Source organism: Acomys russatus, chromosome 26, assembly GCF_903995435.1.
Source record: "Acomys russatus chromosome 26, mAcoRus1.1, whole genome shotgun sequence".
NCBI classification, from domain to species: domain Eukaryota; kingdom Metazoa; phylum Chordata; class Mammalia; order Rodentia; family Muridae; genus Acomys; species Acomys russatus.
In genome coordinates, this window is record NC_067162.1 from 31,661,865 (window position 1) to 31,725,905 (window position 64,041).

The window sequence follows — 64,041 nt, forward strand, 5'->3', positions numbered from 1 at the left end:
GGGACAGGCAGATCTCTGAGTTCAAGGCTAGCCTGGTCTACAGACTGCAAAGGCTACACAGAGAAACCCCCATCTCGAAAAACCAAAACAAAGCTTTGAAATATCTGGACTACCTTATTATAAGCATTGGCTGTGGCGGTAGAATATGTGTGTCTCACACAGGTAGTAGCACACATCTTTAATCCCAGGATGAGTTCCAGGACACCCAAGGCCACACAGAATCCTGTCTTAAAAACAAGCCGCCCCCCATAACAAACCGAAAACAACAACAAAAAAGTGTGTGTGTCTCATGAAGCCATTTGTGCTAAGAATGTTTACCTGCCCACTTTCTCCACATGAAACTATGAGGAAACGCCCACTCCTCCAACGGTGTTTTTCTACTCCTGTTGTAACCGTATTCTTTCAAGCCTGACTTCAGGACAAGCATGCCTAGCACCTTCATGTCAGCCCAGCACACACTGGCAGTCCACTGTTCACTATCAAATGGAACCAAGTTGAAGCCCAAAAAGATGTGCCCATCTGAACCTGCATGCCGGTTTCCAGACTCTCTCTCAAGCAGGAGGGAGGGCAGCTTCAGTCATTCACCTCCATCCAGTGGATGTTAGTAAATGTCCCACTGTCCATTTTGTCAATGAACAAACAGCCCTGCAAGTGGTCCATCTCGTGCTGGATGATTCGGGCCGTCCACCCACTTGCTGACCACACCACGGGCTCTCCTCTTGGGTCCAGTCCTGCAAAGGAAGCCACAGGCTGGCTGGAGGGAGGCTTTGTTGAATTCGTGCTCAACCTCCTGTGCCTATTTCCCGCCCTGGCTATACTTATTTATATCCTATCTACAGGGGCAACATCCACGAGTGAATGTGGACAACAGCCCTTATCCCTCCTAGAAAGGATGACTCCACTTCGTCCAGTGGCAACTTTTTTAGTCAACCTGATTCCCAGCCCTCCTATAGGGCAAAGATAACAAGTCCTTGCTGAGGCACTTCCCTCCTCAACGCCTCTCAGGTGCTGTTTATCAAGATATTTCAGCTTGGCACAGCAGCAAATAACCACATTCCTTAAAACAACGTGGACGATAGACACAAAATGGCTTGTTGTCTGGGTAAGGCTGGGTCCCACTTTCTTACACAAGCCTACCATGACAGATACACTAGGAAAATCGTGTGTGCAGACACATGCATATAGAAATCTATATATCTACCTATGAGAGAGGGTATAGACAAGACTCGTTATCTAAGGAGTCTCCCCGGTTGACACCCTGCGCCCCATCTAAGAGGTTCTGCACTGCTCTTCAAGAGTCCCGTCTGTCAGCCCTGAGTTCCGTGCGCTCCCGGGTCCCGCTGTGTTTGCGCTGTCCCCGGCTGGGGAGTGCACGGGAACCCCGCCACCCCCGTCCCCTGTACCTGAGATCTGCACAGCCTGGAAGCGAGGGACACAAGCCAGAAAACCGGCGACACTCTCGCAGCCCTCGGAGAAGATGACCAAGCGGCTGTCCAGCACCCTCAGGCTGGGGTTTACCAGCACGCGAAGCGGGAAGGGTTCCATCTGACGCAGCTCGCGCAGGCGCGGCGAGAAGGCACGGAAGAGCGTGTCCGGGAACTCGAGCGCAATCACTTGCAGCGGCACCCCCAGCTGCGGCGCACTCAGGCCCACACAGCGGCGCCGCCGCATCACCTGCACCAGCCGCCTCACTAGCCGCTGCAGCTCGGGCCCCGCCAGCTGCTCAGGTTCCACCGGGGCCGCCACGGTGCGCAGCACCGGGTCCCCGACCTGGCACACGCGCGTGTATGGCGGCTGCGGCGCGCCACACACCATGTACCTTAGGTACCTCCAGTAGGAGCGCGTGCGTGCGGGGCCCTCAAGGCCGGCCGACGAGCTGCAGCTCTGCGCCCTGCTCAGCGGGACCCGCGCGGCTAGCAGCAGCCCGCCCAGCAACCCCATGGCGCCGAAACCACCACGTCCGGTCCTCCCGCTAGCGCTAGGATCGCCGGGAAGCGTAGTTCCGCGCAACTTCCGGGCACCCATCATGACAGCAGCCAGGTGGCAACAGTAGACTGGCTTTATTAAAGTGCTCACAGTGCCCCGTGTTCTCCAACGCAAACCAGTCTCAGCCTCCACACAAGCGGCGACCTTCGCTCTCCAGATGACGCCGGCCGCGCTGTGCCTTCAGGGCTGCTCCCCAGCCTGGGTAGACGGCACACTGCCTATGTCTCCTCACTGGGTGGGTTGGCAGGCACTGACTCCCCCTCCACTGGCGGTTCCCCTGGTTCTCCCTTCTCTGACCCGCCCTCAGGGGCCGCTGAAGTAACAGGCTCCAAATTGGGCTGCTCCGCAGGAAGCTCTGGAGCTGGGGCCACGAGGTCTGGCACTAGCTCCTGGTCATCTAGAGAGAAGACCATCTCTCGCTTAGGAAGGATAAAGGCAAGAGGCTCCTGGATGACGCTGATGTTGACATGTCCAAGGTTTCCATACTTGGAGAGCTGGGAGGGTGAAATGCCTGACCCAACAGTAGGAAAAACGAAATAGAAAAACGTTAGTAAGTTCAATGCAGAGATCACAGAGGGGAAAAACAATCTTGAGTAAAAAGCTAACGCAACTACATATTCCAACACAGCAAGAGCATCTTTACTTTCTGGGTTTGTTTGTGTGTCGTGCCCCCCACCCCCACCCCGTCCCAAGGTCTATGTCCTGGCTGTGCTGGAACTCACTAGGTAGACCAAGCTGGACTCATGGAGATCCGCTTGCCTCTGTCTCCCAAGTGCTGGGATTAATGTGCGCCACTAAAGCCTGGCTAAAAGCATCTTTGTAACAGGGAAAGACAGGTAAACTGGAGCCCCACAGTAAGGCTGGGTTAACAGAGGCAGGAGACAGTAAGTACTAGAGTCCAGGAGCACACCCAAGAGAAAGAGGCCTAGGCCAGACGCAGCACAGCTACCCTTACCTAAGGTCATTGCTGACCCAGTGCCTGAGGGTAGCTGTGCCTCCCCTCACCCCACTCCATAAGAGATCTAGAACTAAGGGGAAAATACATGTCAATTTTGAGACAGGGTTTCTCTGTGTACCCTTGGCTGTCCTGAAACTTGCTTTGTAGACCAAGCTGGCCTCAAACTCACAGAGATGTGTCTGCTTCTGCCTTCCTGAGTGCTGGGATTACAGGCATCGATCACCCCACCCAGCTTGCTTTTTTAGTTTTATTACTTTGTTTGTTTTTTGAGATGAGGTCTCTCTATATCGCCCAGGCTGTGCTGGAACTTACTATATAAACCAGGTTGTTCTGGAACTCACAGAAATCCACCCGCCTCTGTGTCTCAAGTGTTGGGATTAACGGCCTGTGACACGAAGCCCAGGGAGAATTTTTTTGTTTTGTTTTTCGAGACAGGGTCTCTCTGTGTAGCCTTGCTATCCTAGACTCACTTGTAGACCATGCTGGCCTTGAACTCAGCAATCTGCCTGCCTCTGCCTCCCGAGTGCTGGGATTAAAAGTATGGTCCACCATGAAGAAAAATATATATATATTTTTTTTTGGTTTTTTGAGACAGGGTTTCTCTGTGTAGCCTTGGCCGTCCTGGACTCACTTTGTAGACCAGGCTGGCCTCGAACTCACAGTGATCCGCCTGCCTCTGCCTCCCGAGTGCTGGGATTAAAGGCGTGCGCCACCACGCCCGGCTAAGAAAAATATTTTTAAAAACTACTTCTTTGTCAAGCCTAGCGGCAAAACATCTATAATCCCAGTACTTAGGAAGTTGATGCAGGCCGACCAGAAGGAGTTCAAAGTCATGTTCCAATATACAGTAAGGTCTGCCTAGGCTACATCAGACTTTTGTCTAAAAACAAAAACTAAAACATACTATGTAGGGCCTGGAGAGATGGCTCAGAGGTTAAGAGCACTGGTTGAAGCCAGGCATGGTGGCACATGCCTTTAATCTCAGGTTAAAGGCACTAATTGCTCCTCCAGTGGTCCTGAGTTCAATTCCTAGCAACCACATGGTGGCTCACAACCATCTATGATGATATCTGGTGCCCTCTTCTGACTTGCTGGCTCACATGCAGGCAGAATACTGTATATATAAATAAATCTCTTAAAAAAAAAAGTGGGGGTAGAGCTGGGTGTGGTGGTACTCGCCTTTAATCCCAGCACTCAGAAGGCAAAGGCAGGTGGACTCCTGTCTCCAAAACCCAAAAGAGCAACAAACAATAATAAAGTTTGTTAAAAACAAACAAACAAAATAAACAGAACTAGATGCTGTGGTACATGCCTTTGATCCCAGCACTGGAGAGACAAAGGGAGATAGACCTCTGAGTTCCAGGCCAGACTGGGCTACATAGACCCTGTAGTGGAAGTTTTGGTGTCTTTAAAAACTCAGTTCTGTGGTGGCGCATGCCTGTAACCCCAACACCCAGGGAGGCAGAGGCAGGTAGATCTCTGTGAATTCAAAGCCAGCCTGGTCTACAAAGTGAGTCCAGGACAGCCAAGGCTACAAAGAGAAGCCCTGTCTCCAAAAACAAACAAACAAACCAAAAAATGGGGCTGGAGAGATGGCTCCAAGGTTAAGAGCACTGGTTGTTCTTCCAAAGGACCTAGGTTCAATATCAGCATCCACAAGACAGCTCACAACTGTCTATAATTCCAGTTCCAAAGGCTCTGACACCCTCACACTGACATGCAAACACACATGCAGGCACAATATCAATGTAAATGGTAAGGTAAGGTAAATATACTTTTTTTTTTGGTTTTTTGAGACAGGGTTTCTCTGTGTAGCCTTGGCCATCCTGGACTCACTTTGTAGACCAGGCTGGCCTCGAACTCACAGCGATCTGCCTGCCTCTGCCTCCCAAGTGCTGGGATTAAAGGCGTGTGCCACCACGTCCGGCTGGTAAATATACTTTAAAAAAAAAAAAAAAAAAAAAACCAGCAAAAAAACTCACTTATGAGAAATCTAAAAGTGCTTTTGTTTTGATCCCAGGTGTGAGATATGAGGCTGATTCAGATTGTCCACAGCAGCAAACTATTTGCCTCGTGTGGGCGCTGAGAGGGGCTCTTTGCCAGTGGCAGAGAGTTTAATTCTGAGGACTCTGGAGAAGGAATAAATGCCAGAGCCAAGAAACAGACAAGGGGCTCCAGGAAAGAAAGCTTATGCTCTCCTCAGCTCCTCCTGGTTGCTGTTGATGCAATTTTTCAAGAAGCTAGAGATATCTTGAAATGAGGATTGGATTTGCCCTGAAGAAACCAACAACCCTAGCCAGCAGGAAGTAGCTAAGGAGAACTCTGCCCCCTTTCCAGTCTAACCTTCCTTCTCTCCTACCTGGTGTTGGCATGTTGGAAGGATTTGGTGGGCTGGAGAGATGGCTCAGTGGTTAAGAGCACTGACTGCTCTTCCAGAGGTCCTGAGTTCAATTCCCAGGAACCACATGGTGGCTCACAACCATTTATAATGTGATATAATGTGCACTGTATAGATAATAAATAAATTAATTTAAAAAAAAAAGGAATGGGGTAGAGGAGGAAGAAATATAAGGAGCCACAAATAAAACAGAGTTAAAAAAAATAGCGCCTACAGACCCTGTAACAATAAAAGATAAAAAATAAATAAATAAATCATTGGGTGTTGGTGGCACACACCTTTAATCCCAGCACTCAGGGGGGTAGAGGCAGGTAGATCTCAAGTTCAAGGTCAGCCTGGTCTATAGAGTGAGTTCCAGGATAGCCAAGGGTACAAGAGAAACCCTGTTTTGAAAAACAAAAACAAACAAAAATCTTTCTTTTCTCTTACCTAAAGTCTGGGCTATCTGAGCTGGTGGGAAAAGGACTTGAAGACAGCGGTTCAGGTAAGGAACAAGGTCTTCCAGGAAGGCAGTACAGAACTGGACAAAGGTCTCCTGCTCCCCGCTGCTGAACGCAGCCTCCTCAGCACGATGGAATGCCAAGATTGTTTTGGTTACCTACAGGACAAGAATGCCGTTGATCACAGAGGGAATCTGCCGCTGCTGACTTTATGTGACAGCACAAACCTGCAGCATGAAGCCAGGTAGTGGTGACACACACCCTGTCACCTCAGCACTCAGGAGGCAGAGGCAGCTAGCTCTTCAGAGACCATGCTGGCTTACAGATGGAGTTCTAGCACAGCCAAGGCTACACAGAGAAACCCTATCTTGAAAGGGGGGGGGGGGAAGGAGAGAGGGAGGAGGGAAGGGAGGAAGGGAGGTTATTCATTTCAAACAGTATGTCTCATTGCTATCTTGTTCAAATTCAACACTGTGCTCAATAGACACAATTGTGCCATTTCACTGGTGGATTTACGACCCAACATGTTATATTCTGGCATGGGTTCCAGTTCCAGTACAGGAGTATCATGAAAAAATACAAGAGAGATGCTCTCCTGCTGGTTTGAAGAAGAAACCAGCATGCTGTGAGCAGCCTGTGGCAGATGGCCTCTAAGAATGGCACCTGACACCTGAATGAGCTTCTTCAGGAGCTCTAACTCCAGCAGGTGCCTGGACCCAGCTGACACCCTGAATACAGCCTGTGAGACCCTGAGCACAGGACCCAGACACTGCCCCTGGATTCCTGGCTCACAGATACACACTAGCTGATGTATCTGTTTTAAGTTTGGCATGGCGCAACAGACTAAGCATGCTGAGTGAGTGGCACTGGCACTCTACTTCATAGCTTCTTCCAGGATCATCCCCACAAACAGTGCGCTACCAGACAAACCTGTAAGATGGCACTATCCCCCCAAAGTCAGCAGGCGCCACAGTTACATGGACTGGTTTCATACAATCACCTGGGTGGCTGTTACCAAGAGCAGCCCAAAATAGTACAAAGTCCTCACCTTGGCAAGCGCATCCTCCAAGGCTCCAGTCACATCCTGTGCTAGGGCCACTGGGCAGCAGAGACGAAGATCATTGAAAGCAACCAAAATGTTGTTGAGGAAGCAGGCAAGGGGTGGGAAGTCTAAGAGCACCATTGGTGGTTGCAGCGTCCCCGGCTGTGTGGCTGGTACTGCAGCAGGCATGTTACTGCTGCCCAGAATGGCTGCAGCTGAGATGAGGGTGTAGGAAGTCATCTCATCCTGGAATTTCTCCACTGCTTCCTCAACTGCTTTCTGGAAAGTGTTGATTGCCACCCTCTGGAAAACAGGAGCCAACTGGCCCCGGAAATCAGCCCCTACCCGGCTAAAGGATAGCCCAAAGTACATGCACTGGCCTAGCAGAGAGTCCAAGCGGCCACCAATACCCCGGTAAAGGTCGGTCTCTAGCACCTGCAGGAACTGTGCGATTTTCTGCAGCACCCAGCCATGGAAGATGGCACCCTCATTCACAGTGTACTGGCCCACGGCAGGTGGTAGCAAGGGGTCCTCATCAGAGAAGATGGCACGGTACTGGGTGATGATATCAAAGAGGTGGACCCGGCAGGCCTCGACGGTTTTTGTGATATGGAAATAAGGATCGTCATTAGGGATGGCAGTCAGGATGGAGCGAAGCCAAGCATCCCGGGCCTGAAGGAACTTCACCCTCAGCTCAGCCTCAGTGAAGACATCCATGCGCCGAAGATAGCCAATAACACGCAGGCAGGCAGGGAGCTGGATGTTGGTCCTCAGCTGCTGGATCAGCTGGCTCAGCATCAGCTGCATGGACTGGCGCACTTCATTCACAATGCCCTGACAACAGACAGTGAGGCCTGACACTGAGAAAGTCCTTTGCAACCCAGCCTATTAACCCTGGACACGGGAAGCCAGCACACTTACGGCTTCACTGAGGCGTAAAGTGGTTTCTAAAGCTGACACCTGAAGGTTACAGAGATCCGCCTGCACAGCTAGCTGTCTTGCTCAAAAGTCCTTCGAGGCTTTCCTGGCAGCGCTAGCAGAGCAGCGCTCTCATACCCCTCTACCCGAGCCCCTCATTTCATTCATTTGTTTTCGAGACAGAGTCTCATAGCAAGCTCACCTCAAAGTCACTAAGTAGCTAATGACGGCCTTGAACTCCTGATTAACCCTCCTGTCTCTACCTTCCGAGTACTAGGTTTACAGACATACCCCACCATGCCTGCCAGGCTTTCTCTGGCTTATTTCTTCAGACATTTACCAATATCTGTGATATTATTTACCAATTACCAGACATTCACTAGAATAGAAACTTCATAAAAGCCATGGCCTTGAATGCTTTGTCCACATGGTATTCCCAGTACTTAAGTCAGTGTCAGAAACATAGGTAATACGACCTTTGAATGAGTGAGTGAACATCTTACCTGGGTGACAGAAATGAATATAAAATATGCAAAGGAATCTACTTAAAAGTTTAGTCACAATCACAAAACTAACAACTACAGGACCATCAGCTTGAGGGCCCTCCAGGCAAGCTGGCTACCTGGATAACAGGGATGGACGAGTATTTCCTTTCCAGTCGCCGTACATAGGCTGCGAGCTCCAGGGCCTCTTCATAATAGCTGTTTCGGACGCAGGTATCCATAAGCTGGGGAATCTCTAAAATCTCCAGGATTTCTGTGTGCCGGTTCAGAGTCAGGGTGTTCATCCGGCGATTGGAGCTGATCTCCTCCGCCTCCTTCACAAACTTCCTAGAACCAACCATGAAAATGTGTTTCCTCACTGTTCTGCACACTAGTTGTTACCAAGCACGTGCTGGACACTGGGCTAGATGGTTTACCTGGTTTGTTTGGAATCGTCACACAGGGCTATGTGGTGGAATACACCCTTGATCCCAGCCTCCAGAGGCAGAGGCAGAGATGAGCCCATGGCTATCTATCTAGTTCTACACATGAGTTTCACACCCGCAGGATACACAGTGATACTCTGCCTCAAACAAAATCCTCTCTTCAAACCTAAACTCCTATTACACTTGATGAAATTTTTTAAAAAATGATTTACTTATTTTATTTGCATTGGTATTTTGCCTGCATGTGTGTCTGTGAGAGGGCATCAGATCCCCTGGAACTGGAGTTAAGACAGTTGTGAGCTGCCATGTGGTGCTGGAAACTGAACTCAGGACCTCTGGAAGCGCAGCTAGTGTTCTAAACCGCTGACCCATCTCTCCAGCCCTTAAGGAAACGTTGTTTGGTTTGGGGTTTTTTGTCTGTTTGTTTGTTTGTCTGTTTGTTTTTGAGTCAGGGTTTCTCTGTGTATCCCTGGCTGTACTGGAACACTCTCTGTAGACCGGGCTAGCCTCCAACTCACAGAGATCCACCTGCCTCTGCCTTCCAAGTGCTAGGATTAAAGGCCACCAATGTCCAGCCAGATGACATATATGAAGTAAACAGACTTGACACAAAGTAAATGTATGAAGTAAACTAACCCCTTGCCAGCTATTAGAGGCTGCAGAGGTGGCTCAGCCATCACTGTTCTTGCAGGAACCTAGGTTCATGTCCCAACACACGTATCTAGTGGCTCATAACCACCTAGAACTTTTCTGGCCTCAGTATGGTACATAGACATACAGGCAGGCAAAATACTCAAATACTTTTTTTTTTTTTTCCAAGACAGGGTTTCTCTGTTATCTTGGCTGTCCTGGACTTGCTTTGTAGACCAGGCTGGCCTCAAACTCACAGCGATCCGCCTGCCTCTGCCTCCCGAGTGCTGAGTCATATATATTATTAATAGCTATTAATATTTTTCTAAGGGAGCACTAGCAAGCCTACAAGCCACATTCTTTTTTGTTGTTGTTGTTTTGTTTTTTTGGTTTTTCGAGACAGGGTTTCTCTGTGTATCTATCCTGGACTCCCTTTGTAGACCAGGCTCGCCTGGATCTCAGAGATCTGCCTGCTTCTGCCTGCTGGGCTTAAAGGTGTGCACACTATGCCCGGCTACAATCCACACTCTTGTCCTGAGGCCCCTCAGTTCTTTTATGGTAAATGCTGCTGTTTAACCTTCCTTATCCCAGTTAAAGTTTCTCCACTTCTCTATAGTAATCACAGAAACTGGCTTTATGAAGCCCTGAACCTCTTTTCCTGCATAGAGGGTATAAAACCTGTCTTAAATATCAAAGTCTCTAAAGAAAAACTGAACTTAACTCATATACGGCTGGATCGGCTGGACAGCACAAATAAGGGTATTAAATTGAGGACCTAGGAAGACAATATAGCTCAGAGAGGAAACGCTTTTTGGCCACCTATAATCCCCAAGTAAGATTTCCTCATCAGCTTCCTATCAGTGGAAGTTTTGAAACACAGTCTCCAGCCCGAGCCGCTGTATATACATAATTAGAAAGGCACGTATATATTAAGCTGACATTTATATAGTGTTAACTATGTCGGACCCAATGAATTGCCTTACTTAGATTTTTGTTTGGTTTATCTTGGTACAAGTCACTTGTAGCTCAGGCTAGCCTTGAACTCAATATTCCTCAGACTAGGATGACGGCCTTGCAATTCAAGTGCTGGGACCACATGCTTGTGTCAACAAGACTGGCTGTATTTTTATTATTACTTAAGACAACAGCCCATGAGGAAGTAAGTGGTGGGCTCCTGGCTTCCAGTCCTGACTTGGAAACCCTTACTAGCTGTGTTCTTGGACAAGTGACTTCCCTTCGACTTCCTCGTCCGGAAAACAGCAAAGACGATACATACCTAGATGGCAGCTGGGAAATTTAAGTGGATTATTAAGGCGATCAGGGGAGAGCCCTGCGCGCTGCGCCTGGCTCAGCTAGTGTGTCTAGGGCATCCCGCCGGTTACAGGGAGGGGCCTCTGAGCAGCATCAGCCCAGGCGCACCTGCAGCTCTGCTGAAAGCCGGGCAAACGGTCGAGCAGGTGCCCGAGGGACGCCTCCACGTCGCCAAAGAGACGGTGGATGCGCTCGGTGCACTCGGCGCCGCGAATGAACGTCTTGTAATTGGCGAAGGCCAGGTCGCGCGTCTGCTGCAGCAGCTGGGCCCGCTCCTCCGCCAAACGCTCGGGCTCCCGTCGCAGCCGGTCCAGCCCTGAGCCGCTCAACTCCCGGAGGTAGCGGCCCACGTCAGGTTTCTCACGCCATTGGGCCTCGGGGAAGCGGTCACGGAACAGCGACGCCAGGAGTCCTTCATCTTCCACCTCCCCTAGCGCAGCTGCCGTGGCTGTCGTCGTAGCCGAAGCAGTAGTGGGGGACTGGAGAGAGAGAGCAGCCGCCATTTTCCCACAGCACCGTCACTTCCTCCCCAGGCCTTGTGAGGGCGCTGGTTTCGCGCCTGGAACCGGAAACAATTGGGAAGCATTTCCTGTTTCTATGGTTTCTTACCTAGCCAGCTTCCTGGCCGCAAAGGTCCTCCAAGGTAGGTGGCGCGAGCACAAAGAACACGTGGAATTGGGATAGAGAGGCGCGCTTTGATGTTGCCAGAAGGGGGAGTGGCGATAAGGTGTCTTCCGCTTCCGGCTCTAGACACGAGGTTCTCGGGAGCCAAGGTAGCGGGGAAAATGAGGCCTTTGACTGAAGAAGAGACTCGGGTAATGTTTGAGAAGATTGCGAAATAGTAAGAACCTGAGAGGCGGATGAGGGACGGGCGTGCGGGGAATGGGGACGGAGCACTGGGGCGGGACGGTTCCGGCGCGGCGTCCATTCTTCTTTTTGCCCTCAGCATCGGGGAGAATCTACAGCTCCTGGTGGACAGGCCGGACGGCACCTACTGCTTCCGGCTGCACAACGACCGAGTGTACTATGTGAGGTGAGGTGGCGCTTGGTGCTCACCCTCTTACAGGGCTGGAGGCTTGTGGCCGTCAGTGGCCGTCACCAGGTACCTTCCTCCCCCGCCCCTGTAGTGAAATGATCCTGAAGCTGGCCGCCAACATCTCCGGGGATAAGCTAGTGTCACTGGGGACGTGTTTCGGAAAGTTTACCAAGACCCACAAGTTCCGGTTGCACGTTACAGCTCTTGATTACCTTGCACCCTATGCCAAGGTATGTGGGGCCCGATCTCTCCGTTTTGCCCTCGGGGATGAAGTCAAGGGTGACGGCCAGGTCAGAATTCCAGTTGTTTATCTTTATGAGTGCTCTGCCTGCATGTCCACCTGCGGGCCAGAAGAGGGCATCGGATCTCATTCTAGATGGTGGTGAGGCATCCTGTGGGTGCTGGGAATTGAACTCAGGACCTCAACCGCTGAGCCATCATCTCTCCATCAAGTTTCTGACAGTGTCAGCACAAGGAGATGTTTACAGGTATTGCTGCTTGGACATGGTTAGGTGGAAATGGCCCTGAGAGTGCCATGGAGTCACAGTGTCACCTGGATGTTAGCAAGGAGATACAGGTGGCTGTGGTAAATAAGGATGATCCTGGGGTCCAGAAAAAATGTTCAACTGTCTGTTAAGTAAATTGCTTGTAGTGTTGAGGTAAGAACTGAGGAAGGGCTGGGCACGGTGGTGCACTCGGGAGGCAGAGGCAGACTGATCGCTGTGAGTTCGAGGCCAGCCTGGTCTACAAAGCAAGTCCAGGACAGCCAAGGCTACACAGAAGAAAAAGGGAAAAAAAAAAAAAGAATTGAGAAAGGAACTCCATGGCGAAAGCTCAAAAGATCAGAGTCAAAACAATTTAAAGGGACATGCCTGCCTGTCTCCCCCACCTCCCCTTAAACACAAAGCGGCTTCTAACCTACCTACAGGGCTATAACTAGCACTTTTGTCTCTCTTCCAGTATAAGGTGTGGATAAAGCCTGGAGCAGAGCAGTCCTTCCTGTATGGAAACCACGTGTTGAAATCCGGTCTGGGCCGAATCACTGAAAACACTTGTCAGTACCAGGGCGTAGTGGTTTACTCCATGGCAGACATTCCTCTCGTAAGTGGAGTGGTGGCCAGCCCAGATACCAAGTGCCTGCTGAAAAGGATGCGGTTTTAGTCTGTGAGACTTAGCTTCTTAGTGCCCGTTAAATCTCCTCAAAGAGAGAGCTGTTTTAGCATAGTGTTGGTTTCCTTTTTCTTTTTTGTAAGTGGGTGAATTAGTGTCTGTTCATTCGATTCCAGGGTTTTGGAGTAGCTGCAAAGTCTACCCAAGACTGCAGAAAAGTGGACCCCATGGCAATTGTGGTGTTTCATCAAGCGGACATTGGAGAATACATCCGGCATGAAGAAACATTGACTTAGATGGCCCTCCTAAGAACATTTTGCTGTGTGAGATGACTTAGCTTTGGTTCCTGTGTGTGCAGACATCATCCTGTTAAGTTTGGATAACCCTGAGATGTGCCAGTTGGATTCTTACTCAACAGAAATGGCCCAGAAACAGGGTTTCAGGCCAGGAGAGGCAAAAGCAGGTGGATCACAAGTGTAAGGCCCTCTGACAACTTGGCAAGTTCAAGGCTAGCCTGGGCTACATAGTGAACCTCTTTCTCAAAAACCTAAAACAAAGGCTGGGTGCACCCCTTTAATCCCAGGCAGAGGGGGGTGGATCTCTTATGAGCTCGAGGCCAACCTGGTCTACAAAAGTCCAAGATAGCCAGCCAGGACTGCACACAGAAACCCCGTCTCGAAAAAACAAACGAACAAAAATCCTAAACAAACAAAACCCTGCCAAATGTTTGTGTGAGTAAATAGAGTTTCTATTCTGTGTCTGCATCGTCTTTTATTTGAATCAGAAGACTTGTTCTGAGAAACTTGGGTTACTGCACTGAGGACGGTAATTTATTGTTATCTGTGATAACACTGTTTTCTAGGCTCCTGATAGCACAGTGGACTTTCTATTTTTGTTAATATTATTTAGGATGGAAACAGGTATATAAGGATCATAGGCCATGCGTGTGCTTTTACAGATGGAATTTAATAAAAACAAAAGATGCAACTCAGCTGTCTTTGTGGTAAGTGGTGTATGGAGTCAAAGAATCTGTACTCAAGCCTCAATTCTGCCCCTTGCTAGCTGTGTGGCACTGGACAAAGTACTCTGCACAGACAAGCTTCGTTTTTCTTTTTCCTTTCGAGAAAAGGTTGCTCTTGTATAGCTCTGACTGTCCTGTCCTCACTTTGTAGACCAGGCTGGCCTTGAACTCACCAAGCACCTGCCTCTGCCTCCTAAGTGCAGGGATTACAGTGCACCACCACTGCCTGGTTTATTTTGTTTGTTAAAAGGGAAAGGAAAAAAAAAAACTGCTGAGTACGGTAGTCCACACCTTTAATCCCAGCACTGGGGAGGCAGAGGCAGATGGAGCTCTGGATTTGAGGCCAGCCAAACCTGGTCTACATTAGCAGATCCTGGTCAGCTCAAAAAACAAATTCAAGCCCCACAAAACTGAAAGACCTCTAATCATCAGTGTAATGATTGTAAAGCATCCAGCATGGGATCTGGCAAATAGGTGTGAAATGGGCTTTTTGGGGGGGAGAAGGGGGTTTTTGTTTGTTTTTTGAGACAGGGTTTCTCTGTGTACCCTTGGCTGTCCTGGACTCACTTTGTAGACCAGGCTGGCCTTGAACTCACAAAGATCTGCCTGTCTCTACTTCCCAAGTGCTGGGATTAACCACCCCCGGCTGAAAAAACAGAATTTTTGAGTCTGTATTTCTCGTGTGTGTATGTGTGTGTTTGTGTGTTTTGTCTACATGTATGTGTGTACCATGACATGGAGGCCTGAAGAGGATCTTGATTTCCCTGGAACTGCAGTTAAAGATGTATGTTACACCGGGTGTGGTGGTGCTCGCCTTTAATCACAGAGGCAGGCGGATCACTGAGTTCGAGGCCAGCCTGTTCTACAAAGCAAGTCCAAGACAGCCGAGGCTGCAGAGAAACCCTGTCTCGAAAATCAAACAAACAAACAAAAGATGTATGTTAACTCAGTGTGGAAGCGCAAGCCTTTGATCCCAGCTCACAACCATCTATAATGAGACCTGGTGCCGTCTTCTGGCCTGCAGGCTCACTTGCAAGCAGAGTACTGTATAATAAATCTTAAAAAAAAAACTATCAAGTTGACCTTGTCTCATTGTTTTCAACTTTTCCTTTAGAGTTTTCTAACTTATTTTGAGATGTGGTCCTGAACTGGCTGAGGCAGACTGCTGGAGTCCAGGCCACCACTGTGACTTACGTGATGCTAGGGGTCAGAGCCAAAGCAAGTACTGTCACGTGAGCCAACCTCAGGACCCCTTCCAGGGTGCTCTGTTAACTGAAGTGGAATTAGTGAAGGTTAAAAGACAGCTATATAAAGAACAGTACTTGAGGCTGGGGATGGTGGTACATGCCTTGCCAGCAGTGGGAGGCAGAGGCAAATGAATCTCTTGAGTTTGAGGCCTGCTAGGTCAACACAGCACGTTCTAGGCCCATCAAGGCTATATATTGAAACCCTGTCTCAAAACGAAACGTGGTTTTCAGTGTTTTTTTTTTGGGGGGGTGGATTAAAAAAAAAGATTAAGTATACAGTGTTTTGCTTGCGTGTGCACCTGCACACCAGAAGTGGGTACTAGATCTCGTAGATGGTTGTGAGCCACCATATGGTTGCTGGGAATTGAACTCAAGACGTTTGGAAGAGTAGGCAGTATTCTTAACCTCTGAGCCATCTCTCCAGCTCCAAAAGATGGTTTTTGGTTTTGGGTTTTTTTGGTTGGTTGGTTGGGTTTTGTTTGTTTTGTTCTGTTTTTAGTTTTTCTAGACAGGGTTTCTCTGTGTGTAGCCCTGGCTGTCCTGGAATCACTGTGTAGACCAAGCTGGCCTTGAACTCACAGAGATCCACCTGCCTCTGCCTCCGGAGTGCTGGGATTAAAGGCTTGTGCCACCACTGCCGCCTGGCCAAAAAGTGGTATTTTAGTTTAAGCACTTAATACATATTTTAGAATAATCTGCATCGGAACTCACTTTTCATCATTGCTATTTGCCTTTATTGATGAACACAAAAGAAAAAGGATTTAAATTGACTTTCCCCCCACAACTTTATAAAGCTGATTTTGTCACAGCTTTGACTAAGATGCTATACGTTAGCATCTTGGCTTCTTGGCATCAGCAGTTGAGGCAGTGAAAAGACGTTTCAAGAAGCAGAGCTGGAGGAGCCCAGAGATAACAATGGTGAGGCTCTGGGCTGCGGACCACCAGTTCACATAGGTGCAGTTGGACTGGAGAAGGAAAAAGTCAGCTACCTTCCTCATCCTGGCAAAGTTGTAGAAGCGCCACATGTGGAAAACATTGTTCTGCACCTTCTGTGTACTGTCCTGTGGGAAGAAGGAGAGCTGCTCTGGCTGCAGTTTGGGTCTCACCTGCACCGAGCTAAGTTGCTAAGTCATGTCACCCATGATTCTGAGTCACACAGTGCCATAGCAGTTGATAATGAATGGTACTTTGGCTGTATTTGAAAAGAGTAGTTGGGAGGTATGGGTGGGCGCTTGGATGGACCTCAGTAGTAACGATAGCCCAGTATCCACCCTAAACACAACAGCCTTGCACATTCGAGGTGATCACTCTTCCTAAAGTAGCTCAGTGTGTAGCCAGGGAAGACTCTGAATTCCTCATCTATTCCATTGAGGTTATACGTGTAAGCCACTATCAGAGCATTCTAGAAACTCTAGATAATTCTATTCTCCCATTGGCTAAGGCTGATGGAATTTGTCTCAAAGAACTTTTGGCCAGAAAATATCAGGAATGTTTGTCATAAATAAAAAAAAAGAAAAAAAGATATTTAATTTGGTTTATGGTTTGTTTGCTTGTTTTTTAGTTTTTTTTCAAGACAGGGTTTCTCTGTGTAGCCTTGGCTGTCTTGGACTTGCTTTGTAGACCAGGCTGGCCTCGAACTCACAACGATCCACCTGCCTCTGCCTCCTGAGTGCTGGGATTAAAGGTGTGCACCACCACGCCTGGCTGGGTGGGTTGTTTGTTTTGTTTTGTTTTGTTTTTCCCCCTGAGACAGGGTTTCTCTGTGTGTAGCCCTGGCTGTCTTGGAACTCTGTAGACCAGGCTGGCCTCTAACTCAGAGATCCACTTGCCTCTACCTCCCGAATGCTGGGACCAAATGTGTGCACCACTACCACCACCAGCAACATACTGTGCATGCAAGAAATGGAGGTACAGGCTCTTGTGAGCTGCCTGACATGGGTGTTTAAAATTGAACCCCAGTTGTCTTGGAAGAGGAGAGTGCTGGTTTGTTTTTGTTTGGTTGGTTTGGTTTTTTGGTTTTTCAAGACAAGGTTTCTTGGTGTAACAGCTCTGGCTGTACTGGAACTAGCTCTGTAATTCAGGCTGGCCTCAAACTCATGGAGATCTGCCTGCCTCTGCCTCCCAAGGGCTGGGATTAAAGGCGTGTGCCACCACACCCGGCTGAGGAGAGTGCTCTTAACTGCAGAACCAGCCCTTAATTTTTATGCTTTTATTGCAAATTTTATTTATATAGCAATTTATTGGCTTTTCCAATAACAAGAATACTTAAATGTAACTCAAAGCAGGAGACATTACTTCACACGCATTAGGATGGATTGAAATTAGAATCTTCATAGCTGTGGAAAGGCTTTCTCCACTGTGGGAAAACTACCAGGTTCATCACAAAGCTTGTTTGCAAGTATTGCCAGCGGCACTGGTAGCCAAAACGTAGAAACTCGAATGCAGTCAGCTGGTGAGTGGATACTTAAAACTGCACTCACAGTAAGATGTTCAACTATAAAAAAGGACCAAGGACCAGCCAGCAGGACACAAGCACACTATATAAACTAGAAGTGATGGCTAGGCCGTGTAACCTCAGCACTCAAACTGAGGCGAGAAGGTTGCTACAAAGTCAAGGCCAGTCTGAGCTACAAGAGTATAAGACCCTGTTGTTGGGGGATGATCTGATGTATTTTGATGCTAATTACTGCTTGCTGTCTCTGTGACCCAACTTTTGCCTAATAAAAAGCCATCCCACCTGGGCAGGGCAGGAGATAGGTGGGGGTAGGAGAGAGAAAGGAATTGTGGGAAGAAGAAGGACCACCATGAGAAAGGAGAGAGACCTGAAGTAAAGAGAGGAAGGTCACCATGGGTTCGATGGAGGAGAAGCACATGGCCAGCGTGGATGGAGAATCCGGCCCAGATGAAGAACACTAGTATTTGAGATTATGGATGGGAGGTAGCTGGAGAGAAGTTATTAGAAGCAGATGGCATGAGATTGAGGCAGGGATCCCATGCCTGAGGCCCTACTGTGGAAGGTAGTTTAGAGGATTGATATCTGCCCTGCCCCAGGTAATCTAAGGCTATTTTAAAATATAACAAGTGTCTGTGTCTTGATTGATTGTTAGCCAGGCCTACAGATAATACTGATAATACATGTAATTTAAAAAACAATACCCCGTTTGCTTGTTTGTTGGTTTTTTGTTTTGTATTTTGTATTTTGAGACAGTTTCTCTGTGTAGCCTTGGCTGTCCTGAACTCCCTTTGTAGACCAGGCTGCCTCTGCCTCTGCCTCCTGAGTGCTGGGATTAAAGGCGTGCACCACCACGCCCTGCTGTAAGACCCTGTTTTAAAAAAATAGAGTCAGGGGATCTCTGTGTGTTTGAGGCCAACCTGGTCTACCAAGCGAGTTCCAGGATGTCCAGGGCTACACAGAGAAACCATCTAGGAAAAAAAAAAAAATCATGCTGAGCATGGTGGCCTTTAATCTCCGCTCTCAAAAGGCAGACAGGTGGATCTCTGTGAGTTCAAGGCCAGTCTGGTCAACATAACGAATTTGGGCCAGCCAAGGCTACATAGTAAGACCTTGTCTCGAACAAACAAAACCTACGCATTGTGAAAGCAGCTACCGTATAAATCCACATGTATGATTCCAAGAGAAAACATATAGGGACAGTACAACAGTGATTCTAGAATTGGGAGATGCTGGAGGGACCGGGCAGGGGGCAGGGCAGTCAGGGATTTATAGTTTCCCTTGGGGACAGACTGTTCTGCTTCAGGTACTAAGAGAAGCTACACAACTTTGTGTGAATGCATGTTACAAACAGGCAGAGGGCTAGACGGACCTGTTAGCCATTGTTTGGCCTGGCCTTGGCCCCAAGAGGGCGCTCCGTGCCGCATAATGATGAGCTCAGCTCTTCTATCACTCCTCCTCCCTCATTCAGGCTGCACCCTCAACAACACCAACCCCAGTACCTCGATGGCATCCAGAGTATCGTTCAGCTGTTTCCTTTGATTCTGCTTATGATCCATCTCAGGCCCCTCATAGAAGACCCCGAAGTTGAGATACACTTGGATGGAACTGAAGCGATTGTGCTCGTTCTTTAGACAAAGCTGATAGAAACCTGTGGGAATTCCTGCATCTCATTACCACACCTTCTTCTGTGCCCCACCCTGTCTTACAGCTCCCCTAGACACAGCTGTTATCCAGTTGTTTATTATTGTTGTTGTTGTTGTTATTATCATTAATTTTGGTGTTTCGAGACAGGGTTTCTCTGTGTAACCCTGGCTGTACTGCAACTGACTCTATAGACCAGGCTGGCCTCGATATCAGAGATCCACTTAACCCTGCCTCTCGAGTGCTAGGATTAAAGGCAAACACCACCACCTACAGGCCCTTATTTCTCAATTTCATAGAAATTCATGATTATCACAGCCCTGGAGATGAATACACACCTGTCTCTTGTGTAGCGAAGTTAATCTGGCCCCGAACATCCTGGGACGTGTCAATGAGGAAACCCTGTGGAGTATGTGCAGTGGCAGCAATGTGGCGATCACTTGATATCCCAAGAGTGCGTTGAACCTTCCATCACCATTAACAAAGAGAGAGAGAGAAAGGTCCCTTTTTCATCAAACACCAGCAAGGTGGTAAGACTGACAGACCCACAGTCAGCAGCAGCTCTGTCTGACAATACCACCCACCTCAGAACTAACATGACTTTTTAGTTGCCACCATAACAGTGCTGTGGGGTACCACATCAATGCTGAGCATTCTGCAGTGTCACATACAGAATGTAGGATAGAGTCACCTCAAATGCTAGCAGTTCCCCTGCTGAGGAAGAAGGCAGGTCTTCCGCCACACAGGTATGGTTAAGCTCCCTGGGATGTTTGCTGCTTGAGAGTCCCCTGGCAAGGCAAGCAGCACTCCATGGACACTTTGTCCACAGTAAGCCCAATAGTAACTCTGGTCTAATACAACACAGACTGTAAAAGACTGGCAAATTGCCAGACTGTGGTAGTGCACACCTATAATCCCAGCATTCTAGGAGGCAGAGGCAGGCAGATCTCTGTGAGTTCAAAGCCAGCCTGGTCTAGAGTGAGTTCCAGGATAGCCAGGGCTACACAGAGAAACCCTGTCTTGAAAAACAAAAACAGACTGGTAAGTTAATTTAAAATAGATACCAAGTTACAGTTCTGTGGAGTCTAAGCAATATAGTTTACTAATATGTAAATCAAAATGAGAAAGTCATGGCTGGGTGTAATGGCACACACTTTGGTTTTGTTGTTGTTTTTAGACAGGGTCTCTCTGTATAGCCTTGGCTGTCCTGGACTTGCTTTGTAGACCAGGCTGGCCTCGAACTCCCAGCGATCTGCCTGCCTCTGCCTCCCGAGTGCTGGGATGACAGGCGCGATGGCCCAGCCATGGCACACACTTGTGAAGAACACAGACCTTTCAAGTTCTGACCCAGCGAGGCCTCTGTATTACGATCTTGTCTCAAGAGGGTTCTAAGGTAAGAACAGAGGACAAGGCCACAACTCAGTTGGTAGAGCACTTGCCAGGCGTGCACAAAATCCTGGCTTTCATCCCCATGCCCGTCAACTAGGGAATGCTGGTGTGTACCTGCAGTCTTAGCATTTGGAAGGTGGAGGCAAGATCTTCAGTTCAGAGTCATCCTTGGCTGTATCTCAAATTTGAGGCCAGTATCTGGGCTACATGAGACTCTGTCTCCCCCAACAGTACCCACAGCCTAAAAAGAACAAACATAAGGACCTACAGTTTTAATATTAAGCTTAGAATTCTTGGTGGCGTAAGCCCCTTTGGGTGTACTTGCCCAAGGCATAGGTACCTTCCAAAAAGAAACAGTAGACAAACTGTGAGTTGGTTAGTCTGCAGTTTGCTAGGACTAATAAAAGCAGGAGAGTTGACATTGCTCCCACTCCATTAACTGAAATGGTTTCATTAGAAATATATTATGAAAGCCGGGAGTGGAGGCCCACACCTTTAATCCCAGCACTCGAGAGGTAGAGGCAGGCCTGGTCTACAAAGTGAAAGTGAGTCCAGGTCAGCCAAGGCTATACAGAGAAACCCTACCTCCAGGGGCGGGGGGGGGGGGGAGCAGGGTTTGAGGGGGGAGAATATATATAATGTCCCCCGCAGAATATATATAATGTAACTTCCTTTCTTCTTTTCTTTTTTTAAGATTCATTTACTTATTATTATTATACAGTGCCCTGCCTGTGTGTATATCTGTAGGCCAGAAGGGAGCATCAGATCACATTGTAGATGGTTGTGAGTCACCATGTGGTTGCTGGGAATTGAACTCAGGACCTCTGGAAGACCAGTCAGTGCTCTTAACCTCTGAGCCATCTCTCCAGCCCTTCTTTTTTTTTTTTTCAAGACAAGGTTTGTGTACTCCTGGATATCCTTAAACTCACTCTGTAGACCAGGCTGGCCTTGGACTCAGAGATCCCCCTGCCTCTGCCTCACAAGTGCTGGAACTAAAGGTATGTGTCACCATGCCTCACAATTATGTGACTATTAGCAGGTATTTTCTTTCCTGTCACCTCAAATGAGAGGAAAGGTGAAGATTGCTTCTCCTGAAGAAGCGTGGCTTTATCCCTTGCATTTGAACACAGTCTGTAGCTTCCGGTTCTAGCAAACCCATATGCTCTAGCCAGCCACCTCTCATGTAGAGATGCCCTCAACTGAAGGTCCATATGTTACACAAGTGGCAGTCACGGCATCACAGATAACCAGACTTTGGCTTTATCACTTAACAACATCTATGGCCAGAGGCCTACACACACCTCATAGCTGAAGTAGAAGTAACCCATCTGGTCAGCAAATTGCCAGAAACATTCTGTGTCTCCTGGATGGATCACGATGGCAAAGTCATGTCGGTCAGCTCCACGGAAGAGTGGCTGGTTCTCAGAGCCAAGTTGGGGCTCAGTCTCCTGGCTCTTAGAAGTCACCAGGCTCAGAGCCACAAGCCCAGCCACAAGGAGCAAGGGGGACATGCTGCCTTCTGTGGGTTCTCCTGCAGGTGAGCTGCTCATAGCCCTGTGGAAAGGAGGTCCTACAAGCATCTGGCTAATCATTAACGCCCACAAGGAGCAGTTAGGACCAACGCCAGGGCCATGGAAGATATTCTGCAATACAGGTGCCATGTACCACCCTCCTCCCCTGTTGGCTTACAGAAAGGTTTTGCTTTCACCTCAAGAAAGTAGCTTGCCAGATCTAGTTAATGGGTCCTAGAAAAGTACTTTATCATGAGAGCTTTCCATCCATTCTTTGTGCTGTTTTCTCAGTTCTTGCCTCTTGTAGATTAAATATGTGGCAAGTTAATTTATAGCCATTGTGCACACTGACAAAAAGCTGCCCAAATGCTAGGTGCTACTTCCTTTTTATTCAACACCAGGGCAGCACCTGGCCAACAGATTCTGTGGCCTAGAGAAAAGCACAGCACATACAATTAAGTTTTTGAGACTGGGTCTCTCGGTCCTGTAACTCGCTTTGCATACCAGGCTGGCCTGCCTCTGGTTCAAGATGAATGCTCACTGCCTGCTGCAATGCCTTCCTGCCAGATGGATTCCTTAGCCCTCTAGAATCGTAAGCCAAAGAAACTCTTCTACACGTTGCCTTTGTCATGGTGTTTTACGGCAACAGAACATTAACAAACTTTTTTTTTTTTTTTTTTTTTTTTGGTTTTTCGAGAAAGGGTTTCTCTGTGTAGCCTTGACTGTCCTGGACTCACTTTGTAGTCCAGGTTGGCCTTGAACTCACAGCGATCTGCCTGCCTCTGCCTCCCAAGTGCTGGGATTAAAGGCATGCGCCACCACGCCCAGCTTAGCGAACAAATCTTTTAAAAACAACTAACAGAGCTGGGGATGGTGGCGCACATCTTTAACTCCAGCACTCGGGAGGCAGTGGCAGGCGGATCTCCCTGTGAGGTTGATGCCAGCCAGTCTGGTCTACAAAGCAAGTTCCAGAACAGCCAGGGCTGTTTACAGAGAAACCTTGTCTCAAAAAAGCAAACCAAACCAACCAACCCCCGCTCCCAAAAAACCCAAAACCAATTAACAGAGCTGGGACCTGTTGGCAGATCGCTGAGAGTTCCAGGCCAGCCTGGTCTATACAGCAAGTTTCAGGATCATCAGAGCTACATGAAGAAATCCTGTTTTCAAAAACCAAACCAGGGGCTGGAGAGATGGCTCAGAGGTTAAGAATGCTGCCTGTTCTTCCAAAGGCTTACAACCATCTATACTGAGATCTGGTGCTCTTTTCTGGCTGGCAGGTGTACACGCAGGCAGAGCACTGTATACATAATAAATCTTTTTTAAAAAAAGGAGGGAGAGAGAGATTAAAAGAAAAAACTAAATTTGTACTTGGGTTTTGTTTTGTTTTGTTTTTTTGAGACAGGGTTTTTCTCTGTGTAGCCTTGGCTATTCTGGACTTGCTTTGTAGACCAGGCTGGCCTTGAACTCAGAGATCCGCCTGCCTCTGCCTGAGTGCTGGGATGACAAGTGTGCCACACCACATCCAGATGTACTGGTATCTCAGAGTTCATCCCACCGGCTCCAAGCATCACAGTAGAGAACTTTCAGTTCTGATAAAGCCAGACAGTGCGGTCTCAACCCCTGGGAGGCCTGGTTGTTCTAGGGCAGTTTTTAAGGCAGGGAACCCGGGGCTACCTGTTTCCACAGGGTCATAGATACCTCCCAGTCAAGTCACACCACCAGCACAGTCCTAACATCACTTATGTTACAAGCAGCATCCGTAGAGAATTCTATAGTTCAGTAGGAAGCAAAACATGGTTGTTTCGGGAGCCCTGTGGAAACACAGCAAACGCTAACTAGGGTTTTTGCCTATTTAATTCATTAGTCTCACCCTCCTTCCTAGAAGGAGCCTTCTGCTCATGGGATCTGAGGGCAAGAAAGCAGAGCTCTAGTCAGGGCTGCAGGGAGGCTACAAGGAGCTGCAGCTTCAAGGCACATGAGCAGCTCCGGAGCTCACCTCCCTCCCGTGCAGGAGCAGCGCATGCCAGGCGTGGCTGACAGGTGCTAAAACTTCCACACATCTCTAAACTTGCCCTTCCCTCACTCAGTAGAGAGAAAGCAGGGGTTCTTCAGTCCCTAGATAAAGGGACAAACTGAGCATGTGTGGCAGGGCATCTGAGAACTACAAAGCAGGTGTTAAAGTCCTGCGGCCCCATCTGCGTCACGCCGCCCTGCAATGGAAGAGCTGGGGAACCTTGAGAGAAGCAAGACTTTAATGAAGAGCACAAGCAGGAACAAGTCATTCTCAAACCTTAAAAAAGATCACAGAAAACACTTCACTCAATTTTGTTTTGTTTGCTAAAAAGAGTCTTTAAGGGCGTCTGAGAGACAGCAAGCACAACACGGTACAAAAGGAGGACATGTCAGGTGTCGGCGCAAGGCATGAACAAAACACAACTAGGAAAATGTGGGAGCAACCGCTTCACAGAGGGTGGGTTACAAGTCCAGTATAAGGAAGGGCTCTGAGAAGGGGGTGGCAAGGGGTAGGGACTAAGCTCATCTACAGTCACCGCTTTACCAAAAACCACACTTATCCAGCCACATGAGCAGTGTGCAGAGTGGACCTGCTGTGTAGCTCAGCACCCATTAACAGTGGTGCCAAGGCAGGCAGGTCCAGGGTGATGGTGACGTCGGCTGAACAGTTTTAAAAGGACTCTGATTCCACAAGGACCAAACATCTCTCATCTGGGCTCAACACATGGAGTTCCTGTGCACTTGAGTCAGAGGGCAAAACTCCACGAGGATTATGTTCATTCCAGATAACACTCAGATTGTTGGTTATAACAGGTCACGGGGTCATAGGTGCTCCTAATGGATTCCATCATTTCTTAGAAGGTTCTATGAATTACTGGGGATTCAAATTAAAGCAAACCACTAAAGGGAAACGCTAATGACATTCCGGCACTGTACAAACTGTGTGCCTGTCGCCTCTGCCGCAGACATGGGGTAGACCTGGCTTTGCTTCTTAGCTCCATGATCTCCAATAACAGTGAAGGAGTGTACTGGGGACCTCCTTGTGCGGAAAGAGGTGGCCCAAAATTCTCCTGTCAGCCCAGCTTCTGAGGGAGATCACAGCATCAGGGACTGTTGTTCAGAACCATGCTCTTATGAATCCTGTGGAAATGGACGCCCTCTTCAGTTCATGCCAAGTTTTTTCATGGTCCGCCAGCGGTCTTTAATCATCACAGCTGTTCGGTTAATAAAGGGGTAACTCTTAGAAATGGCAACCCAGTTTCCTTCCCCATATTTCTGCACGCCAGCCTTCACCCACTCGCTTTCTTCTATGGTCCACTTCTGTAAAAGAAAACCAAACAACTTGTCAAAACTTGTTGCCGCTTAGCTCTTTCCCAACATACTGACCAAATCAAACTCAAAAATCCTCTGAGCATACTGTGAACCCAATAGCAGGGCTCACAGCATGTTACAAGCTGAGTATGGCGGCATGGCACGCCTTAATCCCAGCACTTGGGAGGCAGAGACAGGTAGATCTCTCTGCTGTTTCAAGGACATTCAGAGCTACATGGACAGATACAAAAACAATAAAACAAAGATAGTATAATTAGTAAGCACGACGGTCTCAATGTTCAGACATGTCATTCTTCATTGTTACCTGCTGTGCGGCTGCAGAGAGTGCTCGGGAGTTATGAGCACTCGCTGCTTTTGCAGAGGGCCCTGGTTTGGTTTCCTACACTTGCATGGTGGGTCACAATCATCTGTAAACTCTAGTTTAAGGAGCTCTGATGTCCTCTTCTGGCTTGCTTATTTATTTATTTATTTTATGTATATGAGTACACCTGCACACTGGAAGAGGGCTTTAGATGGTTTAGATGGTTGTGAGCCACCATGTGGTTGCTGGGAACTGAACTCAGGACCTCTGGAACAGTCAGTGCTCTTAACCGCTAAGCCATCTCTCCAGCCCCGCCTCTTTTGGCTTCTTGAGGCACCGTACACTCATAGTATAAAGACAAAATACTCACAGGAAAAAAACCAAAAAACTTAAAAGAAAAAAAAACAAGACAAAAAACAAAAAACAAAAAAACAAAACAAAACAAAAAAAAAAACAGGACTGGAAATCCAGGACAGTCAAGCCCACACAGAGAAGCCCTGTCTTGGAAAACAAACAAACGAAAACCCAACAACAACAACAAACCCAAAACCAAATCAAACAAACAAAAAACCAGGGCTAGAGAGATGGCTCAGTGGTTAAGAGCGCTGCCTGCTCCTCCAGAGATCCTGAGTTCAATTCCCAGCAACCATATGGTAGCTCATAACCATCTATAATGTGACCTGATGCCCTCTTCTGGCCTGCAGGTGTACACGCAGATAGAGTGCTGTATACATAATAATAAATAAATCTTTTTTTTTAATCTTTATTTAATGTACACTGATGTCCTGCCTGCATGTATGTATGCATGTCTGTGTGAGGGTGCCAGATCTCCTGGAACTGGAGTTACAGACAGTTGTGAGCTGTCATGTGGGTGCTGAGAATTGAACCCAGGTCCTTTGCAAGAACAGCCAGTGCTCTTAACCTCAGAGCCATCTCTCCAGCCCAATAAAAAATCTTTTAAACAAAACAAAACAAACAAACCTGAAACACTGAAACTTAAAAGTAAGGAAAGAAACTGGGCATGGTGGTACAAGCGGGTAATCCCAGCACTCGGAGGCAGAGGCAGGTGGATCTCTGTGAGTTCGACGTCAGCCTGGTCTACAAAGTGAGTCCAGGACAGACAAGGCTACACAGAGAGATCCTGTCTTGAAAAATCAAACAAAGAGAAGAAGTAAAAGGACTAGGGTGCAGCTCAGTGGCACAAGTGCTCACCAAGCAAGTGTGAGGCCAAAACCAAAGCAACAAAACCCAGTGTCTGAACTCAGGTGCGCTTTCACCAGGGCCATGGGTAACCCTTGCCTGAGAAGGGGGCATGCTTTAGCAGTTCTCACAGAGCTCACATCAGAAAAGAGTCTTAAGGGCTGGAGAGACGAGAAAGCAGTTAGGAGGGGGCAGTAGCTGCTGTCCTTCCACAATGCCTGGCTCCATTCCCAGCACCCACACGGCAGCGCACACCTGTTTTTTTTCTATTCCAGTTCCTGGTTCCTCTGTAGATACCAGGCCTGCACTTGGTACACAGCCATTCTCAGTTTTGGTTTCCAGCATAATCATCAGGTGGCTCTGAATCATCTGTAACTTTGGGGGACCTGACATGTTCTGGATTCCATGGGCACTGCAGTCACATGCATAAGCACACATATACATAATTAAAAATAAAATCTAACATGTAGGCAAAACACGCACTAGTAAAGTTTTAAATTACCTGCTTTCTTGTTAAACTGGATGACTTGTCTTCACTTGGGGCTGTTGGGAAACATGGAAAGGACACAAAGTTTAGAGATTACAAAAGAAAACAGAGTATCCCTGGAAAGAAAACTTGGTTTAAAATTTGCAAGCATGAGTTTGAGGCCAGCCTGGTCTATAAAGTGAGTCCAGGACAGCTAAGGCCACACAGGGAAACCATCTCAAAAAACCTAAAAAAAAAAAAAAAAAAAATTCCCACATGCACTGAAGGCTGGGAATGCATCTCAGTAGTGGAGTGACTGTCTAGCTTGAAAAGGCTCAGTTTGGCCCCCAAAAGAGCAAAATCCCAAATCTCATTAACATTGAAAATAAAAGGACATCACTGAGGTATCGTCTTTTGGCCCTTCATTTGCAATACCTCAGCTCTGAGAACCTGTATGAAGAAATGCTTTACAAACAGGCTTCTAATATCCTCTGTTTGCTTGAGTTTCTTGAGACAGGATTTCTCTGTATAGCCCTAACTGTCCTGGAACTCAATCTATAAATTAGTCTGGCCTCTGCCTCCCTAGTGCTGGGATTAAAAGCAAGGGCCACCACCGCCCAGCTCCAATAAATTTTGATCAATGATTAGACTTCAAGCTCTTTACCAAAACTATCATTTTCCAAACCCACCGAGCGATTATTACACTTGAAATTTTATTATAAGGCTCAGTGGTATTTGCCTACCATGCAGAAGAGGCTAAATTCCATGGCCAAAATCTCAAAACAAAAATCTAGGGCTAGAGAGATGGCTCCTAGCTTTGAGATGGCTCAAGTTTGGTTTCCAGTCCTCCATCAGTGGCTCTTGATCACTGTGACTCCAACCCTGACACTCTCTTATGGGCTCCGTGGGCACTGTAGTCAGCACAAGCCCACACACACATGTACATAATTAAGAATAAAAAACTTAAAGAGATGTACTGCACATGTGCACGTATCAGGCATACATGTCTATGTATAATCTCTCATTTACAACTCCTTGATAACCACTGCTCAAAAACAATCGCTTTACTGTTTTCTGCTAAGAATTTAAAAGCCTTGAGGGTTGGTGAGACAGCTCAGTGGGTATGACCAAGTGTGTGTGACCAAGTCTGACTACCCAGGTTCAATGCCCGGGACCCACAGAGTGGAAGAAAAGTGAACGTTCCAAGATGCCCTCTGACTGCCATACACAATTCATAGCAAGTGTGTGTACAAATAAATGTAATTTATTTTTTCAGAGACAGAGTCTTACTATGTAGTCCTGGCTGGCCTGAACTTGTAGAGAACCTCCTGTCTCTGCCACAGGAGTGCTTGGATTAAAGGGATGTGTCACACACCATGCCCAGTCTCTATGGAGGTACTTTAAAAACTTTCTTTTTTCGTTTTTCGAGACAGGGTTTCTCTATATAACAGCTCTGGCTGTTTTGGACTCACTTTGTAGACCAGGCCGGCCTCAAACTCACAGAGAACTGCCTGTCTCTACCTCCTGAGTGCTGAGATTAAAGGCATGCGCCATTACGCCTGGCTGAAAAAAAATATTTTTTAATGTAATAAAAAAAAACTTTAAGGCCGGGCGTGGTGGCGCATGCCTTTAATCCCAGCACTCGGGAGGCAGAGGCAGGCGGATTGCTGTGAGTTCGAGGCCAGCCTGGTCTACAAAGTGAGTCCAGGACAGCCAGGGCTACACAGAGAAACCCTGTTTCAAAAACAAAAAAATTTTTAAAGCCAGGCGTGGTGGCACACGCCTTTAATCCCAACACTAGGGAGGCAGACGCAGGTGGATATTTTCTTTTTTAAGATTTTATTTATTTTAGGCTGGGCATGGTGGTGCATGCCTTTAATCCCAGCACTAGGGGAGCAGAGGCAGGCAGATTGCTGTGAGTTCGAAGCCAGGCTGGTCTACAAAGTTAGTCCAGGACAGCCAAGGCTACACAAAGAAACCCTGTCTCGAGGAAAAAAAAAAAAGATTTTATTTATTTTATGTACGAGTGCTCGATCTTCATGTGCACCTGCATACCAGAAGAGGGCATCAGATCACATTATAGTTGGTTGTGAGCCACCATGTGGTTGCTGGGAATTGAACTCAGAACCTCTGGAGAAAGACAATGCTCTTATCCACTGAACCATCTTTCCAGCCCCCACAGGTGGATTTCCCTGCCTCCAAGCCAGATGGTTAATCCCAGCACTTGGCAGGTGGATCTCTATGAGTTTGGGGCCAACCTGGCCTAGAGATAAGTTCTAGCACAGACAGGTATGCAAAGAAACCCTGTCTCAAAAAAATAAAAATAATCACTTTGTATGTATATTGCATGTGGGTGCACTCACAATAAGGCTTGTATGTGGAGGTCAGAGAGCCGATTGTGAGAGCTAGTGCTCTTCTTCCACTAAGCTTGGGTAAAGAGGCTTAGTGGCAGGTGTCGTGACCCAGAGTCATCTTGGGGGTCTCATGGAGGGTACTTTTTTCTTTTTTGGTTTTTCGAGACAGGGTTTATGGAGGGTACTTTTTAAGGACAAAACCTTTGAAATTGGGAAAGAATTATGTTGCCATTCCAAGATTTTACAACTCTCCAAATGAAGACTTAGCTGTTATTACTATTAGAATGTAAAATATGAGCCAGTGGTGGTGGCTCATGGCCACAGAGTGAGTCTGAGGACAGCCAGGGATACACAGAGAAATCCTGTCTGTCTGTCTGTCTGTCTGTCTCTCTCTCTCTGCCTTGGCTGTCCTGAACTCACTTTGTAGACTAGGCTGGCCTCGAACTCAGAGATCCGCCTGCCTCTGCCTCCCGAGTGCTGGGATTAAAGGCGTGCACCACCACGCCCTGAGAGACACTCTGTCTCAGAACAAACAAACAAAAAACAAAAAGCAAAATATGTAGTGTGAAAGATTATAATGCAAATTTGAAGCGCTTTAGAAGTAATTACAGGGAAGTACAGCGTCCTGTCCTATATCGGTATGCTCAGGCACTGTTAGGAGATTTCCGCCCCCCCATCCCCACCCACTTGGACTGAGGATGTAGCTCAGAACACACATAAAAGAGTCTTTTATTTAAGAAATAAAAGGGCCAGGGAGATGGCTCCGAAGGTAAAGGCACTTGCTGCCAAACCTGATGACCTGATTTCGATCCCTAGGACTTACATAGTGGATGAGAACAGACCCCTGCAAGTTGGCCTGACTCCCACACGCATACATGCTATCTCCCCACCCCAAACAGTACATACACAAATACAATGTAATTAAATCTTTTTTAATACAGGAGGCTTAGCACTCAGGAGACAGAGGTTCTGTCCCCAAAATAAACGGAAGGAAAAAAATAGTGTAATGGTGGATGGCTATACTCCCAGAGCTTTGGAAGCAGAGGCACGAGGCTCAGGAGTTCAAGAACAGAACGGAATACATGAGACCGTGTCTCATCACTATTGCCACCAAGAAAAGGGGAATATATATATATATATCTCAGAGGTCCTGAGTTCAATTCCCAGCAACCACCATCTATAATGAGATCTGGTACCCTCTTCTCACCTGTAGGCACATATACAGGCAGAATACTTTATACAAAATAATAAATAAATAAATCTTTATAAAGAAAGGAAGAAAAGAAAAGAAAATACAGGGAGCCAAATGTGACTCTAAGCCCGTGATCCCAGCACTTGGGAGGCTGAGAGGCAGGAAGAACCTAAAACTAACGCCAGCCTGGGCTACACAGCAAGACCCTGTTTATAACAAAACAATACAATCTGATTCCTGGTGACTCAAAATGAGATCGGATCCCTATTCAGCTGTCTAACTAGGAGACTGATGCTGCTGGCACATGAACGTGACAAGACCATGCATCAAACTTCAGCAAACATCCCTAAGAGGGCAGGGAAACTCTGGGGCTTACCCTGAACTTGAAACAGCTGGTCCTCTTCCATCCAAACTTCCTTCTCTTCAAGCCCGTTAGGGCTGTTCCACTTGTCTTTGGATATTCTGGGGGGAGAACAAGGAAGATGAGCCATGAAATACTCCCTCCACTCCAAACTCTGAGCGCAGCTCACTTTCAGCACTCACTCGGGACTCACTAAACAATGCTCAAACTCACTGTCCTTTTTCCTGGGCTACCCAGGCAGCTCCATACCCTCGATCCTGCCCCAGGCTGCATGCCAAGGGTCAAACTGGGCATTGTGTCAAAGTACACCACCATACTGTCATCTCCCTCAAAACTCTTTTGATTTCCTCATTTGTTTAGTTTTTAGAGGGGCTGTACTCTGAGCACACGCCGGCTTGGAGCTCCGAATCCTCCTCCCTGCACTCTGGGTGCTGGGATTACAGGTAGGCAGCAACACACCCAGTCATTTGAGTGCTTCTCTGACTTAGAAGGCGCAGACTCTTCCCCCTCCCTCAGGGCCATGCTCTGCTCCTATTTTTACGCTGACTTTGGTACCCAGGAGTTAAGGCCAAGATACCTTTCATCAGTATTATACCAGCCTTTTCTCCTCCCAAAGACACCACCATAAAAGCATACCGCCCACATCTGTAATAACAGTAAGTGGGAGACTAAGATGGGAAAATCACAAGTTCAAAGCCAGCCTGAAATACATGTTATCGACTAGGCTAGTCTATTTAAACCACAGTGAAACCTGCATACTCCTCTGTGGTCTATGAGCCCAGGCCATTTCCTACCTTGTATCTACCACACCCTACACTTAACAGCAGTGGTTCTCAACCTTCCTAATGCCACAACCCTTTAAAACACAGTTCCTCATGTTGTGGTGACCCCAATCATAATTTTTTTTTGTTGCTACTTCATAACTCTATTACTGCTACTGTTGTGAACTATAATGTAAACATCTGATATGAACCCCTATGAAAGGGACGAGACCGACAAGCTGAGAGCCGCTGACCTACAGTAACCCAGGCTGCTTTGCTTCTGAGTTATCACCTGTCTAGGCTCAGGAAGCTTACTGGTCTTTCAATACCATTAAAAAAATAAAAAATTTTAAAAAATCACTTTTCCCCTTTTCCCTTTGTGACAGGGTTCTGTTGCCCAGCCTGGCCATGAATGTGCTCTGTCATCAAAGACCCTAACCTTCTGACTCTCCTACCTCCACCCAAGTGCTCTAACAGGAGCGCTACCAGGCCTTTTGTGGTGCTGAGGACTAAACCAAGAGCTTCCATGCATGCTAAGAGAGTGCTCTACCAGCTGAGCTACACCCCCAGCCAAAGGCTACTGATGCCAACACAGAAGGCCTCTGCTCCTGTCTGTCAGTGTGAGGCCATACAGAGCTACAGCCAGACCCCAGCTTAAAACAACAAAGCTGGTTAGCACCCCCTGGACCCTCCTCTTTTGTAGTTTTCCTAAGAAGTGACCTAAGCGAGGAGCTGAGACAAATGGTAGACAATGTATCTGTGCTTAATTTGTGTTACATCCTGAGAATAATTTAAACAAAACAACAATCATTTACAAGGGTCTTTCTCTTCAGTTTTACTGTGGATCACTATTTACAAATAGACAGGTAACGGCTAGGCCACTCTGTTCTCTACTTTTCCAGTCAGGAGGCTTCCACCCTGGGTCCCTGAGACCACCACTTGCCCTGAGCTGCAGTCCTATTCTCGGCGGTCTTCAAAGGCAGGTGTTAGTAACCTGTCCTTCTTGAACTCTCAGGCCTGCTCTGAGCACAAACGTTTCAGTAGGGCTTGCTAGGGGCCTAAGTGTGTGGAGACTGTCCTGCTGACTGCTGTTGCTCACTTCTCCTGTGTGGAAGGGAATGAGAATTGAGTCCTCCTAGTGTCAGGTGGCCCAGGGCAAGTCAGGCCATTTTTGGACCCTTTGGTTCCTCGCTGGTTAAATTTCATGAATACTGGCCTGTGGCTGCTGGGCTCTGTCCTTGAGGCTTTGGTCCCTCCCCTCTCTGCAAACAAAACCTAATTTTCTGCTGGCCTACATACAGCTAGGGGTTATCATCTCTTAAATACAAGGTCTAAGAACCCCTTTTACTTCAATAAACCCCTAGCAAATATCTATGTGTGCAAGGTGCCATAGGGGAAGAGAAAAATCTAGGTGTTATGACGTTGCCTTTCAGGCAGCTTCCCCTAACTGCCTTTCTGCCCTGGCTTCTCTGGGGTCTCCCTGCTAGCCTGCGGTGGTCACCAGCTCCCCACCCTGCCCTTAGTGGTGCCTCACAGGCCTGGGAACATAGAACTTGAAAAAAAAATCTGGCCAGGCGGTGGTGGCACAGGCCAGCACTCGGGAGGCAGAGGCAGGTCTATCTCTGTGAGTTGGGGTCAGCCTGGCCAGCAAGTTCCAGGACAGCTACAAAGAAACCTTAAAAAACCAAAACCGACAAAACAAAACTGTAGCTGTGACCCTCAAAGCTTAAAAAGCGGCCTGCCTGACCGAGAGACTATGATCTGGCCTGACAGCCTATCCCTGCTGCTCTTCTGTGTTGTAATCCCCCAGTTACTAACACCAGGTCTTCCATGCCCACATAGCAGCAGCAGCAGCAGCAGCAGCACTGCCAGGATTTCTCTCCATAAAATGCTTGCTATCTTCCTATTCTTTCAAGGCCAGACTAATGTTTGTTCTTTTAAAGGATGTAGTCCACCCAAGACTTGTATACGCAGGCTCAGAACTCTCCTCAGGCTCCCAAGGCGTCTCACACACTTCTTCAGGCTGGGCCACTGGACAGGGTTTCAGGCTTGCAAACTCTGCCTTCTCTGCCGCCACTACTTGCCTCACAGGCAGAGCACTGCAGCAGCCATGGACAGCCCTATGCCGCTATGTCCCATTAAACGCTAAGACAGAAACAGGTGACAGGTGATTTTTGTCAACTCTTGCTGCAGAGTACCCACCATACTTCATGCCCTGGACATAAGAGAGCACTGGGTGCAACTTTCACACACTCCCATTTACAATCTACTGGCACCCTGCACGCTCTTGTTTGTCCGCCTGCTCACTGGAGCAGTGTCTACACTTCACAGGCTCTCTGTGAAGAGGACAGGGCATACAGAGCTGCCAGTGACTTGTTTCTGAATGCAAGAACAGTACACATCGTGCAAATCTGTGCCTATGGCCTGTCACAGGGCAGAGCAGGGCAGTGAGGCAGATGACACACAGCAGAGACAGCCACACAAGAGCGCATGAAGAGAGGCAACTGGTGTGTGTGGTCCCAGCTGCTGTGTCAACAGCATGTAACTTAAGACCTCGAAAACTAGTATTTGCTACTTTCAGTTATGTGACATCAGGTGAGCGAGTACTTTTCTGAGCCTCCCTCAGCTAGACAACAGGGCTAAGACCACCTCACAAGAGTGAGCACTGGAGATTCCATAAGATAACATGGAAGTGCTTAAGCCCAGAAAACACCTAAGTTTCTCTCCCCTCTGAAGCACCAATAGAACTCTGACAGGCAACGCTGGAGGAATGACAATCCGCTGTGGGTACAGGAATGTACAGCCGAGAACAGACAGCATGTTCCGAGAGAGCAAGCACCCCAGTGCCCGGAGGCGGGCCACGTAGGGCACAAAGGACAGCCAAACCCAAAGCCTGGGTAGGTGTCACAACGGGGAATCAAATTAATAGAATTAACATTCTAACCACTGCCCCACTGTAGCTAGCAAAAGGAAGATTAGGAAATCTTTACTGAATTTGCTGAGTCTCATGAAAGGTACAAAACTAAGTATAATGAGACCCAACTCCGACAGATTTCACAATGAGACTGACATTTAGTCACTGAGGCATTCAGACTGACAGGCAGAAGGCTCAGCAGCCTCCCTGACTCACGCCCTCGGACAGTGCCGTGCAGCCTACAGTGGAGCTATACGTCACTCCCTGCTCCAGTCTCATTCTAGCAGGCTGAGCAAGCCTCAGGGCAGAGCAACTTAGCAGAAGGTTACTTCATTCACAGAAGTAAAACCAGGCCCAACCAGGCCCGCCAACCAGCCCCAAAACTGCTACAAAGAAGGTCTTCATACTTGGGATTCTTCTCCCCTGGGTGGGGTTGGTTGAGAGCTCTGGGCTTGGCCGGTGACGCTGACATGGCCTCCTGGGAGGAGTTGAGGCCTGGGCTGGGCTCAGTACTCTGGCTGTCCTCCTCCAAAACCAATCTGCTTATTGTCATGCGATTGTTCTTGGGCTGCCGTTCTGAGCCTCCCTCACCCTCAGCAGGAGCTGAGCTTTCATGGCCATCTTTCCTGGGTCTCTTGTTTTTGTGGGTTGGTGATGATGGGGATGCTAGATTAGGAAGTACCAGATCTTTCTGGTCCAGTTTTGCAAAAGCTGCCTCTGAGTCTTGTGCAGTAGACAGAGCTTTGAAAGCTGCCTTCAGAGTCTTCATTCCGATGGTGGGTGGAGTGTTCCGAGGCTGTCTGCAAATAAAACACACACAGGAGAGTCAGGCTCCTCAGTGTGGAAGTGCACCCAAGCACGCAGGACTTTTGCAAAGAATAAGGCTTCAAACAGAGGGCTCTTCAAACACTCCATCAAAATAAAAAACAACAAAATCAAAAGGGGGGAGGGGACGACTCGGGGGACAGGGGAGAGACAGGCTACTTCCTGTGACACCTGTTGTTTATAAAAGCCTTCACTCAATGAGAACAAATCTAGGTTGTATCAAGTTTAAGTTTTAAACCAGAGACCCTTAGAGAAACCAAGGTAAATGCTATTCTCTCCAGAGGCCTCTCCAGTCTGTGCTGTCAACCCTTTTAGTCTATATAATCAAAGCAATGTTTTCCATCATGTAAGAGTACTGGGATTAAAGGCATGTGCCATCACACCCGGCAGAACCTGAGAAATTTAAAAACACACACACAAAGCCAGGCGTGGTGGCTTCCCAGCACTCGGAAGGCAGAGGCAGGTGGATCGCTGTGAGTTTGAGGCCAGCCTGGTCTACAAAGCGGGTCCAGGACAGCCAAGGCTACACAGAGAAATCCTGTCTTAAAAAACCTAAAACCAAACCAAACACACACACACACACACACGACATTTCACCAGGAAAATCTGAACTCACTTTGGAATGCTTAGACACTTCACAAAGTAGCAACTACTCAAATCAGAAAACCCTGTCTCTCCTTTGTAGTGTCCTGTTTCAGAATGTCCTAATTTAGGACCCATCTGGGCCTCTCTATTTCAAATCAGGATGCTACGATTCAGATAAAGTTTCGTTGAGTTACATGCTGACATTTAACCTGGTTTGAAGATAGGGCCCAGCAAGTGACTAAGACTAGAAAAGGCCATCAGGAGAGAGACCCCAAGACTAACTATCAATGTGCTCAAGGCTGGGAGGTGGGGAACACACGGAGACGACATTCTTCTTTTTCCCTCCGTCAGTCCCCCCCAACCGCCACCTCCCTCGCCACCCTGAGACAGGGTTACTCTGTGTAACAGCCAAGGTTGTCCTGAGCTCTCTTTGTAGGCCAGGATGGTCTTGAACTCAAGAGATCCGCCTGCCTCTGCCTCTTAAACGTGCTGGGATTGAAGACGTGCGCCACCACGCCCGGCCTCCCTCCTCCTCTTACCAGCAGTTGGCATGCCAACAAGAAGGCCATTATCATACATGGGTCCTCGAACCTCAGACACTGTGAGCTAAATAAACATTTTCCCCTAGGGTTAATAAAAATTAATTAGTACACAGCTTCCCCCCACCCCCAAAGGAATCTACTTTTGTGTTAAATTATCAGACCTGAGATCCAGACTTGTCTTCTTTCCTTCCTTTTCTTTGACATTTGCAACCAATTCTTGTCATTTGTTTGTTTTTGAGATTGGGTCTCACTATATGGCCCAGGCTGGCCTCTAACTCAGGAGCCTCTTGCTTCTGTCTTCTAGTGCCACCAGAGGCAGGCCGATCTCTGAGTTCAAGGCCAGCCTGGTCTACGGAGTAAGTTTCACGATAGCTAGGACTACACAGAGAGCCCTGCCTTATAACTCCCCAACCCCTGGAGAAAAAAAGAAAAAAAAGCTATGTGCCACCATGCCCAGTCCTGACTCATTTACTTGAACACTACTCCTGAATGTATTAAATTACTAACTATCCAGCCAGGTATGGTGGGTCACACTGCAGTCCTCACACACGGGAAGCTAACGGAGTGAGTCCCAGCGAGTTCCTAGCCAGCCTGGGCTACAGAAGGAGACTCTGTCTCCATAAAATGTGTATATGAGTGTGTGTGTGCGTCCCACAGTTACAGGTGAGACAGATAGGTAAAAACAGAACTTTGGGGAAGTGTCAATCAGGATCCTCCCATAGAGCCCAGACAGCTATTCTCAATTTCCCTGCCTCTCGCAGTATGGTATGCCAATAATCTGGTAAATCTATCCAGCAAGAGAAACTCATCTTGCTAAGTGTCCCCCACAGTCACAAGGACATGCTCACCTTGGAGGCTCTCGAGATGGCTGTTCCGCGGGCTCTGGGACTGGGTGCTTTTCTGCCTTTGCTGTACTTGAAGCAGCAGATTCTGACTTCAGCGCCCTTTTGGCCATCTGGGAAAGGAAGGGTGTGATCAGAAGAGGAAGCGCAGATGTCATCTCATGTCTGCTGCTCACCAAGAACATACTCAACACGTAAGCAACAAATCCAATCCGGGCACTGGCTGGGGGACTCAGAGGGGCACAGCATCGGGGCACCCCTAAACTTCTCTTCCTCAGCTTGAAACAAAACAACAGAGCCACCACAGTAACACCTCAGGGGGCTAGCTATCCTAAGGAGAACTTTCCTGCACTGTACCTTTGTCCTTCCAACCTCAGACCTAATCCAGTTTCTGGTTCCCAAATCTCTTTTGGAGTCAAAAATAAAAGGTAAAATTTTCCCCCTACTTCTCTTTTTAAAATATTTTCACATACACGGGCACGTGCTAGCCTGAGTTCATATGCATACATGTCCTAGAGGCCAGAAGAGGGCATTACATTTCCTGGAATTAGAGCTGCAGGTGGTTGTGGGCGCTAGGAATCTAATTTGGGCCCTCTGCAAGAGCAGCAAGTGCTCTTAACCCCTGAGCCATCTTTCCAGACCCCTCCTTGGTTTTTTTTTCTTCTTGAGGCAGAGTCTCAACATACAGTTCTGGGTGGCTCAAAACTTGACAGACAGACCAGGCTTGTAGTGATTTTCCTGCTTGTTTTCCAGGTGTTGGAATCACAGGGGTGAGCCATAATGCCTGGCTCAAACGTTTTTTAAAACTTAAGATACCTGAAAGATGAGAATGATTTTTAGTTTGTGTATATTATTTTCATTAGCTATATCCCCACAAATATGTTTTGTCTTACTGACTGTTACTTGGAAATCGTTAGCAATATTGCACAGGAAGTCCCAGGCAAGCCATTCCTGCCCTAACTCTGCTCATCCGCCTCCCTCCTACTGTTAGGCTGTCCCATTCATTTCAGATACAACTGTGGCATGGTGTCTTAAGAGATAAGTTCTACCCTGATGTAAGGAGCAGAATAGTTCCGAGTTACCCAAAAAGCAAAGGGATGAAACACACCTAGGCCAAAGTTCCAACATCCAGATACTTCCTGGCTAGCTGTCCTAACTGTCTGCCTTACAAGTGACCTGAGATTTGTCAAGCAGCTGATAGGACCTGTCACCAACACTCTCCTAACAGGCCGCACATCCACCACCACGACAGGCTACTTTAACATTATCAGAGCCGGGCATGGTGGCGCACACCTTTAATCCCAGCACTCGGGGAGGCAGAGGCAGGTGGATCACTGTGAGTTCGAGGCCAGCCTGGACTACAAAGTGAGTCCAGGACAGGCAAGGTTACACAGAGAGACCCTGTCTCAAAAACCCAACCCAACCCAAACCAAATATTATCAGACTCCTGCTTCGTCTCGTCCTTCCTTCTGCTGTGGTGCTGAGGATCAAAGCCAGAGCCTGTTACGTACCAGGCCAGGTATCTTAACACTGAGCTACATCCCCAGCTATTAGGTTCTTAAGATAGGGGCTTGCTTAGCCCAGGCTACCCTCAAAACTCATAATCCAGCCAGGTGCGGTGGTGCACGTCTTTAATCCCAGCACTCGGGCCGCAAAGGCAGGTGGGTCACTATGAGTTCGAGGCAGCCTAATCTACAAAGTGAGTCCAGGACAGCCAAGGCTACATGAGAGACCCTGTCTCGAAAAACAAAAACAAAAAAACAAAACAAAACAAACCTCATAATCCTTCTGCTAACGGTACAGAGCAGTAGTTGCATCCCCATGCAATCTTTTGAGCCCAACTAAGGATTATCTTCATAAGGCCAGTGCGGCATGGTGTCCCACACCTTTAACTCCAGCACTCAGGAGGTAGAGACCAGTGGACTGAGAGTTTGATGCCAGCCTGCTTACACAGTTTTCCAGGCTAGCCAGGATAGTGAGACCTCAAGAGGTAGAGGCAAGGCAAGAAAACAGTTCTGCAGTTAGGAGCACTGGATGTTCTTGCAGAGAACCCAAGTTTGATTCTCAGTACCCACACGGTGGCTCACAACAATCACTAACTTGAGCAGTCCCAGGGGTCTGACAGTGTCTGGCCTCCACCAGCACCACACACTCGTGGTGCACAGGCATCTGTGCAGGCAAAACATACAAATACCAAATAAAAAAGAAGAGGAAAAAAAAGTCACTTATATGGCTCCTCTGGACTGTACCCACTTCAGTCTCTCCTTCCCTCACCTACCAACTCCTACCATTCCACATCTACTTCTCAGCTCGGACGTCACTGCCTGTGGAAACCACAGTGGACTGTAAGAAAAAGTGCTACTATAACTACAAGACTGGTCACATGTGAAAGAGTAAACTGCAGGTGAGAAAAACCAGGTACCATCTGTGCTGCAGGCAGAAGCTTATCTTAGGCATCTCACAGGCACTCAGAATAGTAGTCTGTGTAATCCAGTCTCTGTCAATTTTTTTCATGTCTAAATTTCTATTACCCCTCATGCTGAAGGACCCAAACATGGTTATGGGAATGAAAGAGAGGCCAAGGCACACCGTGAGAAGGTAGGGCTCCGTGTCATCAAGGTGGCTTTCCAGGAAGCGCAGCATCTTCTGCTGGAAGGTCTCATAAGAAAAGTTCTGGATAACAGGGTGGGCCACGTTCTTTTCTCGAATAATGTTCAGGAGATCGGTTCGTAGCTTCTACAGGAAAGATCGATGTTCACAACAAGAGAAAGGAGAACAGTAAACATCAGGGCTGAGCTGCAACAGAGCACCAGGAAAACATCTGTAAGGCTGTCGGACAACTCAGGGCTGCTTGATAAGCCATGGTTCAGGCACAGTAGGCTACTTATGCAACTAGTCACAAAGAAGAGGCAAAGTAGCTCCATCATATGTTCATAGAAAACCTCTTGCTACAATATTAAGAGATAAAGAAACATAAGTGTTCAAATCAGTGTGTAGAATCTGTGCAGATCAAAGATGCAAAATGGGTTTGTGTGTGCATACCCAAGACTTGCTTAGAGATGGTGCTTCTGCCTCTGACAGTAACAATGTGAGTCAAGTCCAAAGGCAAGGGAATTTTCACTCCGTTTTTTAATTAACCCTGTAAATTTTCTTACAACTTAAGGTTTTTTTGTTTTGTTTTTTTGAGACAGGGTTTCTCTGTTTAGGCTTGGCTGTCCTGGACTTGATTTGTAGACCAGGCTGGCCTTGAACTCAGAGAGCCACGCGCCTTTGCCTCCCTGAGTCCTGGGAATACAGACATGAGCCACCACGCCTGACACAACTTAAGTTTTATAAATACATTTTTACGTGTGTGTGTGTGTGTGTGTGTGTGTGTGTGTGTGTGTGTGTGTGTGTGTGTGTGTAGTAGCACAAGTGTGGAGGTCAGAGGACAAGCGGACAGGCAGGTACTGGGTCTTGGGGACAGAACTCAGGTTGCCAGGCTTGGTGTCACACACCGTTACCTGATTTCACAGGCCCTTAGGTATCTTTTGAGTTTTGTACTATATACACGTTACCTCTTCAAAATCCAAGGGGAGTTTGCCAAGCATGGTGGTTCATGTTTAATACGACAGAGGTAGGGGCAAGCATGTGTCTGTTAAGTCTGAGGGCAGCCTGGTCTATTAGTTCAGTAACAGCCACTTCTACATAGAGAAGCTCCGTTCAAAACAACAAAAAGGGACAAAGTGGGTTGTGGGCCTATTGGGTGGCAGGTTCTTTACATCCAAGACATGTCAAGCAAATGCCCTACCACTAAGCAACATTTTGCAGCCTAAAATTTAAGTTTATAAAATAATACAAGTAGAGTGAAGGGACAACTGAAGATGTAGTTTAAAATGACTTCCACACTTCTGACAGGGAATGGAAATTCTGACAGGAAAAAAAGTCCTTCCTAACATGGCTTTCCAGGTGTAGGGGGCTAGCATTTATATAGACAGGGCTAGAAGTCTTGTACTTTTTGTTGAATACCTGGTACTAATTACTTAAATGCTATGTCACCACACTAACAGAACAAGGAAAACGAGTGGTTTGTGAAAATTAAAACTTGAAAAGCCAATCTCAGAATCTGAGGCTACAGACGGAGTTACAGTAAGTATAAAAAGAAAGATGTGAACATGTCTTCTATGTAGCTTAGGCTAGCCTTGAACTCACTTTAGCCCCAGGCAGTCCCTAAACTTGCAATCCACTTGCCTCAATCCTCAAAGGTTGGGATCACACACAGACAAGAGATTGAGTATTTAAAGGTGAATACTTAGATGACCTTTTTGAGACAGTGTCACTCAGTACTTCTGGCCTGGGTCACACTATGTAAACAAGGCTGTCCTCACAAAGATCTGCCTGCACTGCTTCCCAAGTGCTGGAGTTAACAGTGTATCCTACACACTCAGGATAGACGGCATTCTTAATCAAGAACCTTTCCCTTACCACTCCACAAAAAGCAGTGAGATGTTAAGTCATAGGAATAAAAACATATCAACTTTACCTGCGTTGTGGGGTCCTTGGACATGTATTTTTTCAAAATTTTTGAAGCCTTTTCAAATTCTTTGTTTTTGATACAAATAATGACAGCCTATAAAAGAAAGAAAAAAGGTTTGTAGTAACAGATGTTATTAAAATATCAAATACCAAAACATACTTGGTTAAAAACATATCTTTAACTGGGCATGGTGGGTGGCACAGGCATTTAGTCCCAATACTCAGGAGGTAGAGGCTGGGGGATCCGTTAAGTTCAAGGCCAGCCTGGTCTACAGAGCCAGTTTCAGGACACAGAGAAACCCTGTTTTGAAAAACCAAAATAAATAAATCGTATAGCTGCCTATGACTTCTTTCTCAGTGTATCAAAGTCCTGCACTAACATTACTGTTCAAGCACCATGAGCAGCCACAGCTGTAGCTTTTGTTGTTTTTAGTGCCTCAGAGAGCAGAGCTGGACTCCCTGGACTACAGGCTCTTAGCCGATCTGAGCTGGACTGCCTAAGGAAAGACAGAACAGACAAGAATTATTCCAGAGTCCCAAAACTTCAGGTTCACAGAACAATCGATTCCAATCTTTTGAAGTAGGGTTGACGCTCAGTCAAAGAAAATATAATGTGAAAATATAATGTTGAGCCTCAGTGAGAGAACATAATGTGGGGAAAATGAACAAGAGATGTGCTGAGCACAGTGTTCCTCTGGTTCCATTCAGAAAGAGTTGAGGCTGTGGAACAAGAAACAAGCCTTATATCATACATGCCAGCTGGTTACTCTAGCTCGAGTGTGCAGGGAGCTGCTGAGATTGTGCAACAGCTCACCCACAACAGCAAATAAAAACAACCAAGATAGGACAAGATCTCTCATCAGCCACAGAGGAAACAGGTTTCTGTAAAAAAACTCTGAAGGAAAATACTCAAGGAAAGACAACAGTGGCTGGACAACTGAGACTTTTAACATATATAAGCACAGCCATCCAGGGTAGACAAAACTGGTGCCAAGGGCTCCTGAACAAGGATGCAGAACTATAAATTCTTGGAAGATGCAAAATCAAACATCTTTTCAGATGACCATGCTTACTTGCACATCATTTTCAGCAGAAATTATTATACTTATTTTCTTAACAGTTATTTTTTTTTAATATTTTTGATCTTTATTTATTTATTATTGTGTATACGGTGCAGGTGTACATGCAGGCCAGAAGAAGGCATCAGCTCAAATTATAGATGGTTGTGAGCCACCATGTGGTTGCTGGGAATTGAACTCAGGACCTCTGCAGGAGCAGTCAGCGCCCTTAACCTCTGAGCCACCTCTCCAGCCCAACACAGTTATTCTTATAAACCCCATCAGTCCTATTAGGTTTAACTACATTTAACTCGCACACACACACACACAAACTGTTCAGGGCACCCAGAACTTCTGTATCCACAATATAAAGCTAATACCACTCCACCCCCACTTCCTAAATCTTTTTTTTTTTTTTTTTTTTTTTTTTTGCTATTTTGTGTCTTTCTGGTATCACAGGAGTGAAGTAAAGTGGCACTATTTCTTGCCTTTTGCAGACAGAGTATTATCACATAAAATTCAATCCACCTGCCTCAGCCTTCCAAGAGCTGAGATCACAGCATTCACTACCAAGCTGAACTCTAGCACCAGCTGTTTTAAGGATGCTTTTTTCACTCAGCACAATGCTTACCAGTGTTGCTGTACTGTCAGAGTTCCATTTTCTTGCTGTTGAGTACCATTATAGTGTTTGGGATATATTATAGTTTATTTATTTATCCACTCAAGAACATGTAGTCACAGTTTTTGATTACTATAAACAGAGATGCTCAAACAGGTTTTTTGTTTGTTTGTTTGTTTTGAGACAAGGTTTCTCTGTGTAGCCTTGGCTGTCTTGGACTTGCTTTGTAGACCAGGCTGGCCTCAAACTCAGAGAGATCTGCCTGCCTCTACTTAGCATTTCTTTCTTTCTTTTTTATTTTTTTAAGATTTATTTATTTATTATGTACACAATGTTCTGCCTGTACATACACCTGCAGGCCAGAAGAGAGAACAGATCTCATTATAGATGGTTATGAGCCACCATGTGGTTGCTGGGAATTGAACTCAGGACCTTTGAAAGAGCAGTCTGTGCTCTTAACGTCTAAGCTATCTCTCCAGCCATCTACTTAGCATTTCTATCAGCAATGTGCAACTGTTATCTGAATCCTCCCTAACATTAAAAAAAAAAAATATCCCCCAGGGGTCCATAGGTCCTGGAGTTACTGCAATACCGGGTCAATGGCGTAAGGGGGTAGTGGGGAATGGAGTAAGCTCCTAGCTCCAAAAATCCATTTAACATAATGTCCTGGGATGGAGGAGAATGTGTCAAATATTAAACTGTTAAGAACAGATCCTTGAGGAGAAAAAAAAAGAAGAGATCCTTGGGGCTAGAGAGATGGCTCAGAGGTTAAGAGCACTGTTTGTTTTTCTAAAGGACTTGAGTTCAAGTCCCAGCAACCATAGGGTGGCTCAAACCATCTATAATGAGATCTGGTGCACTCTTCTGGCCTGCAGGTGTTATATGCAGGCAGAATATTGTATACATAATACATAAATAAATCTTAAAATAAACTACAACAAAAAAAACCAGATACTTGAGACGGGTATAGTGGCACATACCTTTAATCTTGGCACTCAGGAGGCAGTGGCAGGCGGATCTCTGAGTTCCAGGCCAGCCTGGTCTATAAAATGAATCCAGGACAGCAAGGGCTACACAGAGAAACTCTGTCTCAAAAAACAAAACCAAACACAAACACAAAAAAGAAGAGCTATTTGAGCCAGGAATGGTGGCACACACCTTTTACCCCAGCACTCAGCAGGTAGAGGCAGGTGGATCCCAGAGTTCTAGGCCAGCCTAGTCTACAGAGTTAGCTCCAGGGCAGCCAGGGCTATACAGAGAAACCTTATCTCAACACTCCCTCCCACCACCCGCCCCTACAAGAAAAGAAAAATAGATTTTAGAGGTTTGAGAGATGGCTCCGTGGTTAAGAGTGCTTGCTACTTTGCAGAGGACGGGAGTTCGAGTCCCAGCACCCATGCTGGGAAGCTCACAACCTGCCTATAATATAAGCTCCGGGAAACCACAGCTCTTTTCTGGCCTCTCTGGGTATCTAGTGCACAGCATATATGCACACACGCATTTCCTTTCCTTTCTTCATTTGCTTTTTTTAAAGCCAGGGTTTTTCTGTGTAGCCCTTGGCTGTCCTGGAATTTGTCTGAAGCCCATGCTGGTCTCAGACTTAGAGATCTGCTTCCCAAGTGCTGGGATTAACTAACTAATTTACTTTTTGTTTGTTTTTGAGACAGGGTTTCTCTGTGTAACCCTGGCTATGCTGGAATTCTCTTTGTAGACCAGGCTGGCCTCAAACTCATGGAGATCCACCTGCCTTTGCCTCCTGAGTGCTGGGATTAAAGGCATACACTATCATGCCTGGCCAAATTTTTTTTTCCAAGACAGTTTCTCTGTGTAGCCTTGGCTGTCCTAGACTCACATTATAGACCAAGCTGGCCTTGAACTCACAGGGATCCACCTGCCTCTGCCTCCCGAGTGCTAGGATTAAAGGCATGCACCACCACCACCCAGCTAATTTATTTTTTAAGTAAGGATATTTTTATGTTTATTTTTCATGTGTGTGTGCGCACGCATGCGCGCACGTTTTCCTACATATATGTGTATTGTTCCATGTGCATAGCTCTGAGTGGGTGCTGGGAACTGAACCCAGAACCTCTGCAAGAGCAGTAACTGCTCATAACCACTGAGCCACCTTTCCAGTCCCGGTATATTAAAACAACAAAAATATATATTGGCCATTTGGGAGATGGAGGTAGGATTGGTAGTTCAAGGGCCATCTTTTAGTTACTTTCTTTCTTTTTTTTTGGTTTTTCAAGACAGGGTTTCTCTGTGTAGCCTTGGCCATCCTGGACTCACTTTGTAGACCAGGCTGGCCTCGAACTCAACAGTGATCCGCCTGCCTCTGCCTCCAGAGTGCTGGGATTAAAGGCGTGCGCCACGCCAGTTACTTTCAAGTTCAACAAAGAGCCTGGCTACATAATGAAACAAATCTCAATGCTGGAGAGATGGCTCAGTTTGATGTGTATGAGGGTTTTGCTTGCTTGCTTATATGTGTATGGACCAACAAAATCAGAAGATCATAAGCCGGGCGTGGTGGCGCACGCCTTTAATCCCAGCACTCGGGAGGCAGAGACAGGCGGATCACTGTGAGTTCAAGGCCAGCCTGGTCTACAAAGCGAGTCCAGGACAGCCAAGGCTACACAGAGAAACCCTGTCTCGGAAAAAAAGCAAAAACAAAAAATCAGAAGATCATTAGATCCTCTGGACCTGGAATTATAGCTTAAGCTGCCAATTGGGTGCTGGAATTGAACTTGGATCCTCTACAAGAACAGCAAGTGGTCAGGCATGGTGGCACATGCCTGTAATCCCAGCACTCGGGATGCAGAGACAGGCAGATCTCTGTGAGTTTGAGGCCAGCCTGGTCTACAAAGTGAGTCCAGGACAGCCAAGGCTACACAGAGAAACCCTATCTCGAAACACCAAACCCAACAAATATACAAACAAACAAACAAACCCCAGCAAGTGCACTAAACCACTAGGCTATCTTCCAGCCCTCTGAGTCACTAACATTTTAATCATTAAACTGTATTATCTTGTTCTTGTTTCGTTTTAAGATAGGATATTACAGCAGCTCACAGCTGTCTGTAACTCCAGTTCCAGGGGATCTGACACTCTCACAGACATATGTGCAAGAACACTACTGCACATAAAAAAAAAAAAAAAAAAAAAAAAAAAAAAAACCCAAACCAAACCAAAAAGAATCTAAAATTAAAAACTTTACCAAACCGCCAAATGGATCTCTGAGTTCAAAGCCTGTTACAGAGTAAGTTCCAGGCTACAATGGCCACAAACAAACAAAGAAACCAAGTCCCAACCAGTAAAAGCACTTCAGGCCAATGTGATAGCTCCTACCTGTAACCTCAATGCTTGGCCTATAGACTGAGAATCTTGTCTCAGGAAAAAGGAGGAGGCATACAAGTTTAGACACAGACACACACAGACACAGACACACACACACACACACACACACACCCCTACCTATTTATTTGTTTGTTTTTTCCGAGACAGGGTTTCTCTGTGTAGCCTTGGCTGTCCTGGACTAACTTTGTAGACCAGGCTGTCCTTGAACTGACAGTGATCCTCCTGCCTCTGCCTCCCAAGTGCTGGGAGACACACCTATTTATTTAGATATTATAGCTACAAGCCCCTTGTCAGATATGACTTGCAACTATTTTCTTCCAGTTCTGTAGTTTATCCCTTCTATGTAATGTTTCTCTCAGAAGTTAAGTTTTAAAATTTTGAAGCCCCATGTAGCACTTGTTCCTCTTGAGGACTTTTTAAAAAGCTTGTTTATTTGTATTCATGTGTATGAATGTTTGCCTGTATGTAAGTATGCACAACATGTGTGTTTGTGCCTGGTACCCATAGAGGTCAGACGAGGGCATAGGTTTCCAGAGTTACACATGGTTGTGAACAGTCATATGGGTAGTAAACCAAGCCAGGGCCCTCTGCAAGAACAAGTGCTTTTAACTAACCCATCTCTCCAGCAAGCCCCAGTTTTTTCTTGTCCAGGTAAGAGTCCCTGGCAGCCCAGGCTGTCCTTAACTCCTGATCCTCCTGCCTGCACTCTTAAGGGCTGAAACGCCAGACATGAGACACTGAACTGATTTTAAAGTGCTACCTAATATGATTTTGTTTTCTTCAAGATGATTCATGATTTTAAGCTGTGTGTGGTAACAAATGCCTTTAATCTCAGTATTTGGGAGGCGGGCATTTGAGGCCAGCCTACATAGAGATGTCCAAGACATCCAGGGTTACATAGTGACTCTGTCTCAAAAAAGCAAAATCTTGGCTGGAGAGATGGCTCAGAGGTTAAGAGCCCTGTCTGTTCTTCCAAAGGCCCTGAATTCAATTCTCAGCAACCACATGGTGGCTCACAACCATCTATATGAGATCCAGTGCCTTCTTTTGGCCTGCAGGCACACATGCAGGCAGAATATAAATAAACAAATCTTTAAAGAAACCAACAACAAAAGGTTCCATTGATTTACATTTTATTCTTTCTTTTTTCTTTTCTTTTCTTTCTTTTTGGTTTTTCGAGACAGGGTTTCTCTGTGTACCCTTGGCTGTCCTAGACTCACTTTGTAGACCAGGCAATCCTACTGCCTCTGCCTCCGGAGTGCTGGGATTAAAGGTGTGCGCCACCACACCCGGCTACAATTTCTTTGTGATCTATTTTGAATTAACTTTTGGTATAAAATGTTTAAGGTCATGGTTCATTTTTGTACACTGACATTCCACTGCTTCAACAGCAAATGCTTAAGACTGTCCTTTGCCTTTAATATAACTAGTGACAGAACTGCCATACTGTCAAAAACCTAAAACCTATTGGACATGTATGTGTGGTAAGGGCTTCCCACACACTAGGCAAGGATTCTAGCACTCACTCGCCTACACCCTAGCCCTGGTGTCTCTACTCCCTCATCCCTATCTGTTGTATCCTTTGTTCTGGTTACTTTAGTTCCTCTGCCTTTTCTTGTATGTAAAAATCAGTGGCTGAGAATGTAATATGAACTAGATTAACGAGACAGAACAGACATCTTAGGGACACTAGATCTTCCAACAGCTAGATGTGGTACTGCTTGTCTTTAATCCCAGCACTCAGAGGCAAAGACAGGCAGATCTCTGTGAGCTCCTGGCCAGCCAGGGCTAGATAGTGAGTTCTAGGACGGTCAGAAACAGCTACATAGGGAGACACCCTCCCTCCAAACCCATGGACATGGTTTGATTTTTAATGAGGTCTTCATTCTTTGCTTGCTTTCCTTCTTTCAAAGTGTGCTTGTGCTTCGCCAGCACCACTGCTGGGCACGGCTGCCACCAGGGCAGTTCAAGGCTAACCTGTCTACAGAATGGGTTCCAGGACAGCCAGGGTACACAGAGAAACCCTATCTCAAACTACCCCAAATTATTTTACATGTATGGATGTTTTGCCTGTAGCACGTCTGTGCACCTGGTGTGCACAGTGCCTGAGAAGGCTAGAAGAGAGCATCAGATCCTCTGGGACGGGGTTACAGAGGATTGTAGGGCACCATGTGGATTGGATACCAGGACTAGAACTAGGGTCCTCTGGAAGAAAAGCCAGTGCTCTTAACTATTGAACCATCCCTTTCTGTCCAACAAGCCAACTTAGTGAACCCTTCTCTCTCAGACATGGTCTCACCATGTAGAGAAGGCTGGCACCTGCCTTTACCACATTAGTGCTTGGATTAGGTATGTGCTCTGCCATGCCTGGCTTTCTGAATCACATTAATATCCATTGGTCTTGGCCATCAAGATGGCTCAGTGGGTAAAGGAGTTTGCTGTGCAAACCTCAAGATTGCAATCCAATCGTACAACCCACATAAAGGGGTAAGGAGAGAAAAGACTTCACAAAGTTCTCCTCTGATCACTCTATAAATCATGCACATGCACACACACACAGACACAGTCCCATGTGTACAAGACCCCACAGCTGGCCTACAGCGTGACACAGTCCTACGAGTACACTACCCACAGCTGGCCTACAGTGTGACACAGTCCTACGAGTACACTACCCACAGTTGGTCGACAATGTGACACAGTCCCATGTGTACAAGACCCCACAGCTGGCCTACAGTGTGAGTACTGCTAGTGGCCACAGCAGAGTGTGGATCAGATCTTCCAGACCTTGAGGCTTGCTTACAACCCAAGATCCTCCCATCTCAGCCTCCTGGGTCCAGGGATTTCAAATAAACACCAACATTGGCAGCACCAGCTGAGTCTCAAAATGACTGCCACTGTGACTGACTGTTTCTGCAGTACTTAGGACTGAATGCAGAGCCTCTGACAGGATCGGCATGCAGACCACCACCAACCTACAGCATCAGCAACTCCAGCTGACAGCTTGACTACACCCTTATTTAAGAACTCCTGGGCCAGAACCACTCAGGTGGGCCACTAGCTTCCTGACCTTTGGCAACTGAAAACTAATAGTCCCTGTTTTAAGCTGCTAAGTCTTAATTTATTATACTGAAGTGACAACTACAGTAAAGGCTAGGAATGTAGCTTAGCAGTAGGGTTTGCCTAGCATATAAGGCCCTGTGTTCAACAGCTTTATCTCTGGAAGGGGCAGTATGTACACGTAACACAAAATTCAAAAGGCATAACAAGAGAAAATTCCTGTATCTCTGACCTTTGCTCAGCACCATTAAAACAACAAATAAACCTGGTCTACAAGGCGGGGGGGAGGGGGGGAAGCCAGCCACCCATGGTGGTGCATGCCTGTAATCTCAGCACCCAGAAAGCAAAGGCAAGAATTATGTAACCTCGAGTCCCAGGCTAGCCTGGGTTCCAGAGCGAGTCCCAGGACGGACTCTGGTCTCCCCTTCCTCTCCTGCAACCTACCAATAATATGGTAACTATAAGACATAGCCTGGTAAGCCAAAAAGCACACAAAACCAATAGGAGAAATTGGCTGACTATTTTAAAGGAGTTAAATTTTTTTTTTAAGATTTACTTATTTATTATGTATACAATGTTCTGCCTGCATGGACACCTGCACGCCAGAAGAGGGCACCAGATCTCATTATAGATGGTTGTGAGCCACCATGTAGTTGCTGGGAATTGAACTCAGGACCTCTGGAAGAGCAGCAACCAGTGCTCTTAACCTCTGAGCCATCTCTCCAGCCCAGAGTTAAAGTTTTTTTTTAAAAATTATATATATATATATATATATATATATATATTTATTTATTCTAAGTGCATGGTGTTTTGTCTGCATGCTCATCTGTGCACAACATGCATGGCTAGTGCTCCAGAAGTCCTGGGATGGAGTTACTGTTGTGAGCCTCCATGTAGGTCGTGGGAAATAAACCTGAGTTCTTTGAAGGAGCAGCCAGAGCTCTTAACCAATGAGACATCTCTACAACCCCAGGAAGTTTAGATTTCACTGACAGACATTACAAACAATAATTTAAGACATGAATTTACTTAGCTGGTTGTGCGCTGTATGCCTGCAATCCCAGCACTCGGGAGGCTGAGGCAAGGAAAAGTAGATCAAGGCTACTCTGCATATAGTAAGACTCCATTTCAAAAGAAAAGCAGGAAGAGACACGGGCCTACGACAAGACAGGAGTCTACAGTCCCTGTTTCTAAAGGAGTTGAACAAATTACTCTGCAGATAACACTTCCTCCACTCAGAAGAAGCCGGGCTGTTTTCAGAGTACCCGAAGGTTTCTCCTCCACTGCTAATGGCTTTTCAGTCATTTCCCTCAACACAATCTGACTTACCTAAACTAAAAACTTCCGTGGACTTATTGTCCTTGAATTGAGTAATATTCTTTTTTTTCAAGACAGAGTCTCTCTGTGTAACCTTGGCTGTCCTGGACTCACTTTGTAGACCAGGCTGGCCTCGAACTTACAGGGATCCACCTGCCTCTGCCTCCCAAGTGCTGGGATTACAGGTGTGCGCCACCACGCCCGGCTGAACAATTAGCCAGTAGTTCCTGTTCCAGGTCCTTAACTGAACAGATACCTGTACCTAACGCATACTGGATTAAAAAAACAACAACAAAAAAGCCAGGTGGTGGGCTGGGCGTGGTGGTGCACGCCTTTAATCCCAGCACTCGGGAGGCAGAGGCAGGAGGATCACTGTGAGTTCGAGGACAGCCTGGTCTACAAAGTGAGTCCAGGATGGCCAAGATAACAGAGAAACCCTGTCTTGAAAACCCCAAAAACAACAACAACAACACAAAACCAACCCCCTCCCCCATATTTGTACCCAGCAATGTCTTCCTTGTGAAACAGGGTCTCCTCCCTCTCCTCTCCCTTCATGACCTCGCCCTCTTCAGGAGCTCTCTTCTGTTACCCTGACTTTCCTTCACCAAGGCAAGGCAGAGCCATTCCTCCTTCCCACGGATGCTTCTGCTTCCACACCCCAGCCTCGGTTAGACGGGAAGAAAAACCCACACCACTCTGTTTTGTTTACAGTTCTATGTGAAGCCATCCAACAAAGAGACAGCCTCACATTCCTAGAAACTCATTAGCTCCTATATTCTAGAATACCCTTCTGTGCTAGTTCTTTCCCTAGCTGCCTCTGATTCTAATCTGACTACAGGGAACAGCCTTCAAGTCCCTCCCTCAGCAGTCACACCCCAAGGCAGTCTTCAATGTCAGCCCGCTTCCCAGTTCAATGGTCCCTCCTGTCCAGGCCACAAGGAAGACCAAAACCACAGAGCAGAATGCTCTCCAAGTAAGAAGGGAGCATGTGTAGCGATGACACCCAGCTTGCGCACGGGGGCGCGCGCGCGCGCGCGCGCGCGCGCGCGCTCTCTCTCTCTCTCTCTCTCTCTCTCTCTCTCTCTCTCTCTCTCTCTCTCTCTCTCCCTCTGCCTGCTCTTTCCTTTACCCACACAGGAGAGAATCCACATGTGTTCTCAAAGATCCCTAATTTCTGTTAGACAAAAAAAATATTAAAAGGATGTCTTACGGCCTCCTTGACCAGCTTCCTACTGGATTCGATCACTGCTTCTGTCAGTGTAAACTCTGTTTTTATCATCTCCAGCACATTGATAGCTGATTCCAGGGGCGTGAGCTCAGCCTCCATGTCAAAGGAACAGTCTAGAACAGAACACAGTGTCCACTGTAAGCTCTTTTCTAGGGAGTAGCAAACATGTCCAGAAAATATATACAGTCATCTGTGGAAGCATGCATGCACTATAAGGCACATTTGTATAAAGGACTGTGAAAATCAGGCATTTAATCCCAGCACTGAGCTGGCAGAGTCCAGCCTGATCCACACAGTGAGTCCGACAGCTAGGGCTGTACAGGGAGAAGACAACGATGGACTATGCAAACCCAGTAAAATTTGCACTTATTCTGCTTATGTTCTTGTGATATGGTCCAAATTCAAATCAATGTATTTTTTTGTTTGTTTGTTTGTTTTGGTTTTTCGAGACAGGATTTCTCTGTGTAACAGCCCTGGCTGTCCTGGACTCACTTTGTAGACGAGGCTGGCCTCCAAACTCACAGAGATTCGCCTGACTACTGAGTGCTGGGATTAAAGGCGTGGGCCAGGACAGCCAAGGCTACACTGAGAAACCCTGTCTGAGGAAAAAACTAAACAAAACAATGCAAAAAAGACAGTGTTTCTCTGTAACCCTGGCTGTCCTGTAGACCCACCTGCCTCTGCATGTGTCACCACACCGGTTTCAAATCAACGTATTTCAAGTGGCTATCTTTCAATACTTCTCAACACAGCCCAATTATAACACATACATTTGCCTCTAAAATCCAGAACAACACATCTTCCTTAGATACAAGTGGCCAATACGGAAGACAGTTTGGTAGGCAGCTGCCAAGTTCTACTCGGTGTGTGCGTGCGCGTGTGTGTCTGTGTGTTGGGGTGTGTGTTCACACTCTACTATTAGGAGGAAAAGGGGGAAGAATGTGTCTCAGCAACAAAAATGGGCGTGCAATTAACAGGTGGGAGAAAACAAAACAAAACAAAAAGCCACAGAAAACCAAACAATGAACTTCAAATTGGAGAAAACCTGATACAGAGAATTCAACCACCGTTGAATGAAAAAAGACCTCCCCTGTACAAACAGGAGTGCACTTTAACCCGGAATCTTTCAGCCCCGGATGTTAAGTTTGAAAATAACAAAACCCTACGTAATTAACCCCAGAAAAACCACACACACGAAATAGCCATACCTAAATTTTCCCCTTCTTCAATGCGCGACAGACACTGCATAACCCGCAGCAACCGGGACACCGTATGCTCCTTCCCCAAGGGCCTGACAAGCAACGCTGGGAAAGAAGACATGGTTGACTCCGCGAGCCCCGGACCCCAAGTCACTGTCCCCCACAGACCTTTCTCCTCCCCGCGGCCCGGCGCGGCCCTCACCCTGCATGATGTCCCGGATCTGCCTGAAGTCTCGGTACCGGCTACTCCGAAAGGCCCGCAGCGCCTCGTGGAAGTAGAACTTGAGCACCCAGCGGTTGACCGCCTCCTCCAGCCGCGTTTCCCCCGCGCCCCGCTCCGCCGCGCCTCCCATCCCCGGCTCGTGCCGCCCCCGCCGAGCCCGGCCGCCGCTGCGCGATGCCCGCCGCCCGGCCGCCCGGCCGCCGCTGTCGCTGCTCCCGCCTCCTCCCGCCATCGTGTCCGACCGCCGCGCGCCCTCCCCGCCCTCTCGGCTGGGCCGTTTCCTTGGCTGTGACGCCATCGGGTCACGCACAACGCCCGGGCCGGAAGCAGGGCCCGATGTCCCGGCTCCCGCTGCCATGATAACAACACTGTTCCAAGCCACCCGCGGGCTTCTGGGACGGAAAGGACCAAGGTTGGGGCGGGGGTGGTGGGCTTCGTCCTTCTCTTCGGCCTCCGTAGTTCCCGTTGTGTCTGGCGCAATGCTTGCTGGGAATTGAAGTCCACACAGTCCAGCCCGGCGCGCTATTTTGAGAGCTGTGCATCAAGACATGGGACTCTGTGAAAAAATATGAAAAAATAAGCGCATGTGTATTATTGGAAAATTCGAAAGTTGTGAAAAGTATAATAAAAGAAAAGTTGCTTTGTTTTGAGATAGAGTCTCATTATGTTGCCCTGGTTGGCCTGGAACTCAAGACAGACCTTTTTTTTTCCCAGTGAGTCAGTGTGTCAGCCTGTTTGTGTGTCTGTCTCTCTCTCGCTCTCTCTCGTCTGTCCTTCCATCCATCTTAGTGTTCCGCCTGCATGTACAACTGCCCGCAAGAAGAGGGCCGCAGATCACATTGTACATGGTTGTGAGCCACTATGTGGTTGCTGGGAATTGAACTCAGGACCTCTGGAAGAGCAGCCAGTGCTCTTATCCTTTGAGCCATCTCTCTAGCCTATGATTTTTATTTATTTTTGTTTTGTTTTGGGTTTGTTTGTTTTTTTTTTCCAGATAAGGTTTCTCTGTGTATCCTTGGCTGCCTTGGACTTGCTTTGTAGACCAAGCTGGCCTCAAACTCACAGAGATCAGCTTGTCTCTGCCTCCTTGAGTGCTGGGATTACAGGTGTGCGCCACCGTGCCTGGCTTTCCAGGCTAGCTTTGAACTCATTTAAAAGCCTGGGTACAACAAGGCTTTGGAGCCACTCCCTGAAGCAGCCCTAGCTGTGGCAATCAAAGCAGCTTGGTGATCCCAGCCTGCTTGCTTTACTTAATAGAAGCAAAATTATCTGCCTTTACATCCTGAGAGTTCTGCTTGTTATCGTATAAACTTTCAGCAGGTTACTTCCCCATTTGTGTATTTATTCCCCTTTCTGTCAAATGTACATAATAGAGGAATTAGCCTGGTCTACAAAGTGAGTCCAGGACAGCCAAGGCTACACAGAGAAACCCAGTCTCGAAAAACAAAAGCAAAACAAAAACATAATAGAGGAGTTGCATTAATATTAGTTAAATGACTCAGGAGGCAGAGGCGGGAAGATCACTTTAAGTTCGAGGTCAGCCTGGTCTACAAAGCGAGTCTAGGACAGCCAAGGAAGGCTACACAGAGAAACCCTGTCTGGAACCCCGCCCCACCCCTCGGGGAAAAAAATTAGCCAAACTACTATTTCTGGTTCCTGTAGCTCAGGGCTCAACTTGTAAGAGTTCAACAAATACTCTCCTCCCCCACTTTGTGTGTGTTTGCACACGTGTGTGTGTGTGTGTGTGTGTGTGTGTGTGTGTGTGTGTAGATCCAAAGATAACACTTAGAAGTTGGTTCCCTCCTTCCAATATGTGGGTCCCAGGGATTGAACTCACGTCATCAGGCTTGGTAGCAAGCATCTTCACCTACTGAGCCATTTTGTTGACCCTAACTAAGACAACATATGTCTAAATTTGAGGAAGCTTCGACGTCAGGATTCCACACAGGCCCTCTAATATTAGTTGTCCCTCCTTTCCTCATCTCTTCCATCCTTCTCCCCATTTAATCCTCCCACTCCAGTTTCCTCCCTCTCTCCATAACAATAAATTCAATTTTCTCTTATTTGGGACATTCCCCTCCCCTCACCCCCAGTCCTTTATTAGGTACCTACTCTCTGTGGTTACATGGACTGTAACACCCATAAAGAGCCTTAAAAGCTAACAGCCATTTTTTTGGGGGGGGGGGTTGGTTTTTTCAGACAAGGTTTCTCTGTTTAACAGCTCTGGCTGTCCTGGAACTCACTCTGTAGACCAGGCTGCCCTCGAACTCACAGTGGTCTGCCTGCCTCTGCCTCGCAAATGCTGGGATCAAAGGCATGCGCCACCACTACCTGGCTAACAGCCGCATTTTAAAAAGCAAAGATTACGTCACGTGGAATTTCCCCTGCCCCAGCTCCATCACTCACGTGCAGATTTCCTGATTTTTAACAGCTGAATGATTTTCCATTGTGCAAATGTGCCAGTTTTTCTTCATCCAGTCATTTGTTGGTGGACATCTAAGCTGTTTCCACTTTCTGGCTATCATGAACAGAACAGCAATAAACCCGATGAGCAAGTGTCTTTAGAGTGGGATGTGCGGTCCTTCGGGGATATGCTCAAGAACGATATTGCTGGATCTTGAGGTAGATCTATATCCCAGCTTCCCTAGGAACCATCACACTGGTTTCCATAGAAGCTGCACAAGTTTGCGCTCCTATCAACAATGCATAAGTATTTCCTTTTCCTAGCATCTTCACCAGCTTGAGCTGTCTTTTGTTTTATTGATTGTGTTAGATAAAGTCTCAAGGTTGTTTTCATTTTAATTTCCCTGATGGCTAAAGATGTTTTTGTTTTGTTTTGTTTTTGGTTTTTTGGTTTTTTGGTTTTTTGAGACAGGGTTTCTCTCTGTGTGATAGCCCTGGCTGTCCTGGACTTGCTTTGTAGACCAGGCTGGCCTCGAACTCACAGTGATCTGCCTGCCTCTGCCTCCCGAGTGCTGGGATTAAAGGTGTGTGCCACCATGCCCAGCAGCTAAGGATATTAAACACATGTTTAAGTGTTTCTCTGCCATTTGTGTTTCACCTTTTGAGTACTCTCTGCTTAGTTCTGGTTGTCATTTTGAAACTTTCCTGTTGTTTGTTTTCTTTTGGTTTTGGTTTTTTGAGACAGGGTTTCTCTGGGGAACCCTGGATGTCCTAGAACTCACTCTGTAGACCAGGTTGGCCTCAAATTAACAGAGATCAGCCTGCCTCTGCCTCCTGAGTGCTGCGATCAAAGACATGCATCACCAATTCCTGTCAGTTTCTTATTTTCGTTATTATTATTTTTAGTTCTTTACATATTTATATATTATATACTGAGCCTCTGACAGGTAATTAATAGAGATCTCTTGCCATTCTGTAGCATGCTGCTTAGCCCCTGTGGCTGTGCCCTCTCCCATCAGAAGCTTCTCAGCTTCATGAGGTTCCACTTAATACTTGTTGGTCTTATTGCCTGTGCTATCAGTTAGACCCACACCCTTTCTTTTCTTCTTCTTCTCCTCCTCCTCCTCCTTTTGGCAAGGTTTCTCTGTGTAACAGCCCTGGCTGTCCTGGAACTCACTTTGTAAATCAGGGCTGACCTTCGACTGACAGGCATCTGCCTGCCTCTGCCTCCCAACTGCTAGGACTAAAAGCGTGCACTACTCAGCCAAGACTCAGCACTCTTGAGGCAGGTTGATCTCTGTGAGTTTGAGGCCAGCTAATTCCACACAGTGAGTTTTAGATCAGACAACGCTACGTGGTGAGTGCCTGTCTGAAACAGGAGAGGAGAGGCATTGGAGACTGGGGAATGTAGCTCAAAGGTAGAGTGCTTGTCTAGAATTCACGAGACCTGGGCACTATCTCTAACACTGTAAAAATAAAACTCCCCTGGGCTGGAGAGATGGCTCAGAGGTTAAGAGCACTGGCTATTCTTCCAAAGGTTCTGAGTTCAATTCACAGCAACCACATGGTGGCTCACAACTATCTATAATGAGACCGGGTGCCCCTTCTGGCAGGCAGGCACACAAGCAGACTGAATACATAATACTGTATACATAATAAATAAATAAATAAATCTTTAAAAAAAATAATAAAATAAGCCGGGCGTGGTGGCACACACCTTTAATCCCAGCACTCGGGAGGTAGAGGCAGGCGGATTGTTGTGAGTTCGAGGCCAGCCTGGTCTACAAAGTGAGTCCAGGATGGCCAAGGCTACACAGAGAAACCCTGTCTCAAAAAACCAAAAAAAAAAAAAATAATAATAATAATAATAATAATAATAATAATAATAATAAAATAAAATAAAATAAAATAAACCCCCCTTCCTTCTCTTCCCTCCATGGGACTTATATAAAGTGCGCACGTCTCATCCAGATGTGGTGGCACATGCCTGTAACTCAACTTTTAGGTAGTATGATTTACAAAATTGAGGTCAGTCCAGGCTACCTCATCAGATCGTGTCTCCCAAACAGGTGAAAACACACAAAAGCCTCTGTAATTCCAGCACTTGGGAGATGGAGGCAGGAGGATTTGGAGTTCATGGTCTGCATGGACTACTTGAGACACTGTCTCTGGAGAGGGAGAGGGAGAGAAAGAGAGGGGGGGAGGGGAAGAAGGGGAAAGAAAACAACAAAGCCAAGTGTGGTAGTGCATGCCTTTAATCTCAGCACTTGAGAGGCAGAGGCAGGTGGACTGCTGTAAAGTCAAGGCCAGCCTGGTCTACAAAATGAGTCCAGGACAGCCAGGGCTACACAGAGAAACCCTGTCTCAAAAAACCAAAAACCAAAACCAAAACAAACAAACAAACAAACCCAACAACAAAAACAAACAATCACCTGTCTCAATGTTTTGTAAACACTCCCTCCAACACTCTCTGATGGGTTTAATAAAGATCTGAGTGGCCAATAGTGAGTGCAGGAGAGGAAGGCAGGACTTCCCGGAAGAGAGGAACTCTGGGACAAAATCAAGCACCATAAGACTCGCTAACCAGACATGGAGGAATAATGAGGTGTGGGACTAAGAGAGATAACATGGTAGAATGTAGGTTAATATAAACAGAATAAATTGATTTAAGACATAGTTTGGGAACAAGCTGAAGCTGAGGCCAAGCCAGGACAGCCAAGGCTACACAGAGAAACCCTGTCTCGGAAAAAAGAAAAAAGATTTCCAGGGCATTATGCCTAGTTTTTGCAAGACCCTGAGTTCAGTCACCAGTAGTGAAAAAAAAAAAAGGGGGGGGGGGGGGGGGAGGTACACAGATTTTGTTTTGTTTTATACAGTGTCTCACTACATAGCCCTGGCTGTCCTGGAACTTGCTGTATAAACCGAGCTGGCTTTGAACCCACAGAGACCTTCCTGCCTTTGCCTCCCACCGGCTGGAGTAAGGGAGTGAGGTACCCCTCTCAGCTAAATCTGAAGTGCAAATCTTTATAAGTATTCTCATTTCCAGTCCAGGCTGACCCCAAACCCCTGAGTCTCCCATGCTCAGAGATCTCCCAGGTGCTGATGGTCCAGAAAACCTGCCATTGTTCTAACTTTTTTTTTTTTTTTTTGGCAAGTGACACTCTCTTAAAAAAATTTTTTTTAACATATACATTTATATTATTACACATATATACAATAGATTACCTATAGCAAAAAGAACCATGACACAATAAGGAATTATATAAATGTTATAGTCTTAGTGTTTTGGCTATTGTATTTGACAGCCTTGAAGAAGACATCTTTCCCATCTTGGTGCGTTTAAATTTCTGAATGTAAATCAATCTCCATCACATATTGTCATTATCAACTTAGAACACCTATCTAGACCTAAAACCATCTTTTTATATATATTTTATTAATTTATTGATATTACATCTCAATTGTTATCCCATCCCTTGTATCTTCCCATTCCTCCCTCCCTCCTGCTTTCCCCCTACTCCTCTCCCCTATGACTATGACTGAGGGGGACCTCCTCCCCCTGAATATGATCCTAGGGTATCAAGTCTCTTCCTTCCTCTAAGTGCCACTAGGCCTCTCCATCAAGGAGACGTGGTCAAATATGGGGCACCAGAGTTGATGTGAAAGTCAGTCTCCACTCTCCACTCAACTGTGGAGAATGTCCTGTCCATTGGCTAGATCTGGGTAGGGGTTCGAAGTTTTCTGCATATATTGTCCTTGGCTGGTGCCATAGTTTGAGCAGGACCCCTGGGCCCAGATCCGCCCATCATAATGTTCTTCTTGTAGGTTTCTAGGCCCCTCTGCATCCTTCTATTTCCCCATTCTCCCATGCTTCTCTCACCTCGAGTCCCAGTAGGATATCCTCTCCTCTGTCCCACTTTCCTGGTAAGTGAAGACTTTCATGGGACATGACCCTTGGGCTAGTGTCCAGATATAAGTGAGTATATACCTTTGACTTTTGGGTTAACTCACTCATTATGATCATTTCTAGTTCAATCCATTTGTCCACAAATTTCAGGAATTCCTTGTTTTTAATAGCTGAGTAGTATTCCATAGTGTAAATGTACCACAGTTTCTTTATCCATTCTTCTACTGAGGAACACTTAGGCTGTTTCCATGTTCTGGCTATTATGAATAAGGCTGCTATGAACATGGTTGAGCAAATGTCCTTGTGTGCTGGAGCATCTTCTGGGTATATTCCAAGGCGTGGAATAGCTGGGTCTTGAGGACCCAGCTTGGGTCCCACTTTTCTGAGAAAGTGCCAGATAGCTTTCCAAAGTGGCTGTACTAGTTTGCACTCTCACCAGCAATGAAGGAGTGTTCCTCTTTCTCCACATCCTTGCCAGCATGTGGTGTCACTTGAATTTTTGATCTTAGCCATTCTGATGGGTGTAAGATGGAATCTCAGAGTTGTTTTGATTTGCATTTCCCTGATGACTAAGGACACTGACCATTTCTTTAAGTGTCAAATGGCTGAGAAACACTTAAAGAAATGTTCTAACTTTTTAAAAGTCCCAGTGTCACATGGTTGAAACTATGTCTTCTTTCTACCACAAATACACACTAGGGGAACTACTTTGTGGAACTCATGAGCTCCAGCGTCTCCAGCAGGGGGCAGAGTGGTGTAGAGGAAAGGCCACCGTTGCTGGGTTAAGAAGAAGCCAATCCTGTTTTACTGGCTTGGGTAAGAATTTAAACTTTGGAAGTCTAATTTTTCCCCATGTACTTGAGAGGCCAGACTACCAACCAGACAATTTATGGCTCTGTAGGTAAGAGGTGAACATGAAATAAATTAATGCCTGCAAATAATGCATAATCCCAGTGCGATCAAGAATGCTTCTTTTTGGTTTTACCAATATGTGTATGTAATGTAAGTGCTTGTGCGTATGTGTGTTTGTATGTGTGTGGATGTGCATGTGCACATGTGTGCACAGTGTGTGTGTGTAGCCCTGAGGTTGACTTGGGTATGTTTCTTTTACTTTTATTTTTTGTTGTTTTTGTTGGAGACAGGGTCTCACTACATGGCTGGCCTGCAACACTCTATGTAGACCAGCCTGTATTTGAACTCACAAAGATGTGTTGGGATTAGAGGTGTCTGTAACCCAGCCCCAGCATGGTTTTAGAAATTAATAATACCCATTGTCAGGGAAGATGCTGTACAACAGTTATTTTCAGCATCATTGATGGTGGGAGTGTCAATCAGTACAACCTATAAAGAGAGAAACTCAGAAAAAGAACAAGCCATCATGAGCCTTACGAATTCCATTTTTAGAAATTATTCCTGGAAGAAGAATCATAGATAAGCACTACAATTTAAGGATTTTTTAAAATCAGTGCTTACTCACAATTTAGAAAAATATACAACCGAAAATTTCTGATAATAGAATTATTACATAAATCATGTGTGTATCATACTTAGGAATCTTATTCTATGATTTAAAGAAAATGGAACCCTGTGGAAATAAATAACTACATAAATAAAATGCCCAACAATTATTTCATGCTCAAGATACAAAGGAAGGAAAAAGAACAGAGCAATAGAGACATTTCTTATATTAACTGTTTTGGGATCATGGGCCATTGGTGCATGCCTGTAATCCCAGCTGATGCGGAGGTTGAGGCAGGAGGATCTCAGGTTCTAGGCTGGTCTGACTACAGAGCTGGTTCAGCTTGAGCCTGAGCAACTTAGTAAGACTTTCTATCAAAATGAAAGTTAAAAAAAAAAAAACAAACGAGTTGGGTGTGGTCACGCATGCTTTTAATCCTAGCACTGGGAGGCAGAGGCAGGCAAGTCTCTGTGAGTTCAAGGCCAGCTTGATCTACAAATCAAGTCCAGGATAGCCAGGTCTCTGTTGCACAGAGAAACCCTTTCTGGAAAAACAAAAACAAAAACAACAAAAAAAGTGATTCAACTGTCTTTGCCTCCTGAGTGCTGGAATTAAAGGTGTGCGCCACCATGCCAGGCACAAACTTGTGGTCTTCTTAGATACTAGTTTAGTTAATGACAGAAATATTCTTTATTTAGCCTCCTATAGATGTTTTCAAAGTTAATCAGATAGTAAATACCTAGAAACAAGCAATATTTTGCCTATTTGGCTATACTGAGATAAATAGATGATCTTCAAAAACTCCAGAGATCCACAGAATATGACATTTAAAGTTTTTCCTTTTTTTTTTTTTTTTTTTTTTTTTAAGATTTATTTATTTATTTATTTATTTATTGGTTTTTTTGAGACAGGATTTCTCTGTGTAGCCTTGGCTGTCCTGGACTCGCTTTGTAGACCAGGCTGGCCTCGAACTCACAGTGAAGAAACAGGTGTGAGGACTAAGACACTGAGAGGTAACAAGCCACGTGGCAGAACATAGATTAGTTTATTTAAGTGATCAGAGCTAGTTGGGAGCAAGCCTAAGCTAAGGTCAAGCTTTCATCGTTAATAAACAGTCTCTGCGTCATTACTTGAGCAGCTGGAAGGTCAAGACAGTCTGGCAATAATTGGTACCCAGCTTTGTGGCTGGGACCCAGCTGGTGGCCCTAGGATCAGCCCTGCTCACTAATGACATCCGGCTCTGATGGACCGGCTCCTCTGTGGACTCCAGTAGCTCACAGATGGAGTGGATGTTGGGGTAGATGGACTCAAATGCTGGATCTAGACCCAGATGGAAGCCAAGTTGGTCAGCCTGGGCCTTTGAAGGGCCTTCCAACACAGCAAGGGGGTGAAAAAAAAAAAAGAAGGAAGGAAGGAAGGAAAAGAAAGATGAAAAAGAAGGAGGAGGTGGTGGCACACGCCTTTAATGCCAGCACTCAGGAAGCAGAGGCAGGCAGATTTCTTTAAGTTTGAGGCCAGGCTGGTCTACAGACAGAGCTCCAAAACAGCCAGGGCTGCACAGAGAAACCCTGTCTCAAAGAACAAAACAAACCAACCAGATCATTAGAAGGGGTGCTTGAAAGATAGCTTAGCCATAAAAAACTGGTTCCTTTCCCTGAGGACCCACGTGGTAACATGGTAACATCAGTAACTCCAGTTCCAGGTGATCCAAAGGCCTATAGGTGCTTGTTACAGACATACATGCAGGCTGCACACACACACATACACACACAAATAAAAAATTTAAAGACTGGGATTGCAGCCCAGGTGCTCGAGTACCTACCTGCATGGTATGCATGAGTTTCAGGCCTACAGAAAGCTGAACACGGTGGCACTCTGTTTTTAAATCCAAATTCAATTAAATTATTGACAGACAAAAATATCACTGTGTAGCTTTTTATTTTGGGGTACTGGGATTAGAACCCTGGACCTTGAACATGCTAAGCATAATCTC

The 64,041-nt window shown here is 46.6% G+C and overlaps 4 protein-coding genes across 7 annotated transcripts; 1 reads left to right on the forward strand and 3 right to left on the reverse strand.

The window, feature by feature from the left end:
• Positions 1-573: 573 nt before the first annotated feature.
• Positions 574-11,158, reverse strand: Cog8 (component of oligomeric golgi complex 8). 3 transcript variants are annotated; one of them, XM_051169262.1, is made up of 6 exons: positions 10,720-11,158; positions 8,365-8,572; positions 6,831-7,658; positions 5,772-5,940; positions 2,321-2,497; positions 574-731 (listed from the first exon to the last, which is right to left on the reverse strand). In XM_051169262.1, the coding sequence occupies exons 1-6, from the start codon at positions 11,112-11,114 to the stop codon at positions 574-576; spliced, it is 1,935 nt and encodes a 644-aa protein (XP_051025219.1). In that variant the 5' UTR covers positions 11,115-11,158. The 3 variants fall into 3 exon arrangements, with proteins under 3 accessions (XP_051025219.1, XP_051025218.1, XP_051025220.1); XM_051169263.1 differs by lacking the exon at positions 574-731 and having other exon boundaries at positions 2,201-2,536; XM_051169261.1 differs by lacking the exons at positions 2,321-2,497; positions 5,772-5,940; positions 6,831-7,658; positions 8,365-8,572; positions 10,720-11,158 and adding an exon at positions 1,404-2,164.
• Positions 11,159-11,361: 203 nt separating this feature from the next.
• On the forward strand, positions 11,362-13,456 carry Nip7 (nucleolar pre-rRNA processing protein NIP7). The gene is made up of 5 exons (XM_051169264.1): positions 11,362-11,452; positions 11,558-11,644; positions 11,739-11,877; positions 12,608-12,748; positions 12,934-13,456. Exons 1-5 carry the CDS (start codon positions 11,397-11,399, stop codon positions 13,051-13,053), a joined length of 543 nt encoding a protein of 180 aa, XP_051025221.1. The 5' UTR covers positions 11,362-11,396; the 3' UTR covers positions 13,054-13,456.
• A 2,269-nt stretch (positions 13,457-15,725) lies between these two features.
• On the reverse strand, positions 15,726-22,083 carry Tmed6 (transmembrane p24 trafficking protein 6). The gene is made up of 4 exons (XM_051168826.1): positions 21,812-22,083; positions 19,460-19,586; positions 18,980-19,128; positions 15,726-16,086 (listed from the first exon to the last, which is right to left on the reverse strand). The coding sequence occupies exons 1-4, from the start codon at positions 22,058-22,060 to the stop codon at positions 15,856-15,858; spliced, it is 756 nt and encodes a 251-aa protein (XP_051024783.1). The 5' UTR covers positions 22,061-22,083; the 3' UTR covers positions 15,726-15,855.
• A 3,028-nt stretch (positions 22,084-25,111) lies between these two features.
• On the reverse strand, positions 25,112-54,661 carry Terf2 (telomeric repeat binding factor 2). 2 transcript variants are annotated; one of them, XM_051168704.1, is made up of 10 exons: positions 54,259-54,652; positions 54,066-54,161; positions 52,840-52,970; positions 42,232-42,318; positions 40,299-40,445; positions 37,716-37,822; positions 35,323-35,715; positions 31,256-31,341; positions 27,370-27,410; positions 25,112-25,354 (listed from the first exon to the last, which is right to left on the reverse strand). In XM_051168704.1, exons 1-10 carry the CDS (start codon positions 54,635-54,637, stop codon positions 25,196-25,198), a joined length of 1,626 nt encoding a protein of 541 aa, XP_051024661.1. In that variant the 5' UTR covers positions 54,638-54,652; the 3' UTR covers positions 25,112-25,195. The 2 variants fall into 2 exon arrangements, with proteins under 2 accessions (XP_051024661.1, XP_051024660.1); XM_051168703.1 differs by lacking the exon at positions 35,323-35,715 and having other exon boundaries at positions 54,259-54,661.
• Between the last annotated feature and the right edge of the window lie 9,380 nt (positions 54,662-64,041).

Coding starts and splice junctions, on each gene's coding strand:
- Nip7 (XM_051169264.1), top strand. CDS start 11,397: ATGAGGCCTTTGACTGAAGAAGAGACTCGGGTAATGTTTGAGAAGATT. Junction 11,645..11,738: donor GACCGAGTGTACTATGTGAG/GTGAGGTGGCGC, acceptor CCGCCCCTGTAG/TGAAATGATCCTGAAGCTGG. Junction 11,878..12,607: donor ACCTTGCACCCTATGCCAAG/GTATGTGGGGCC, acceptor TCTCTCTTCCAG/TATAAGGTGTGGATAAAGCC.
- Cog8 (XM_051169262.1), bottom strand. CDS start 11,114: ATGGCGGCTGCTCTCTCTCTCCAGTCCCCCACTACTGCTTCGGCTACG. Junction 5,941..6,830: donor TGGAGGATGCGCTTGCCAAG/GTGAGGACTTTG, acceptor CTTGTCCTGTAG/GTAACCAAAACAATCTTGGC. Junction 732..2,320: donor GCTTCCTGCGGAGCAGCCCA/ATTTGGAGCCTG, acceptor CTTCCTTTGCAG/GACTGGACCCAAGAGGAGAG.
- Terf2 (XM_051168704.1), bottom strand. CDS start 54,637: ATGGCAGCGGGAGCCGGGACATCGGGCCCTGCTTCCGGCCCGGGCGTT. Junction 54,162..54,258: donor GATCCGGGACATCATGCAGG/GTGAGGGCCGCG, acceptor CTTCTTTCCCAG/CGTTGCTTGTCAGGCCCTTG. Junction 37,823..40,298: donor CGGAGCCCTACCTTCTCACG/GTGTGCCTTGGC, acceptor TTCCTTTCCCAG/ATGGCCAAAAGGGCGCTGAA.
- Tmed6 (XM_051168826.1), bottom strand. CDS start 22,060: ATGAGCAGCTCACCTGCAGGAGAACCCACAGAAGGCAGCATGTCCCCC. Junction 19,129..19,459: donor CTTCGCTACACAAGAGACAG/GTGTGTATTCAT, acceptor GAATTCCCACAG/GTTTCTATCAGCTTTGTCTA. Junction 16,087..18,979: donor ATACTCTGGATGCCATCGAG/GTACTGGGGTTG, acceptor TTCTTCCCACAG/GACAGTACACAGAAGGTGCA.